The following is a 72,089-nucleotide window of genomic DNA, read 5'->3' on the forward strand; positions in this document are numbered from 1 at the left end:
CTCTCCAAAGAGCTTTTTCCACCCTGGCTGCTCTCACCTACGCAAAGAGCTTTCTCCACCTCTTCTGAGCTCTCACCTAAGAACAAAGAGCTTTCTCCAAGGAGTCTTGACCATCTCCTTGGCTCTCAGAGCTGTTCCATCTTCTCCTGGCGAGCTTTCCAGAACCAGCTGCCAGAGCCAGCTGTGAACCTCCTCCAGCCAGCAGAACTTCAGAACTCCAGACCTTCAGGCCTCCAGCGCAAGCACGTCGCTTCACAGCCTGTTCCTGCTTCGAACTACGTCAGAAGACTTCATCCATCTGCCGTCAAGGCCGTGCCAATTGCTGCATCCGCACCGCAACAACTTGTAAGAAAACTTGCTCCTGATTTATCTGAGTTGGTGTTATTCCAAGTTAAGTAGGTTTACCTCAACGTAACCTCACTAACATTATAATCTCTTGAATATAGCTATCTGCCAACTTAATTTACATATTCTCCTGTCCATAATCTCCTGCTCCTTTTGTTGTATTTGTCTCTTGTCTTTATGTTATTTGTGTGTCTTAGTTTAGTTAATAAAGTATTTATATGTATATAAATCCATTGCCTCAGTTGTGCTTTGTGTACTATTATTCACACATGGGTTCACTGTGCAGTCCACGAACTATCAACCTATGCAAGATTTCCAAATTATTGTTTTGAGTTGATTTAAGTTTAAGTTTGGTTATAAATCTATAATTAAATTAATCAATAAATCAACACTCAATTAATAAATAATTTGGTATCCAATTCTTGCTACAATATGTATGTTAAGTTTCTTTTAACCAATGCTTCTGTTTTACCATTTTTATGTTTAATATTTATTTTATATTTATGTCTCACATTTGGATTCTTTTAATCAATTATTTTATATCTTTTTAATGTTTCTTATCTAAATTCTCCAGTGTTTCAGAGGGAGCCCTCTGTGCCAGGGGGGGGCTGTGGACTCTGGTGGCTGTGGCGCCTTCGTTCACTGGGGTTTGCTCCTTTCTGGTGGGTGGGGGTCCCAGTTGGCCCTCTCCCACTGATTGGGATGCGCCGCTGTGTTGCTGGCGCCTGGTTGCCGGGGTCAGCGGCTGCCTCCTGGTGCAGATGGCTCCCTGAGACAGCGCCTCCTCTTTTACTCTTTTACTTTTACTTTCTAAACCTATATGTAAAGGACTTTGTGCTATACCCTTAATGTATGAAAAGTGCTATATAAGTAATGATTGATTGATTGATTGATTGATTGATTAAATCTCAATAAATGCCTTCATCTGAGGTTTTTGCTTAACATCTTCCAGCCCTCGTCATCAGTTTTCAGTGTCTTAGGACTTGGGCTGACTTTACCTGGTGGTATCCTGGACGCTGAAAAAGAACAGAGAAGTGTGACCATACAGAAGTGAGAAGAATAGTGACGATAAACCAAACTGACTCCCAACTCAGAAGACCGTCATATATTAATGAACTGATGCAGCTCCTACAAATGTACCTCAAGTGAAAATAACTGGTTTTGTAGGCCTTGTACTACTGTGGACATAAATGCGTGCAGTTATGATGTTGATTCTATTTATATATCATTAGCCATATTCAAACAGGATTAGTTTTGCATAGATACATGGGGTAAAGTAACAACTGCCAGAGATTTTAGTCACGCTGAATGTGCTACATCAGTAATCATTACCGCACAATGTTAGTAAAGATTACTGTGACTTTTACCTTCTGTAAAAGGGTCTGGGAAAATGACCCCAGGTAATACCAGTCCCATGCAAATAGACCACAAGTTAATATGTGTGTAGATATTCCGTCATATCCTTTTTACAAGTGGTTTTTCACAGATTTCCAAGCATGGAGGCTCTTGAAGAAGCACTGAGTTAACCAGCAGGCAGTCGGACAAGTGCGTGTGAAACCTTATGTCACCTCAAGTCTTAGGTTTTGTTTCTTGGGTTTTACTGGTGAATCAATGTTGTAGAGGCTGACGGCATTTCCACATTCACTACGGCGCCTCTGAACATCCAAATGGGTCATATCTGATGACCATGAAAAGATGAACTGCATTTTACAGCAATTATTTACATAGGTTGATAGGATTAGTGCCCTAAAACTAATCCAGTCCCAATAGTGCTATAGACAGCAGTTGCTTGAGATGTTCCCCCATTGTTAGATACTACACTAATAACTATAATAATAATAATAATAATAATAATAATAATAATAATAATAATAATAATAATATGCTCTGAATTCAGAGTTGTGGGAACTTTTCCACCAGTCACAGGATCAGTCATTGTGTGTTCACTGTAGAAAATAATGTAAACTATGAGATAACTAATTTCAGTCTTTGAATCCAATGAAAATGTCACCTTCTAACAAATAATTACCTCTGCCAAGGATGGCAGAGGTTATGTTTTCATCGGAGTTTGTTTTGTTTGTCTGTAAGCAAGATAACTCAGAAAGTTATGGACGGATTTTGATTAAATTTTCAGGAAATGTTGATACTGGTACATAGAACAAAATATTAAATTTTGGTGGTGATCTGCTTTGGCGGAGGCTGGTGCTCTCCGAGTGCTTTTCTAGTTCTATATGAAACGGCAGATTACAAGTACATAGACGTAGAGCAGTTTACAGAAACAGGTGCATATTCAGGGTTTTAGGTGATGTTAATTACACTGGTCTACAATTTTTTTTAGAAATGATTTGCTTCAGAGATTAAATGTGCTAAATGTTACGTATTTTAATAAAATTAATTGGAAAATAATTGACAAAAGTGCCGGTTTGCTGATGTTTTCAAGGTATATGACTAAGTGTTATTACACATATATATTGGTTTATGTACATTTATATAAAGGTTTTATAAATCTTTCACTAAATAGAACCTGTAAAGTGAATGTATTCTAATGTGCAGACAGTGTTTTGAAGTAGATCTTGTAGCTCTGAGACAAATATTCCTTTTGAGTCAAACCCATTCTCTCGTTAACTCTTGAATTTCACATTTTGACCCAAGGCTGTATCTTGGAAAGTTCAGCCAACCAGCATTTTTGACTTGATTTTTCTTTATCAGTGACTCTCATGTGGTAAAATTTCATTACTTTTATTCTGGAAGCATTTTCCTTGTAGACCAGTGTTATGAAATCTATCCTAGTTTGTGAACAATACATAGAGGCATTCACATCAGTAATTAAAAATACAATTCCAGACCCAACACTTTCTGTCAGAACAAATACAAATCTTCCCTCAAAAATCATTTTGACCATATGAACCATATGTGTACAGGGTGGGGAAGCAAAATTTACAATGAACATTTAGTTGTTTTTTCTCAGCAGGCACTACGTCAATTGTTTGGAAACCAAACATATATTGATGTCATAATCATACCTAACACTATTATCCATACCTTTTCAGAAACTTTTGCCCATATGAGTAATCAGGAAAGCAAACGTCAAAGAGTGTGTGATTTGCTGAATGCACTCGTCACACCAAAGGAGATTTCAAAAATAGTTGGAGTGTCCATAAAGACTGTTTATAATGGAAAGAAGAGAATGACTATGAGCAAAACTATTACGAGAAAGTCTGGAAGTGGAGGAAGCAACAAAAAACATACCAAAGCTTTTATTAAAGCTCTCAAATCCAAAACCCTCAAGGATCCAACCAAATCCATCCAGATACCTGGTATTGCCATGGCTTAAAGCAAACTACCCAGATGGAAATTATGTATGGACACAGGATGGTGCTCCAGCCCACACAGCTAGAAAAATACAAGATTTCTGCAAATCCAACTTTAGCAATTTTTTGGAATCATGTTTATGGCCGCCTTCTAGCCCAGATCTAAACCCTCTGGATTATGCTATTTGGGGCGTTTTAGAACATGCTACCAATACAACATCACAGCAATGTCGACTTTCTTAAAGATACTGTTAAAGAAGAATGGGAGAAGTTGTCACCCGAATATTTGAGGAACACTTGCGCAAGTTTCAGGAAGCGTGTGAAGGCAGTTATTGAGAAAGGAGGAGGACACATAGAATAAAAACATTTTCTATTATGTAAATTTTCTTGTGGCAAATAAATTCTCATGACTTTCAATAAACTAATTGATCATACACTCAATCCCTGCCTCAAAATATTGTAAATTTTGCTTTCCCACCCAGTACATATGTTAATTTTATGTGAAGTAGGTGATAACCTAAACAGACACCAGCAACCAAAAGCATCTCCACGTATTCTGCAACAGAGAGTGCAACTGATTATTACAATTATCTGATGGTCACATAAACAGGCTGAGTGATTCACCAATAAAACCCATTTCATCTGACAAATAGACACTTGTTTTTTTCCATTCTGTTAATGATACATTTTGATGAAAAGGTTATTGTTCTCTGTTTTCATATAATAACCTTTGTGTTTATTTTGAGTTTACGAACATGTACCTGATCAGTAAATGAAATTCATTCATGCGGAAGTTAACTACAAGGGTTAAAGTTGCTCCTGTCTGGAGATACAGACGTTCGGGATCAGTTTAACAGAAGCAAAGAAACTACAGCAGAGCTGGTGCAATAGATTAGCAGTAGCTGGGTTTCCAGTACCCTCAGAAATGCGCAAAATGTAAATTGTGCAATAGAAAACTGATAATGGAAACACCGAAAGGTCGCAAAAACTGTCAAAGATCACTCTCGTGAGGTGGTTTTTGACACGTTTTGATATAGAAGTATAGCATAAAAGTGTAATGGAAACACATTTAATCGTCAACAGTTAGTTCAAAATTCAGCCGCCAGGTTGTTAACATGCACCAGTCATCGGTCCCACATCACTCCAGTACTCGCATCCCTACATTGGCTTCCAATAAAATTCCGCATCCACTTCAAAATACTCCAAATTACTTTTAAAGCCCTGCACAACCTCGCCCCAAGTTACATTTCTGACCTCCTAGTTTCCTACTCACCCTCACGACCACTCTGTTCATCAAACCTTAACCTCCTATCCATCCCCCACTCCAACTTCTCAACAAAAGGTGACCGTTTTTTTTGCCATTCTGTCCCCAACCCTCTGGAATAGTCTTTCCCATTACATCAGATCATCAGATTCTATAGACACCTTCAAGCGACTCTTAAAAACTAACTTTTATAAACAAGCATTTCATTAAATCTCTTCTGTTTACGCCCCAATGAATACATGTTACTGACTTGACTTCTTCCCTGGAGTCTCTGTGCTTTATCACCCCACAGGTTTTCCCAGGATCATCACAGGTTTTCCTAGGATCATCTCTGGACCTGCTGCTCTGGTCCTGCCTCTCTCCACCTTCATCGTCATCACTCACTTATCCATATAGTCACGATAGTGTTTATTATACCGTTCCATAGATGTTCTAGTTCAGTTATCTGTGCATTACCTGCATCCATGCGTCTCCCCCTACCTAACCCCTCTCCCCCTCTCCCCCAGTCTCTCTCTATCTCTATCGCTCTCTCCTTTCTCCTCTTTTACTTTCTCTCTTTAACCCCAACTGGCCAAGGCAGACGGCCATCCTTCAGGAGTCTGGGTCTGCTCAAGGTTTCTGCTGTTAAAGGGAAGTTTTTCCTCGCCACTGTCACCAGTCACAAGTGTTTGTTTCTGGAGGATTCTGTTGGGTTTCTGTAAATTGGCTTAAAATTTGATTTGATTTGATCTACTGCATCTCTCCTTTATGTGAAGCACTTTGTAACATGTTTTTTTTAAAAAGTGCTATATAAATAAAGCTTTACTTACTTATTTAGCGTATTTTCACCCACATGGTCCCAGTGGTTTTGCTGAGTCCAAACGTCTCCCCTATGACCCTGGACTCAGAACAGGTGGTCTAGTTTGTTCTTGACAATAGACACTGGCTTTAGTGGAGGAACTGGTTCCCAGGGCAGGACAAGTCTGGGGACACCAGAAGCTCAAAAACATCACACAGTTCATCAAACATTGCCCGGGTCAGTGGGAAATTCTGGATCCACAACTCATTTGTGAATTCCTGATGTACAATTCTGTCCCATAAATCCATTCTGTGTGTCTGCTGCCATAAGTACGGACTTTGCCTTTGGACGATTCACCGTTCCCTTCTTCTTTAGTTGTAGACAGTTAGTGCAATAACAGTAGATGAACCGACACTACAGTGGCAACACCGTGGAGGTTTGGATCAAACTCAGTCCAAACATCTGCCTTAAACCAACGTCTAGAGAACTAAACAGTATTTTATGAGAATTACGACATGTTGTGAGACGTGACTTGACAAGAATCACACATCAGAAGCCAAACACTCTTCAACAGAAACACCTAGACTTTGTTGAAATTGTAGAAATATCGCTTTTATTTTGCGGAAAACTGTCATGGAAACCCAGCTAGGGATAAAGTTAAAGTTGCAGGAGCGCAAATCAGGTACAAAAGGATTCAAATACGTACCATTCTGCAGCTTTCTCCTCTTAGATCATCTTCAGTCTGTTGATTTGGACTGACAGTTTCATGTTGTTATGGAAAAGTAAATCCATTTATCCAAGTGTCTGTGCTGAGTTACTGTAGCTTTAGAAGGTCTGTAATGTGGAGGAGTTAACTTTCTTTTTCTTTTCGTCCTTTTAGTCTGTACAAATCAGACTGAAAATTAAAATGCTTCATTCAACCAAGTGATTTTCTGACTTCACTGGTAGCTCATATATTTTCTCTCTGCAGAGCTTTTTTACTGAACAAAATCCGTGCAACTGTGAATAAAAGTCAAATGAAAATTAAAACCGCATAAAACTTTGGAGCTATAGACACGTTCTGGGAGCTACTGTGACAGAACATTGAGGTCAAATGTCATTTCAAGCTGGTTTCAACTGAATCTGGAAAGTTTATAGTCATATTTCAGGAGAAAAAGCTGCAGAAAGATGGTAAATTAAATCTAAATGGAGTGGATGGAAATGATTGAGCATAGACTGTATGGATGAGTGGTCTGAGCACAATGAAAAACAGCTCTCTGACAGAACACAAGTCATTTTTTCTTTCACTGTGATGATTAATGATGCCTCTATACCCTTTGAAAACGCTTGTTCTATTGTATGAATTTTGATGTGAAAATTTAACAAAATAGAAATGCATATGACGTTGGTGTACAACATTTTTTCCTACCTAATTTCTTTTGGAGGGGGGAATAGATTGGGGGTGGGGTGGCAGAAAGCTCACGATGATGTGGAATGGGGTTGGGGGGGTATCAAAAGAGACAGCCGCTAAATGTTGTTAGCATTTTTAGCCTATCAACATTAGCTTGCATTGCCAAACCAGATATGTCTGAAATCCTCTGATGTAGAATATGGCTTTTATCTGTTGTTTCATACCTTCTCATTTTGCATGTTGTTTGTCTGTCCTTTATCTGTGTTTACAGTTTAAGTAATGATTATGTGCATCAAATGAAGTGATGCACTGCTGTAAATGCACCACAAGTTTAAACCATATTTAAGACACTTTAAATCTTAATCTACTGAAGGTAGAACACGGTGGCCCAGAGGTGCCAGCCCGAAAAATTATCCACTATAAGAAAAAAAAAAAAAAAAAAAAGGGAACAGCCCAAAAAATGATTCACTATAAGAAAAAAACAGTGAACAGCCCAAAAAATTATCCACTATAAGAAAAAAAAGAGAACAGCCAAAAAATTATACACAATAAGAAAAAAAGAGAAAAACCCAAAAAATTATACACAATAAGAAAAAAAAGAACAGCCAAAAAATTATACACTATAAGAAAAAAAAAGAGAACAGCCCAAAAAATTATACACTATAAGAAAAAAAAGAGAACAACCAAAAAAATTATACACTAAGAAAAAAAGGACAGCCAAAAAAATGGATACACTATAAGAAAAAAAGAGAAGAAATTATCCACTATAAGAAAAAAAGAAAACAGCCCAAAAAATTATACACTATAAGAAAAAGAAAACAGCCCAAAAAATTATTACAGAAGTTAATTTTTTCTCCATCCATGACACAGTACTTTTTGATATTTTTCATTTAAAAATATTTGAAGCTAAATTTTGCCCTTTGAGTCTGTTTAAGATGGAATTTAGACCTTTACAATTATGTGGAATATTCGTCTTAAACTTGTCTGGTTCAAAAGTTATGAATCAAACAGTAGTGGGCGGTCCATCTGTGACGCCCTTGACCTCATCCTGAAGTCAGTGATGAAAAACTTCTCTTGTTCTTGATGATCAACACACATGATTATTCTGCTGACAATCCTAAAATGAGACAGGACAATCCATTTGTACACTAAACGATGACTTTTATTTTCCCATTTTGGCTTTTTTACTCCATAAATTATTGGAAGAAGGCTAGCAGATGAATTTCACAAGAGTAAAAGGCATTTGTCACAAAGCTGAAAAGAATTATTTTAAGTTTATACAGTAAAATAAAATCTTTTTTCACATTAATGAGCCTGCTAACCTCATCCTGTGACCAACAGGGGATCCTTATGTCCAGACTCGGTGCAACTGAACTACACAGCTGTAAAAAGACACTGAAAACAAAACAGCATGTAACAACACAGTATGTAAAAAAAAAAAAAACACCACATTATATAGTAACTCTACAAAGTAGAATACTTTCACATCATCCTGTAGTAACACCCACATCATGGAATCTTATCAAATACAATAAATGATCTTTTTTTTTTTATCCAACAATTACATTTCCTGTCACAATTAAAGCAAGAAGGGACTCAATGAAATACAGCTTTAATCACATTATATTAATTCTGTCAGTTACTAACAGATAAGCAAATTTAATTGACATTGTTTTTCTTTCTTTTTTTAAAAATATAATTTCATGTATTTTAATTGGTGTCTATTGCTATTGTTTTCTGGGTTTTAATGTAATTATGTGTAGTTCTTTGTGCTTAAGAAAAATATTTGGAAGGTCAATAAATATAAATATTTTATTTAACAATAATAGTTTGATATTGACCACAGGCGTCAGCTGAACACATCACACCTGACTTGTTGATATTTGATTGCACAAACACTATGGATGTTTTCCGGTTTTGTTTTCTATCGACAGTGAATCTTAGTGAATCCTGATTATGTTTTAAAAAACAGTATATCAGCAACAGTGGGATAAGATGCCACAAAATTTCATTCACTCAAAATGTCATTCAATTTCAAATGCATTATTATGTTTATTCTGTTGTTGTACTTGGTGTTTTTATTTCACTGTTTTTAATTGTACAGCTGCTTTTATGTCTTTTTACTCTATTCTTGTATTTTAGTCTATCATTTTGCTTTTTATTCTTCTGTACGACACTGTTTTAATTGTACAGCTGTTTTATGTTTTTAATCTATTCTTGTATTTTATTCTTTTATTTTTGGTTTTTCCCTGTAAGTCGCTTTGGAAAAAAGCGTCTGCCAAATGCATAAATGTAAAATTTGGCAGAAATGCTACCTTTGATGGAAATGTGAAGACATTTTGGTGGCTACAGGTCAAAGGTCAAGGTGACTGTAACCTCCTTCGTGTCCATTCTAAGGAACAACTTGAGGTAATTTAGATGTTTTTTACCCCGTCCCACTGAAAATGACACAAGGGGTATTGTTTTTGGTTTGCTTTGTTTGTTTCTTTGTTTTTTTAACACTCCAGCAGCAAAACTATTTGTTGAATTCATACAATGGAGAGACATTTGTTTCTTTATTCATCAATTAAATAGAACACATTTGCAACCAAAAAAGAGATTTGAGAGCAAAAGACAGTAAGGGGCAATCGGGGAAAAAAAAAAAAAATCACTCCTCTTTGCTTGAGTTCAAAAGTTTTGCTTGCGAATTAAACTGCATTTAATGGGCGGGGCCTATACTGATGGAGAGAAGAGTTTCTATTGGTGGGTTTGACCTGGCTCCGGCGCCGGCACCAGCTTCCACATTAAACCCATTTCTTCCTTGTGCTTTGCTACTGGGAGTGATTTTCAAGCAAAAGTTTTTAACTTGCAAGCCCAGAGGACTGATTTATAAGCATAATGATCTTTGTTTTTGATTGCCACTAACTGTCTTTTGCTCTCAAATCTCTTTTTTGGTTGCAAATCTATTCTATTTGATTGATGAATAAAGAAACAAATGTATCTCCATATTATACCAAACAGGGTTTATAGATTGCCAGTGACCCAGAATAGATGTTATTATATTTTGGGAAAAGTAGGTCAAAGTTCAAATTTTTTGATGGATTTTTGAAATCTTTTTTTCCCTCCTATTTACTGATAATGGGCAAAATTTCAAATGTCTATGCAAAAATCAATTTTGTTTCAATTTACTTCAAACTTGGCACATATATAGAGGTAACTGATATGTTAACATCAGCACACGCATAGACATGATGACATCAGCTGGATCAATGCCAAAATAAACTGCAATATGTGCGAGGGGCGGGGCTTGTTGTGCTTGGAACCACTTGTTTAATGTGCTTTCCCAAAAAAATTCAAGTACCCCCTGAGCTTCTTCCAAGTACCCCTGGGGGTACATATACCCAAATTTGAGAGAGACTGTTCTAGAACACATAGTGTGCCTGTATTTGTATAATAAATGTAATAATTGCTGATATTCAGAATCAGATCATAGTCTATAATACTGATCTGATGTAAGATTTGGGACAGTTAACAGAGCACAGATGAAGCCTTTTTTTTTTTTTTTTTTTTTTTTTTTTTTTTACAAAATACAGGAAAATTTATTACATAGAGCTCAAACTTATCACAAAATGTGGCAGACTATTATGAAATGTGGGTGCTATTATATAATGAAGTGAAAATCTGTTACATTTTGTCGAGTTACCACGTAATGTGTTGTTAAAAAGCAGCATGTTGCAAAATCCAGTTGAAGTACACTTGGTTGTCTAGCTAACGCGTCGTCCTCTGTGCTCAGATCGTTTTGGCCTTTGGCTCCGGTGTTACAAGCGTCAGCGAAGGCCACCTCGTGTTCTTTTATAAGCGCTAATACTCCTATAAACGGGCTGTGAGTGGAGTCTCCAAAAAATCAGAGCAGATGAAAGAGGACAGGTCGTCGTGGGTAACAGACAGTTCCCGGGAGCCATGGCAACAGCAGGCTGGTACAATAGGTTGCACAGGCTCGGAGCGGAGAGGAAGGATGAACGTGAAAGAGGTAGAGATGAAAACAAGCAGAGGGAGACGGTGAGAAATGTAGAAAAACAGCTGGGGGGTTTTTCTGACGCAATCAGTTTGTTTGTTGCTCTTTTACCTTTGTCCATATTTCTATTGATTTCTTCTCCTCGTCTTATAACACCAGGGTCCAGTTGTTCAGAAAGTTTAATGTGGATCAGAATGGAAATCATATATTTTGTCATCCCAGATCACATTTGGGTGGGTTTTGCAGATTGGACTGGATATCAGACTGAAATAACCTAATCTGGTTCGTTAGAGCTCAAAAACAGACTGGCTCCGTTCTGACAACAGGTCTGAATGTGCAATTCAGATTTTTTTGTGAAAACCGATTTTTTGTGTACTCATTCATATTACAAATTAAATGCGACTTCTGTCAGTTCTCAGTATGAACTGAATGCGACACTGAAGTGACCCGCTTGCGCAAAAGAGGTCCTGATGTAATACGTGACCACGCAGGCACGCACTGTGTTTACGGAAGTAAATATGGAGGCGTCTTGTATCGGCGTGTGTGTGGTACTGATAAAGTTTCTCTACAACTGAAGTCAGCACCATTACAGTCAAATAATTTTAAGTAGAAGATTAAAAAAGAGGAGAGTCAGTGCTACGTCTGCACAACGGAGTATTTGGATGCAGAGTCGGAGTCAGGAGTGGTGGGATAGTGATGTTAGCGGCTTCACTCACATAGACTTCATTCATAATTTTCAAATGACAAGAAGAACGTTTAAATATATCGGTGACCGCCTCTCCGTAACACTCTCGTGACAAGACACTCATCTCCGGTGACCTATATCTGTTCGCAAGCATGTTGCAGTTGGGCAGTACTGGCATTTTAATGACGTAAAGGTCGGATAAATGCGACCTGGCCTTTCAGACTGACGTCGCATTGCAAAATATCCGATATGTATCAGATTTAGGACCACATATGAAAGTGGCCTTGTGTCATTCAGACTGTCTTTAACAGGTCAGATACAGGTCAAATAGTGGTAAAAAAATCGGATTTGGGCCACATTTGGCTGCAATCTGAACGTAGCCTAAGATACCATAATGTCGACTGCATGATCTATAAATACCTGGTAGAATTGACAGAATGGACTCATGGTTTAATAAGGAATGGAAATGCTGGAAACCACTATTGATTGGTTCATTTCTGGCTGATTTTTAACCCATAAAGACCCAAACAGACACTGGCGACCAAAACCATCTACTGATCTAAACTGTTTAATACCTGTTGATCCACTAAGGCTATGTTCAGACTGCAGGTAAATGTGGCCCAAATCCGATTTTTTTGCCCATATGTGACCTGTATCTGATCTGTTAAAGACAGTTTGAACAGCACTAATCCAACCCAGGCCACTTTCATATGGTCCTAAATCCGATATGTATCTGATATTTTGCAATGCGACTTCAGTCTGAACAGCCAGGTCGCATTTATCTGACCTTTACGTCATTTAAATGCGACAAACGTCACAATTCTGCATCCCAGGAGTGTTACTTCTGTAAACACAGTGCGTGCCTGCGTGGTCACGTGTTACGTCAGGACCTCTTTTGCACATGAGGGTCATTTCAGGGTCGTATTCAGTTCATACTCAAAACTGATGGAAGTCACATTTAATGTGTAATATGAACGAACACACACACAAAAAAATCAGATTTCACCAAAAAATCCAAATTGTGCATTAAGACCTGCTGTCTGAACGTAGCCTAATTCTATTAATGCATGTCAATAATTGGTGTAAAATACAGTTCTTCATCTTTTCATGGTCATCAGATATGACCCATTTGGATGTTCCGAGGCTCCATAGTTACCGTGGAAACACCGTCATCTTCTACAACATTGATTCACCAGTAAAACCCATGGAGTTGGATCAATGACAGTGGATGGACACACTGGATTTATGTTCAGTTATTGATATATTTTGCTGAAAAAGTCACTTTTTCTTCAGTTTTCTCTTTTTTGATATAATAAGCTTCAACTTTAATCAGAGTTTTAATGAACAGCTACATGATTAGTGAATTAAATATCAGAAAATACCAGATTTTCACTGAAGAAAACACAAAATACAAAGGATAATATTATAATAAACAGTGATGAATTGCTTAAAGCAGCGTATGACTGTCATCACAATTTTTTTTCAAATGTGTAAAACCCCAGCCATATCCTAACTATCACTAATCCATTAGTCTTTTCGTTCTTATGCACCTGAATCACTTCCCTTACGGTGAACAACGTCAAAGATGAGGCTCCATCATAAACACGGTCTGTTTGTTTACATAACAAACTGAAACGTCACTCGCAAAGTTCATTGTGGGAAATGAAAGCAGTTTCTAACAGATTCGGCAAGACAATGAGTCCGATCGCTCCAACAAAAACTCCTCCAGTCCACCAGAGCTGTTTTAGAGAATGAGTCTAATCGGTGGATGGAGGTAAAGGTGACATTTGGGTTCAACACTCACCAAGAGACAGAGAAATAGCTGCTGCGTGGAATTCCCATTCCCACAATGCACTTCACGACTAAATTTCCGAAAAGGCCTGAGTGACTTTTCTGTTCGTTACGTAAACAAGCGGACTGTGTTTATGATGGAGTCATTTACGAAGTTGTTCAAGGTGAGGAAGTGATTCAGGTGCATAAGAACGAAAAGACTAATGGATTAGTGACAATTAGGATATGACTGGGGTTGGACACATTTGACAAAACATTTGCGATGAAAGTCATACGCTGCTTTAAGAAAGGGTAAAAAGAGGAAAAAATAATTTGGGAACTGCCACAAAAGAATGAGTGGGTCTTTATGGGTAAAAGACTGCAATTACGAAATTGTTGATCATTCAGTCAATATGACTCGCCACTTCATCTAAAATTTTTATGATGCTAAAATGCTCAGAATATTTGATGGTAGAGAATGTGGTTCAGGATATAAAAGGGGTCTTCCCAAACTGGTCTGATCTCCTGGTCCTGTCCACAAAGTCTAAGTGTATTTGTGTAAATGAGGCACATTGGACTGATTAGGTAAAGAAATAAAAATCCATCTACCATCAACACTGTCCTGATCCAGATTAAACATTTTGTATGAAGTATAAGGTACATATATTTGTGTTAAAATGTGTGACAAAAATGAAGTACAGGTACCTGAAAACTATCCTTTAATACATTAACGAATGTTTCTTATTACATACTTTCCTCCTCTGTGACTGTGGGATTGTCTAGTGTTCATCTTGTTTTATTCTACACTCTGGCAGCGACAACATTAAAAGGATAAATAAGAACAACATGCGATCATTGTGATCCAGACTAAATGTGAACAACCTGTTGGACCCTGGTCCCTCTGACATTACTGTAGTACTACAACCAGGGTCGGACTTCCTCTTAAACCCACATTGACAGCTGAAAACCAGCAGAGGAAGTGGAGTCCTTTGCCCACGGTCTGCACGGTTAATTGATCTTGCGACTCCTTCGCGGCACTTGAAGCCTCTTTTAGCTCTTCTAGTGGATGAGATCTCTACATCTAACAGTTTCAGCCCCAGAACGGAGGCAGGCAGACAGCGGATCTGTCCGTGGAGCTCCGCAATCAGAGCTCCTCAATGTTAGACCGAGTTAACAGTTGGTTTGAGGGTTCAGGTCTACACAGCGGTGCTCCTACCCAGCAAGGGAAAGGCTGTGGGCAGGCCACAGGTGGGCTCCAGCCCCCGTAGTCCAGGTACCCCCTGCAGTCCCCCTTGAAAGCCTCGTATCCCCACTGGCAGCCCCCCTCTGAGTCCCTGTATCCCCCCTCCTCTTAGCCCCAGTTCGTTGTGATGCGTCCTGGTCTCCCGGCGGGGCATGGTCGCCATGGCAGCAGCAGCCTGCAGGGAACGGGACTCCAGGCCTGGGGGGGTGAGGGTGTTATGGTTGAGGTCCATGTTGGACAGGAGGTGGCCCAGGGAGTCCCAGCGCTGCGACGAAGGCAGGCGGATCAGGGAGGAGTAGCCCCGCTCTGGGAACATGTTGACCTGGGGAGGGGGTTTACTGGTCTCTGAGGTAAACACTGGAGCAGGATCAGGGTGGTCTCGCACAGATAGAGACGGGGGTGGTGGTGCTCGAAGAGGGGCGGGCTTCAGGTAGGTGCCCCCCCGCGGGTCCGCCAGCACCTCGCTGTACGGTGGAGGGGGGTCCTCCATCAGGACGGCCTCCTCATAGCAGGGTGGTTTCCCAAACACGTCTGTATCTGAAACATGGACACGATGAGAGAGAATTAATGAAGATGCATGAGATGACGTTAACCCTTTCCTACATACTGGTCACTACAGTGGACAGTTATTCTACGGCTGTTCTCTTGCATATTTATGGATTTTGTTGTTTTAGTTCCATTTCAGCCAACACAGTGGATGTTTATGCACCATCTCATACACTGCAGTTCATACCATTACTGTAACTTTGCTGTTCTTCATAAACCTGATCTGCACTAACATGTTTTAGAGTTAATCAGTTGCTAATTGTTTTTAGACTGTAATTAAAAGTTTTCTTAATCTAAGTTTTTGGGTTTTTTTTTGCATATTATCTCCATGAAGTGAGTAATAACTAGTATTAGAGTATGATTAAAAAAAAAAAGTGAGAAAACATCAGATTAGCTGCATGAAAAATGTTATTTCATTGTTTTCACACAGTACATCACTTTCTGATGATGGGTTTTAAATACATGTTTCTTTGCTTTAAAAATTAAACGTATGGTGTCCAGCTGAGTGAAATTTTTTTAATCGCCTTGTTTTTTCATACCTAAAGAGAAATAAAAACACTCAGGAAAAAAAAAAAAAATCTCGACTAAAGTTCAAATAATTCATGCATGAAAGGGTTAAATACACCACTATGGATGTGCACTGAAACAAGTCTATTAAACTCCTGCAACTTAAATGTACATGACAAGGGTTCAGGGGTTTTTCAGTGAATGATTAGTGATGGGGTTATTCAACAAGCAGGTGTAGAAAGACACTGAGCCCATTTACACTGACCATAGAAATCTGATAACTGGGAGTAATCAGATAATCGTAACAATCAGATCTAATGCACTTCAGAAATCTGATAATCAAAAATCCAAGGTTTTGGAGGTTTCAGTCCATTATCAGATTTCTTTCGGAGTACATACGTACATAGTGATGATGGACTTAGGTTGTATTCAGACGGACCGGAGCTTATTTCCCTGGAAAGTCCAGACTATTTTTAGGTGTGAATACAAACATGCGAATTCTGATTTGAACCAAACAAGTGAACTGAGACCATCTAGAAGAGGTGGTCTTGGTCTGTTTCTAAACGGACTCTGGGCCGGTTCACTTCTGGTGTGAATATAACCAGCCTCAAGCCCAAACAAACCAAGGAACCATGTGCCTTTTTGTGCTTGGTGAGCCACCATAACCATGTGGCATTGTGGGTAATCAGCAACACTGGAAGCAGCCGAGCTACATGGGTAACCAGAGCTAATAGCAGCAGCGAATGAGCCGTTCATGACATTTGAGATTATTTTTGTAAATTTGTGTCTGTAAAAATAGAACACATATTCCGACCTCCATGTTTGTTTTCATCAACACCCACAGTCTCTGATTCATCTGCTCCCAACTTTTCTGTCTAATGCCAGCGCAGTTTGTCACCTGTGCTTCTGTTTGCACATTTTGGTCCACTAGGAAAAAGCGCAATAAGAATGCGATCCGACCCAAACAAAAAAATAAAGTCTGCATTCTATCCAAACCAAATAAGCAGACTAAAGGACTTTATAAAGGTGAATACACCCTTAAACTTCCAGTTGTGTTTTGCTCCCGTTTGACTTTGTAACTTCTGTTCTCTATGATTTTAATTGTGTTTAAATCTTTTACATCTTCTTTTACAGATGTAAAAAAAAAAAAACAAAACAAATCAGGTTAACCTGTAAACATGCAGGAAGACACCAGAGTATTGGAGAGAAATCCAAGTGTGTTAATCTGATTTGTCATAATCAGATTACTGCTGTTATCTGATAAAACACATCACATTATCCTGTTTACATGATTACTTGAATGATAACTCCAGAAATCAGATAATGATCAGAGTATTGGTGTGCATGTGAACAGGTTCACTGTGACGGGTACAGAGTAGATATCCCACACCTGTCTTTCTTTCTGCTTTAGGACCATGGTCACAGGTCGTTAGTGATCATCAGGTGCACCTGCTCTGTCTGTCCTCACCTGTCTGTAATCAGTCAGGTAGTTTTAAAAGGAGCTGGAGTTTCCAGCTCAGGTGGCTGTGTGCTGTCCACACCTCAACATGCCCCCTTTGGACTTTTAATATTGTAGCCCCTCTTAGTTTTTGATTAGCTACTTTACATGCCTTTTGCCCCCCCCCCCCCCCCCCCCCCCCCCCCCCCCCCCCCCCCCCCCAAATCATCATTTAGCTGTGACTCCCATTCCCACATTATTAAGGCCAGCCTTATCTTTTTTTTTTTTAATCTTTAAAAGGAGTCACCCACTAAGTCAATCTAAAAGGTCCCTTTCTTGTTTTTTTTTTTTTACCTCTTTTCTTGTTTTTTGTGCTGTGTTTGTTAGTTTCCCCAATTTGCGACTCCTGTTCATCAGTTACGAACTTTGATTTTGGGGGAAACGTAACAGTGACATGAAAGGTAAACGCTGTGGACCCTTTTATAAAATTCAGTATCTTGTCAGTCTGTCTGAGTGTATGTGGGGGGTGCGGTCCATACTAGTGTGAAAACTAAACTGAAACTTAACATCCTTTCAACGCCCAACCTCTGTGCCTCTCTTAAACCAATGTGATACCATGAATTGCGTACAGATAACACGCCAATTAAAAGTGGCGTGTTATCTGTACGCATTATGAGCTTTCAGCGTGTATATTTACGCCGTGTAAAATGGCACGGCATTAGCGCAGTTAGTGGTTAGGGTTAGCAAGTAGTGGGATTAGTGGTTAGGGTTAGGGGCTAGTGCGGTTAGGGTTAGCAATTAGCACATTGACACGACATCAAATGGCGTTAAATAACACACAAAAGGATGAAAATGCGTACATATAGCACGCCAAATGCAATAAACTAGCATCACATACAACGCGATTTCATGAGATCAGTCTGCTCATACAGCGGATCTGGTATGAAATTGTCACAACTTCTAGCCTGTATCCACTGGACCCCCTCCACTGTTCTACGGGTCCCCCCACAAATACTGGGCCCCATGAATCTGTCATGTTTACCCCCCCCTTATTGGCACCCCAGTATATAGTCCTAACGATGTGTCCAATTTTACCGACAACACAGCAGCTGACATGGGTACACACATCCCTAAAGGAGACGGGAGATAGTTTATGCAAAATATGTCTGAGTGTTGGTCTGTAGACATGTTCTCTGCAGATCCAGATGGACAGAGTACAAGATGAAGTGTGCAGACAGTAGCACAGCGTGAAAACAACCATAGAACAAAGAGACGGCCAAAACCACCAAATTACAACAAACCTCATCACAGCAACACTTCGTAGATCCCTGCGCTCGCTTCATTTCTGTCATTTCCAACTGCGGTTCGAGCCCATGTGGTCAGACAGACAGAAGGCTTCGAGTTCATCTGAGATCAGTTACTTTGTTATGAAATGAAAACAGAGTGGTGATGGATGCTGTGTGCTCTGAACCAAAGATGAAAAAGACCATCCAGACCGTAAATGAGTCCAGTCACCAGGGTCTGTCATAGTCTGGGGTGTTAAAGTGTAAAGTTCAAAGGTCATTCCCACTTCTGTGATGCTCGACAGTGCAGTGAGAGTTTGAAGCAACACAAGCTTCCTTCCAGTTTTCCAGGAACACTCATGCATAATCAAGGTGTTTGCTCTTTATCCAAACAAAAATTCAAGACTTTTTCACCTTAAATTTGTTTTTTTGTTTTTTTTTTTATACTTAATGCCATTAAAAACGCACGGTCCAAACACGTCGTAATTTCCAGAAAATGATTTGCTCAGGTGCCTATTTTGTACATGTTGCTCCCCAGATGAGTAACACAGTTAACAGCTGTATCGTTTTTTTGCCTTACTGATACATGTAATGTCGGCGTTTGGACTAATTCCTTAATGTTGGACATTAAGTTGAATCTCTTGTACAGAGTCATGCTTGATTGGTCACTGTAGGTGTGGTCAATAGCTGATATAAAGGCAGGAAAGAAAACGCCCAAGTGTTTTTGCTCAAAATGCCATGACTGCCACAACAGAGAGAACGTGATATCATGAAATGCATACAGATAATTTGCCACTTTTAATTGCCGTGTTATCTGTACACACTATAGGGTTTCCGTGTGTATATTTACACTGCGTAAAATAACACACCATTAGCGCGATTAGGGTTAGCAATTAGCGTGATTAGCGGCTAGTGCGCTGACACACCATCAAATGGCAATAAATAATATGCGAAAGGATGAAAAGGCGAATGTATAAACTGGTGCCACATTCAACACGATTTCATGAGATCAGTCTGGAGACAACGTGCCATTGGCATGGTACGAGCAGGTCTGAGCCATGGTGAAGTCACTCGCTGTCTGTGCTGTCATCGCAGTACAATCAGTCGTCTGAGTACCAGGTCGGATCACATCCCTCAGGACCGGATCATGAGACTTAGTTCCATGCGTCGTCACTGCACTGCTTGTTTGGAAGCCAGAGGTGAACACACCCCATATTTGAATGACGATAGAGCCCGACCGGGGCCAATGCCCATACCGATATCGGGGGCTTAAAAAAAGCAGATATCCAATATATCGACCAATATCCAATATTGGCCGAGATATGAAATAAAAACACTGATCTACACAGGATATAATCATCTTATATCAGATAATTGTGGACAGGTGGATAAGCAGTTGCATAAATGTTTGTTTATCTCACAAATATAATTTACACAACTTTCAAATGCAAACTACGCAATCACAAAAATAATTGGAGCAACAAATATGACTGACCACACAATTATGTTTTCACTCACAAATTTTGATGTGTCTGCCTCACAGCACTACAACTTCTTATGTGGACTAAGGACTAAACTGAGCATGTGCAGAGTGAATTAGGTGAGTCCTAAGTTGTTCCTGATTGGAGCAATTGCAAGAGTTACAACTGACCCGTGTTACAACTGTCCCCAGTCTCCCCTACACTATTAACACCCAGGCCTGCTGGCAGAATGAAACTGTGGTAGAGAGGAAGTGCACAGACATGGGTGTGTGTGTGGGGGGGTGAATACTTCATAAGACGGGGGGGGGGGCTGTGATTTTCATTTTCGGAGCAGGGGGTAGCGGTCCATGCTCATGATTTTCGCCAGGGTGGGGGGTCAAAGTGGGGGGGATAAGCAGTCCATCCTTGTCAGAGTGTGCGACCGGGGGGGGGTGTAGCGCCGTGATTGTGTGTGTGTGTGTGTGGGGGTGATAGCATCATTGTCCGAGCAGGAGTGAAAGTGAAACTAACTCGCTTTAAAGTTCCTTTTATTCTCCGGGCAACACACACACACACACACACACACGCACAGGAGCAGCGAGTGACAGAATCTCTACACAGCAAAAAAAAGTTAATGTATCGGCTACATATTGGCCGATGTTGATTAATTGGTGATATGCTTTAATCGGTCGGGCTCTAAATGATGACACTTTAAATTTCTGAGTACCTGTATTCAGTAACTGCATAAACCGGTTAAGCTGATCACAGTTGGTCCACAATTCATTCTGTAATGACCAATGCTTCCCTCTTTAATCCTTTAACGTCAAACGTATCATGTTTGATACAAGAGTTTTGAAGCCTTCTACATGATCAGTGTGATATTTTTTTTTTTTTCTTGAAAAACCTGATGTATACAATTGGATACATGCAATACACAGATAATCCGACCAGGTGGGAGGAGTTGGTTCACCAGAGGCCTTTCCAGTGTCACTACAAGACTGTCATTAATGAGGAAGGAGGTGGAACTTTGACAATTTAGAAAAGAGATTACCAATTTGTTAGACATGTTTGTGTTACATTATGTTTTTGTTTGTTCAAAAATAATAAAATTTGAGCATTGAGACCCAATGTATCAAATATGATACAAAATTGAAACTCATACATGGAAATTGATTTTGAAAACTTTTTTTGGTTGTTCAGAAGGACCAATAAAGGCTCCAGTTTCAAAGAACTGGAATTTTATGTCAGTGATTCAATGGTTCAGGCTTTACAGAGTTAATACGAAGGTAACCCCAAACCAATTAATTTAATATATCTTCAAATATACATATTATTACCTGTGCGTTTTTAAAGGCGCTAAAAATATATTTACTACTTGGAATTTTTTTTTTTTTTTTTTTTTTTTGGAACTTGCGGGTAAGGAACCAAATATAGTAACTCCATTGACCTTGATTTTCTTCATAAAAATTTCACAAGTAATAAAGTCTTGTTTTGTCCTCCAACAACACACTAAGGTTTAAATGTTGAATTTAAGTTTCTATGAGTGTCTTAATAAAGAGTTAATAAACCTCTTTACAGTTTAATATTTGGGGTTGTTCTGCAGGGTTGTGGTACTGTTTCAACACCATGACCGTCCTTGAAATAAGTTGGCTGCAATGAGTGAGTAAACATCTGTGTATAAAAATGTTTAAATTAGTGTGAATTAGCCATAATTTTCATATGAGCAAAATCCCCGGGAGACAGAGCTAAAATTAGGTTAATTAGGGTGGTGCCATATCAAAACTAACCTTTTGTACCAACAAGTATAGACCTTTTTATAAACATTCATAAAGCAGCGCGACATGTTTCTCTTTCAATGAAGCCAATGAACTGAATCCTACAGAATAAAGCACAAAGCCAAGCTCCAGAATGGAAGCCTGTCTGTGTTGCATCCACACAAAGACACGCTTCATTTTCAGGTCACAGGCCAAACAATTGTAATTAACACCAGCCTGCAGTGAAACATGTGACACTGTTCTCAGCGGAGGAAACAAAAACCATCACAGCACATTTGGTCTGAAATATCTCCTCCTTTTCCTCCTTCCATCCTCTCTTTCAGCACAGTTTATCCTCTTTTTATTTCACTCCATCTCTCTTGCTCTGTATGAAAAGAAAAGGAAAATGTAGTGCAGCAGGTTGTGCAGCAATAATAAAACACTTTTTCTCATTTAGACAATTGATTTATTGAAGAATCTGCCTGTGGTTTAATGTGTTAGCATCTTCAACTTTTGGTCTTAGTAGAAAAACAAATTGACTTTTGCTAAATAGGTATTAATAAGCAGTGTTAGGAGTAGGGATGGGAATCGAGAACCGGTTCTTTTTGAGAACCGGTTCCCAGTAGCTTGATTCCTTGGAATGGTTTGCCTGCCTGCTTAACGATTCTGCTTATCGATTCCGTCTTCATTGTGCATGCGCGATGACGTCACACGTATACTGCATTGTTTTGGTCAGAACGTAGCCAACATGGCGCTGAGGTAGAAAAGGTCTAAAAAGATGACACCAGGTCCACTTACTTGGAACACTCTCAAAGCTTCCATGTCTTCAAAAGGGTGGAATACCTTTAATATCCTCAAACATTTGTCCACAGCATGTGAATCATTTACAGAAATGTCACATATTTGATACGATACTTAGCGGCGCTTGTGAATGTAGCGGCAGAATGAACGCTGTTCCGGTTCCGGTGTGGGCAACAAATGTCGTAACTTCTCGAATACAAGTTTCCGAAGGTAAGAAGGGAAAGGAGATGAGGTGCACAACAACGGGAGACGAGCCGAGCCGAGTCGAACCGGTTCCACGTAGTAGAAATGCGGCAATAGAGGAATTAGTAAAGTCTTTAGTTTCACTTTCACTGTACGCTGTACGCTTGACTCGTGACCCCATTTTAACATTGCAAATTTCTGGCGACCCCAGACATTTTTCTGCTAAAACTAATTTGTTTTTGATCATGTAATAGTTTACTATGCTATGTTGCAAATAAATGTTAATTTTAGATGACATTTAGGCTATGTAATGTGTATAATGCACCTTTTTGGTGTCGGCTTCTCAGTTTCTCTTAGAGTTCTCTCTTAGCGGGTGAAGAAATCTTTCCATTCTCTGTTCGGTTCAGTCTTCTGACTGACTGACTGACTGTATCTGGGCAGGTTGAAGCGTAGTAATGCATGTGGTCACATGATTGAGTCAATCAAGATATGGTGATATACATGTGGTGTTTTAATTATAATGAAATATATATTGAATAATTAAATATTTTGTATTCTTTTTTTTTTTTTTTTTCATCAATTCCCAGACATTTCAGGTGACTCCACGGTTGGAAAAACACTGGTTTAGGGAATAACTGCAGATGTCTGAATATGCAGCCTTTGTGCCATATTTTTAGTTTTTCTCTTTTTTTTTTGTGCAAAATTATTTCTTCCAAGGCAAAGGAAAGATGAAGAAACCTCATGATTACTCATCACAATACAATCTGCTCCCCCTTTGACTGTGCTGTACGTTTATTGAAAATTAAAGCAGAGCCAGTGTTCTGTTTTTTTAGCTTCCTCTGCATGTCTGTTCAATAACAGCACTCATTTGAGGTTATGACAGAAGCAGACTGTTGGATTAAACATATCAAAACGCAAATAAACATCAGGACGACGACAGCTGCCTTGTTTTTCCATAAAAGTTAAAATTCTAAATGAAACAGTCATTCTTCTGGTGTGTACAGTTGCCTTTTGTTCATTTTCTGCAAACGATGAACAAACTAAAAGCCTGATAAGATCATTTCTGACACAAACCGCTCAGATTTCTTGCTCGTAGCTAATTGAGACCTCCACACCTGCTGCTCATTCCAAGCCTGAGCACAAACCTGATGCTGTTGGTGAAATATCACAAATATCTGACCATTTAGAAACTTTAGCAGAAACAGCTGAGCAGGTTTTCAGCTGTTTTAGTACGAGGAGGCATGACTCATCCACAACATCCTGACGCTCCAAACTGAGGAGACCATTTCTGCGCGGAAATGTGAGGAGATAAACTGTGGCATTTCAGTGAGTTAACTGCAGATGTGGCAAAGTCCATACACACCGGAAAAACTCTAAATCTTACCAAGTGTATTTTTCTCATTTCTTGTCCAAATATCTCATCACACTTAAAATAAGACGTAATCGCCCAAAGAGTAACTTTACAGTGAGATATAAGAACTGATTTTTAGCCAACAGATCTGGAAAATTTTACTTTAAAAATCTTACCAAGATCATTTTCATTTGTTCCACTGGCAGATTTTAGTTTTTTTGCTTAATCCAAGCAAAAAAGCTGCAACTACACCCTGAAAATGTCAACTTTTCACACATATCTTTATATTTTTCAACTTTTTTTGTCAGGATTTTGTCATTTTAACACCACAAGGGGCATCCTCGTGTGCACATGTTGCATCAAAACAACTACTGCAAAGGCACCATCACTGTATCCTGCACTTATCATTTTTTTTTTTTTAATTTGCACATTGTAAACAAAAGAAAATTACAAGACTAGCATCTGTCTCCCAGGTGTGCCTAAAATGCACTATTTCTTCCATTTGATCTGTATGATTAGGGCTGACCTTGATTTACAAAAATAAAATCAAATTAGAGCAGAAAAATAAATCAATATATAATATTTAATAGTTTGATTTATAGGTGTGCATTTTACGCACACTTGGTGACAGATGCTAGTATTTTTGAATATTTGACCTAGCGCCAAAAATAATAATACAAATTAACCGATGTTGGAGTTACTCATTGACATATGCAAGGCTGCAAAAATCAAATATGTAATCCACTTTTTATGTAGTATATTGAAGAAAATTTCTTTTTGTTTGTTTTTTGCATCCAAAAAAATGGCTTGTTTACATTACAAACACGGCATTTAAAGGGTTAAAAAATGTGACAGTTATTGAGTATTTGGTATTTTTATTTACGGCTCTAGTTGATGAAACAGAAAAAAGTGTAAAAGAATTAAAAACAAACTGAATGAAAAAATTTTTGACATTATTCCTATTGGGTGCTTAGAAAGGGCCTTGCTGGATGGGATACCGAAGGGTTAATCCACGAATTCTATCAATACATGTAAATAACTGGTGTAAAATAGTTATTCCTCTTTTCATGGTCATCAGATATGACCCATTTGGACATTCAGAGGCTCCGTAGTTACCGTGGAAACACCGTCATCTTCTACAACACTGATTCACCAGTAAAACCCTTGGAGTTGGATCAATGACAGTGGATGGACACACTGGGATTATGTTCAGTTAAATCTGATACATATGATATTTTGCAATGCAACTTCGGTCTGAACAGCCAGGTCGCATTTATCTGACCTTTTACGTCATTGAAATGCAACAAATGTCACAATTCTGCATCCCAGGAGTGTTACTTCCATGGTCATGTATTACGTCAGGACCTCTTTTGCACATGCAGGTCATTTCAAGGTCGCATTCAGTTCAAACTCAAAACCGATGGAAGTCGCATTTAATGTGTAATATGAACAAACACACAAAAAAATCTGATTTCACCCAAAAATCTGAATTGTGCATTAAGACCTGCTGTCTCTGTGTAGCCTAATTCTATCAATACATGTAAGTAATTGGTGTAAAATACAGTTCTTCATCTTTTCATCGTCATCAGATATGACCCATTTGGACGTTCAGAGGCTCCGTAGTTACCGTGGAAACACCGTCATCTTCTACAACATTGATTCACCAGTAAAACCCATGGAGTTGGATCAATGACAGTGGATGGACACAATGGGTTTATGTTCAGTTGATGATATTGTTGCTGGAAAAAGTCACTTTCATCAGTTTTCTTTGTTTCTGATAAAACAACTCAAGTTTAACCTGAGCTTTTATAACAAAAAAAAAAAAAATCTACACGAGCAGTGAATTAAATATAGGAAAATACATGATTTACACTGAAAAAAACGCAAAGGCACTGGGTCTTTATATGGGTTAACAGTCACATAATAACAGTCACATAATCAGCCTGAATAGCTCTGGATTGGACCGTGAATGAATGTTTGTCTGTAATATGGACATGTCGTCAGTTCATTGCAGATATAAACATACGTACCCCGCCTTAACTCAATATTATCCAGAATCAGCTGCAGCCTCCCCACTGAAAACATATAAGCGAATGAGCAATTCCTGACAAATGTAATAAGAGTTACATACCAAACCCCCAAAATATGACTGGAACTGCAGATATGTGGTCAAATATAGGGAGTTAAAGAAAAAAATAAACAATTACAAAAATGGCTGATACACAAATCATGTAAACTCATTATTTATGTGGATAAAGTCCCATGTCTGACTATTACATTATCTGAGAATATTGGAATATCCAGACTACAATAGGACTCAGGAAAGGAAAGATTAGTAAATATTTTAAAATGTTTGTAGTTATTTAGAACATTTTAATTTATTAAAGATTATAATGTAAAGTGTGTCTCTTAAGCTGAGGACTGCTTCTGGGGTGTCCTATTACAAAATGTATCTTGTAAATGAATTGTCGATTTTAACTGTTGTAATAAATTGATTGATTGAAATGGAAACTCTATTAAAGTACAGTAGCTAATGTTTTAATAAGTTTTTATAGTTATATAGTTTTTGTACAATAGTTTTAATTCCTTTTTTTTTTTTTTTTTTTTTTTGCACTATATTTTTGCAAGTACACTGTCTTTCTTGCACTTTATTCTGTTGCTGCCTTGACCATTGACTTTTCCTGTTGTGGGATCAATAAAGTCTGATCTACAGTAGATGTATTTGTACTTCACTACTTCCACTTCTGGTCATAAATGTCCTGAATCTCTGAGCTGTACTGAGAACATTTCTGCATGGAAATGTGAATATTTCTTATTCCAACTTTTCATTATCAGCACATTTTTTTTATTTTGAGGATTTTGACAAACCCGTCTGGATATATTGTACTGCAGAGAAAATAAACCACAAATGGCACATTTTGGGGAGAGAACATCAAGCCTGCAGAGAAAACTTATCTCCAGCAGCATTTTTAAAATACCTCTGGCCTGACAGAAAGCCCCGGGGCGTTAATGTAAGCCTTTAAAGTCAATATCTGAATGTATTTCAGTGTAAAGAAACAGATATTTGGTCTGTTGGAGATCCCTGAGGCTACAAATATCAGCAGAGAAGCTGTGGAGTTGGACGAGCTGAACGCAGGCTCTATTTCCAGGCCGATGAGCCAACAGATCTTGATCGATATCTGTCGAAATGTTGCACAACTTCTTCTGCTTCTCTGAAAGGCATCACCTGAAACATTACAGGTTTATGCACAGACTGGAAAAAGAAGTTTCAAAGCCATTCTGCACTTTAGACAAGTATTACAACAGGGGCTGCACGATATAGGACAAAACTGACACTGATTTGCCCTTAGTTGTTAGACAGGCTCAGTCTGCCTGTCTTTAAATCACGTCTAAAAACGCACTTTTTCTCATTGGCTTTTAATCAACATGTCTGTTTTTTTATGCTGTTTTTTATCAGATTTTAATTTGTCTTTGTTTTTATGATGGTTGTATTTTGTTCTTAACCTGCTTTATACCCTGTGTTATCACTAGTTTTACTTACTTATTTACTTATTTAACCCTTTCATGCATGAATTGTGAGAACTTGAGTCCAGATTTATTTTTTGAGTGTTTTTATTCCTCCTTAGCCATGAAAAAAACAATGTGATTGAGTTTTTTTTTTCTATGGAGTTACAAAAATATCCATACATTTAATATTTGAAGTAAAGAAACGTGTTTAAAACCAAATATCAGAAAGTGATATGAAAACAATGAAATAAAAACATTTTTAATGCTGCTAATTTGATGTCTTCTCACATTTTAACATATTCTAATGCTAGTTACTCACTTACTATTTACTTACTATTACTCACTTCATGGAGATAATATGCAAAAAACAAACTTTTTTTGTCTAACAAATAACAACTGATTTACACTCAAACATGTTCGTGCAGATCAGGTTTATCAAGAACAGCACAGTTACAGTAATGGTATGAATGTCAGTGTATGGGATGATGCATAAGTGTCCACTGTGTTGGCTGATATGGAACTAAAACAACAAAACCCATGAATATAAAAGAGAACAGCTGGAGAAGAACTGTCCACTGTAGTGACCTATGCATGAAAGGGTTAATCCCTTGTTTTATGTTTGGTGTACGGCACTTTGGCCAGCTGTAAAGTTCTTAAAGTGCATTATAAATAAAGTTGGTATGGTATGATTTTTTTTTTTTTTTAAACCTGCGACTTATATTATACTTATACACCGTCATCTTCTACAACATTAATTCACCAGTAAAACCCATGGAGTTGGATCAATGACAGTGGATGGAAATGCCTGTTTTTATTGTTCAGTTTTTGATATTTTGCTGAAAAAGTAACTTTTTTTCTTTAGTTTTCTCTGTTTCTGATATAATAACCCTCAACTTTAATCTGAACTTTAATAAACATCTGCGGCCCAATCCAAATTCACCCCTTGGCCCTTACACTTGACATGGAGTTGAAAGGGTTAGGGCAGTGTTTTTTCAACCTTGGGGTCGGGACCGTGCATGCAATTCAAATGGGGTCGCCTGAAATTCCTAGTAATTGATAAAAAAATTTAAAAAATCCAACTTACTAATAAAAAATATATGGTGAGTTGAGAGAGACAATCACAATACATAAAAGACAAACTGCAGCACTGTGGTTCTGTTTATCTGTCAAATGTTCACTGTGGTCAGTTTCAGATGCTGCAGCTCTTTCATAATTCATAGTTTGAGTTCTTGTTTGTTCAGTATTAATTGTCAGCCTTGTAAATCCAAGCTGGACTGACTGTACATATCCTGAGCAAGGAAAATCAAATTCTCCCTTTGTGCAGTAATCTACACCTGGCTTTTCTGCCTCCGTCCATAATAATATACATTATATAGACTAAATGTCCTCTGAAAATAATGTTTATTTGCAACATAGTATAGCAAACTATTACATGAGCAAAAACAAATTAATTTTAGCAAAAAAATGTTATATATCCTCTCTCGCAGTGATCTGGAGAGACCGATCCATGCTTTTATCAGTTCATGTCTGGACTACTGTAATGCACTTTATTATAGTCTCACTCAGTCCTCACTCCATCGCTTACAACTTGTACAAAATGCAGCTGCCCGTTTCTTGACCAACTCCTCCAGATTCGACCACATCAGCCCCATCCTTTTTTCTCTCTACTAGCTCCCAGTCTTCCATCGTATTGATTGTAAAATTTTAATGTTTGTTTTTAAAGCTTTAAATAGGTCAAGGTTACTTTATTTGTACCCGTAGGTAGATTTGTTTTGCAGTCTAGGTGATTGCTTTGGTATTACAACAATACATACGTTGAACATGTAAGACAGGTACTTGATCACGCTTACAGACAGGACAAAAAGTGCTGAGTGTTCCACCATTCATCAGTATAGTAGCGTGGATAAGTAAAAGAATAAAATAAATAAATAAGATCAAATAAATAAAAACACACATAGTCTGACTCCTTCCTCTTTATCTGAGATTTTAACACTTCACCGCCCCAGCAGAGCCCTCCGATCATCCTCTCAGATGGTTTTGAATGTCCCCAGGTCCCGATATAAACAATGGGGTGGTCGTTCATTTCCTGCTGCTGCACCAAAACTATGAAACTCGTTGCCTCCTGACTCGCAAGTCCTCACTGACCTGCCCCTGTTCAAGTCCAGGTTAAAGACTCACCTGTTTAGACTGGCTTTTAACCCTTAGCACTGAGACACTATTAGGTTTGAATCTGGGGTCTCTTTTATCACTGTGAGTTGTGTCCTATTGTTTTACGCATATTTATGGTACTTGGTTAACCTGTTTTTTATATTATTATTATTATTATTATTATTATTATTATATTGTAATATTATTATTATTATTATTATTATTATTATTATTATTATTATTATTATTATTTATAGGCGCCTGTTGATCCATTAATCTTATCAATACATGTAAATAATTGGTGTAAAATGCAGTTCTTCATCTTTTCATGGTCATTAGATATGACCCATTTGGACGTTCAGAGGCTCCATAGTTACCATGGAAACACCGTCATCTTCTACAACATTGATTCACCAGTAAAACCCATGGAGTTGGATCAATGACAGTGGATGGACACACTTGTTTTTATGTTCAGTTAATGATATTGTTGTTGGAAAAAGCCACTTTTTCATCAGTTTTCTTTGTTTCTGATAAAATAACTTGTGTAACCTGAGCTTTTATAAAAACCTACATGATCAGTGAATTAAATACAGGAAAATACATGATTTACACTGAAAAAACGCAAAGGCACTGGGTCTTTATATGGGTTAATAGTAGGGCTGCACAATACTGGAAAAAACGGACATTGCAATTGTTGTTGTTGTTGTTGTGTTTTGTTTTGTTTTTTGTTTGTTTTTTTTTTAACCCTGCGATATATATTGTGATATGAAATAGCTGTGTGGTGCCGATGTAAATAGTCAAATAAATGAGTTGTGTTTCTTCTCGTTGTGGCAACAATTGCAAGGCATTATTGTCACAGAACATGTTTCAGTTTCATCCTTCTTGTAGCTGAAATAATTCCAGATCAAGGTTATAATAGTTTTGGATTTTTCATTATAGTTCAGTTTTATTTATTTTGACTTTTTTTTTCTCTAATTCAGTTAGTTTTAATTCGTTTCTAGAGCAGGTTTGCTAGTTTTTATTAGTTTTCATTTTTTTCTAAATGCTTAGTTTTAGTTTAGTTTTAGTTTTGTTGTATCTTTTCTCTTCTTCTCTGTCGTGTTCAAATAAATCCCAGTCAGGACTCTGCTGCTTTCTCCCAACTTTAGTCTCCATGTTTCCAGGTAGAATGGGGACCAGAAGACGACTGGAAACCACAAGTGACGGACCGTCAAGTGTCGTATGATGCTGCTAGCTACAATTGCTTGAGCAAAATAAATCTCTTTCATATCAATCTGACATTGAAAAAAACAAAAACCAAGGGAATTTTATCCATAATTTTCATACGTTTAGTTAGTTTTGTAAGCATGCAATACAGTTTCAGTTAGTTATTGGTTTTTTTTTTGGTTTTTTTTTTAATTATAGTTTTTATTTATTTCAGTTCACGAAAATGTTTTTTCAATTCTAGTTTTCGTCATTTTGCTAGTTTTCATTAACAATAATAACCTTGTTCCAGATAACTGATGTTGCTTTTCTTTTTGGCATCAAGTCTTTGTTTTTGGTGATTTTTCTCTTGTTCGTTGCAAATTTTTCAGTGTTGTTACCAGTGACTCACTCTAAACTGATTAAGAACGATTGTGATTGGGGTGGTCGCTGTGTGCAGTGTGTGTCAGGTACCCAGGTTGAAATTAGACGAAAACATGTTGAGTTCATTTCCCTCCTACATTGCAGGACCTGCGATGTAACTATTGCGCACACGTACATTGCAATGACGATGCTCAAACGATATATTGTGCTGCTCTAATTTTTTTTTCTTTTTATTTATATTTATTTATTTTATTTACGCATTTGGCAGATGCTTTTTTTCAAAGGGACTTACAGGGGAAAAAACAAAATAAATATATTATAAATAAATATAAATACATCATGCAGCTCTAATTACAACCCCTTTCCCTTAACCATGAACTATTACGGATTTTTTTTTTTTTTTTCATTTGCTTTGACACAATTCTTAAGCCATAATTAAACCTTTTAGAATAATTCATCTAAACAAATTCCTGCTGCGGATCAAAACAGTTTATGTTGCTTCTCTGCTGAATAGTGACACTTTCCGAAACAGTTTGTGATTCATTTACCCCACAAGACTCCATTAAACTGTCAAAATCTACACTGGAAATGACAGAGTGCTGCTTTTACGATTTAGAAAATATTAGGTAACAGGGTTGCAGCCACTTTAACTACAAAACACAAGCATCACATCTAGATTTAAAGGTAAAATGGTATAAATTGTGTAACGAACGTCACCGATCCTACAGAATCCAGATGTTCACGAATGATAAACCATACATTTATATTCTGTGGATTGATACAGCTAAATACTCGGTATGAAGAGCCTTGGTTTGTTGAGTCGTCGCCATGGCGCTGGCTGTATTTATGGATGTAAATGTGTGCGTATCCCTCTATCAGATACCTCCAGGATTCCACTGCCATTGTCCTAACTCCCCTGTCCATCTCCCAGCTGTAAACAATCCTGTCAGCTGCCAGGACGGCTTTAAATAACCATCAGCACACAGAAGTACCGGGGAGCGGCGTTTCCACTGGGACCATCGGGGGGTTTCCACACAGACTGTACAGTGTGGGCAGAGATTACACTGATCCTCCAACAAACACCGACTGACTGTAATCTGTGGCTGTCGCTGATCATTTTAGTCATGTCTACATGTTGAGTTGGAGAACATAAACCAGGGTGAGGGAGCATTTTCTGCACATCTGAAGACTAGAGTGAAATATACACATGCAAAGGGTAAGAGTTACTACATATTGAAGGTCAAAACAATGTGAAGTTGCAATCCAACAATACAAAAATGTATGGAAATAGATGTAGCCAGTTTATTTCAATAATTACCAACAACATATGAGGAGCTGTGAAAATAACAGGATGTTGCGTGTTGTACTAAAAACTCATGTAGCTTTTATTTCTAAGGTGATAAACACAATACAGGTTTAATTTAACATGTTTCTACTAAAAACTATAGGACAGCAGAGACTAATACTGTGTTTCCACTAGGGCTGCACGATATTGGAAAAAAATGACATTGCGATTTTTTTTCTGATTAATTTTTTTTTTTCTGTCTAAAGATGACTTAGCTTTAGATTTTTCATCTAATGATAAGTTATAAAATAAACATCTAAAGGTTTCTCATTGTAAAGTAAAATGACTAAATGCGACTCGTTCGATAAAACATCTAAATGCAACTCATTCGATTAAACGTCTAAATGCGACTCATTCAATAAAACGTCTACATGCGACTCATTCAGTAAAACATCTAAATGCGACTCATTCGGTAAAACCTCTAAATGCGACTCATTTGATAAAACATCTAACTGCGTCTCATTCGATAAAACGTCTAAATGCGACTCACTCGATAAAACGTCTAAATGTGACTCACTCGATAAAACGTCTAAATGCGACTCACTCGATAAAACGTCTAAATGTGACTCACTCGATAAAACATCTAAATGTGACTCAATAAAACGTCTCAATGTGACTCATTTGATAAAACATCTAAATGCGATTTGCTCGATAAAACGTCTAAATGCGACTCATTCAATAAAACGTCTAAATGCGACTCATTTGATAAAACGTCTAAATGCGATTCACTCGATAAAACGTCTAAATGCGACTCACTCGATTAAATGTCTAAATGTGACTCATTTAATAAAACATCTAAATGCGACTCATTCGATAAAATGTCTAAATTCGACTCATTTGATAAAATGTCTAAATGCGACTCATTCGATATAACGTCCAAATGCGACTCATTTGATAAAACATCTAAATGCGACTCATTCGATAAAATGTCTAAATTCGACTCATTTGATAAAATGTCTAAATGCGACTCATTCGATATAACGTCCAAATGCGACTCATTTGATAAAACATCTAAATGCGACTCATTCGGTAAAACATCTAAATGCGACTCATTCGGTAAAATGTCTAAATTCGACTCATTTGATAAAATGTCTAAATGCGACTCATTCGATATAACGTCCAAATGCGACTCATTTGATAAAACATCTAAATGCGACTCATTCGGTAAAACATCTAAATGCGACTCATTCGGTAAAATGTCTAAATGCGACTCATTTGGTAAAACGTCTAAATGCGACACATTTGGTAAAACATCTAAACGCGACTCATTTGGTAAAATGTCGAAATGCGACTCATTCTGTAAAACGTCTAAATGTGACTCACTCAATAAAACCTCTAAATGCGACTGGTCATTAAGTAGAACGTCTGGTCTTCTTCCTGGGCTTCTGTGTGATCCACGATGGATGGTACAAAAACACATTCTTGTTCATGTATTTGTTGACTGAACTCAGATATAAATTCCATATGTTTCCTCTTTGTTTAAATAGGATTGTGAACCACAGGTCATGGTCAGATGTTGGTTATTGCAGCTGTGTTTGTTACCAGTAGCAGCTGGTGAAATAATTTTTTGGTGGATGCAATATCCAAGTCAGTTTTCAGCTTCTCTATAACCACATATCACCGCTAGGATACACCAAAGTACATGCACCACTATTTTAAAATATGAACTTAAATTAAAATAAAAATGCACAGTGTTCTCAGTCGTGTATTTTTTGTATACAGTCGCAGAAAAAATTATTAGACCACCCCTTGTTTTCTTCAGTTTCTTGTTCATTTAAATGCCTGGTCCAACTAAAGGTACATGTGTTTGGACAAATAAATAAACAAACAAACAAACAAACAAACAAAACAACAAACAAACAAAAATAGCTCAATCAGTTGCAAAGTCAGAAAGTCAGGGTGTAAGAAAATATCGGTTCTGCAATATATTGTGATATTTCATTTCACAATAGAGTATCGATATTAAAAAGTACTGTATCGATATTTTTAGGTATTTATTCAAATGCAGATATTGTGGAGGTTCATTTTTTTTTTTTTTTTTTTTTTTGTTTTGTTTATATTTAATTTATTATTAACACTCTTTTATTAAATAATGTTAGTTCCTTTGTTGGGATTGCACAAAAATGTTATGGTGTTAGTTCTGAACTAATAGAATATGAACATTTGAACAGGATCTTAAACTGTAAAATCTTTAAAACATAATTTAAGTTTTAACACAGGAACATTTGTGATATAACATTAGATCCTGTTCTGATCAAATAAACATGTATTTAGTATTTGTGCAGATTTCTGGTGTAATTCAATTCTTCAAGTATATCATGATTTAAAGAAAAAAAAAGAAACAAACAAAAAATTGCCTTTTTAACAGTATCATGATATATCGTGTCGTGATCCTAGTATTGTGAATCGTTTTGTATCGCCAGATTCTTGCCAATACACACCCCTAGTAAAATCATTCTTAAGTAAAGCTGTGAAAAGTCCAACTCAGAGCTGATATAAACCTGTAAATCTAAATGCATCTGTGGCGGCAGAGGGGGAATTGTCACCCATCACTGCTTTGATCTGAACTCATTACATCTGGTCTGGGTGTGAACATCCGTTGTGGGTCAGGACCTGGGCTCTAAAGCCTGTCAGAGCAGCTGTGTGAGGTGACGGGTGACTGATGCATGAAATGTGTCTGGAGCTGAGACGCTCCCATCTTCGACTGTTTCTCCTCAGGATTTTGGATCACTAAAAGAATATTTTCAAACTGTAAGTATCCACCTCTCTCTGATGAATTGCTTTGTGGTTTCAAGCCCAGCAGGAGCGCCGCGGTGCATCTGAAATATTTATCCAAGACTGTCTGGTACCGCCGACCAATTAATCATCATGGTTAAAACTGTGGAAAATGAAACTCAATTTGGACATGAACTGGATTTATCTGAGTGTATTTATGGTGGAATTCTTCACATACAGGCTTTGGTCTGGAGCTTCCAAACACTGGAGGGTCAGGATATATTATTGTATATTATTATGTAGAAAATCAAGGTCAGTGAAGTTACCATATTTGGTTTCTTACCCATAAGTTGTAAACATTCCATTTTAAATACACTTTCAAACATTCAATTTTAAATGTATTATGTTTATTTTGTCATTTTACTTGGTATTTTTAATTAGTGATGTCGGATAATATTGGCATAAAAATGTAATATCGGTGAATACAGTTATCGTTTTTTTTTGCCTATTATTAAAACTGATAAAATTATGCCTTGATTTCGCCGGCATTTACCGACACGTAAATGAAGCATTGTTTGTAGCTGAAAGAAATGCACAGTTTTCAAAATTGTACAGTAGAGTTGCCACACTGTACTAGACTCATGGAGGGAGAGAAAATGAATAAATATGGCATTTTTTCCACAACTTAAGTTGAAGTATGTATTCTTTGCACAGACAGTGTTTACATTTTGAAAGCCTTGTTGCATTTGAGAATGCATCCAATGGGGCATCACAATAAAATTAGGCATGATGTGTTAATTCCATGACAGGAGCTATATGATGTTACCTAAAATTAGTTTAATATCCAACATATATTCGCAGTGGTATCGGTAGATATTGAAATCAGAAATTAAGCGTTGGACAATATCGGCATATCGGTTTTTGGCAAAAAAACCAATATCGGACATCCTTAATTTTTATTTCACTGTTTTTAATTGTACAGCTGTTTTTATGTCTTTTAATCTATTCTTGTATTTTATTCTTTTGTTTTTTCCCCTGTAAGTCGCTTTGGAAAAAAAGCGTCTGCCAAATGCATAAATAAAATAAGTAAATATAAATTTAAAAGTTTTTTTAAAAATTAGAGGTGCACAATATATCGTTTGAGCATTGTTATCGCAATATACATGTGCGCAATAGTCACATCGCAGGTCCTGCAATGCATCTCCACTGAAATCTCCTTCCATTATGTCAGTAGTTGCTTTTCCGTCTGCACAAAACTTCACCGATATTTACTAAATGTCGAAAAAACGGAAGTGCATAATGTTTGTTTTTCCATTAAATCACAAATGCGATGATTTGTTTATTTATCGTGAGATGACATGAAAAGTCATTCCATAAACATGGTGACAAACGTAAATATGGTGTTGATTTATGGATATATTCATTATTATTATATATATTACCCCTCTATCTCGTACTAAATGGTGTGTCCACACATACCGCAACATGCTTCTTCTTCTTCTTCACTTGTTGTAACATACGCCAACATCCGGTTTTTTAATTCACCTGACTCTAGTTGTGAAAAAAAAGGTCTTTTTATTGCAGTTTTGCGTGATATACCATTTGCACTACGTCCCAAAAACCACCTCTTGCCAGCGCAAAAACTTTTTATCGAAAAATGAGACTTTTGGTGAAATTGTCGTTTTTCCATTTGGTAAATTTTTATGCGCAAGTTATATTGATAGATATATTGAGATATATTAAAATATATTAAATTTGAGGGTCAGTGGAAAAGCGACTAGTGATGCAAAGTCAGAAATGCTTATTTCTTCTAAACTGTCCCTCTTCAGATCTATTTTATTTTACTGAATTTCTCTGTTGAATTCCTGTAGCTCTACTCCATAAATGTCATTGTCTGTTCTGTATCCAATGGTTCAACAAATCAATCATTAAGGAATATGACATGCTTTTTTCATGAGGTATATAAACAATATTTAGCTTTTATTCTTATATAGAACCTATTGAAAGAGAAATTCAGATTCTCAGGAAAATCGCCGCTTATCAATTAATCAATCGACAAGGTCAACTAACAAATGATTAATGGATTAATCAATAATTTGCATCCCTACCCTGTATTAAACAGTTTAGATCAGTGAACAGTTTTGGTTACCAGTGGCTGTTTGGGTCTTTATTAGGAGTGTGTATTGGCAAGAATCTGGTGATACGATACTAATCACAATATGATATATCATGATACTGTTAAAAAGGCAATTTTTTGTTTTTCTTTTTTAAAAAATGATTATTTCCTGGAAGAAGTGAATTACACCAGAAATATGCACAAATACTAAACGCATTTTTATTTGATCACAACAGGATCTAATTCTGTATCACAAAATGTTCCTGTGTTCAAACTGAAATTCTGTTTTACAGATATTACAGTTTAAGATCCTGTTCAAATGTCCTTTTACGATGCTTCAAATAACCATAATTTAATAAAACAGTGTTAAATAATAATAAAGAAAGAAAGAAAACCCAAAAACAAAAAAGAACCTCCACCATATCTGCATTTGAACAGATACCTAAAAATATCGATACAGTACTTTTTAATATCAATACAGTATTGTGAAATGAAATATCGCAATATATTGCAGAACCGATATTTTCTAACACCCCTAGTCTTTATGGGTTAAATCTGTCCAAATTTGCATTCTGACTGTTCTCTGACCTGACTCGTGGATTGAAAGCCACTGAAAAGCCTCCACTACAGTTACACAACCTTCTCATCACTACTTGTCACTTCTGAAAAGACATAAAAAGGACATGGGGAGTGCACAAGGCAGGTTATTATGAGGTGCTGTGTCTCTGATTCCACTTGTCCTGGTCTCTTTACCCTCTTTACGCTCCTGGTTTCTCTTTCCTTTGTGTTCGGCCCGTCTCCACCTGCTTCTCCATTCTCTCGGCCGCTGCCTGGAGACTGAACCTCTCCATCAGTGGCGTTCTGACTGCTTTGTGACCGACACTCCAGCTACCTTTTGTTTCATCCTCCACTGTCTCGGCTCATTAACCGTCTCCGACAGCAGCTGATGCTCTTCTCTCCTACTCCTTCCCACTCGTTCTATCTTTTCCACTCCTCCTCCTCCTCATCTCCAGGGCTGTTCAGACTTCTTAAGGTTTAATTTTTTTATTGTGTATCGCTCCTCCTCAATCAAACTCTTTTCATTTCAGTTTGCTCGTCTCTGCAGATAATTTAACACACTTATTCTCTCTCGCTGTAAGTTTTAATTCCAGTCCAATATCATGTAGTCCAGCACTTGAAGATGAGTTTTCTTCCAAAACTTCCTGCACTTTTTCTAAAACTACATCACCTGCTGTGACTGACAGGCCGTAGCTTTGACTTCATGCAAATTCTCTATCCTGTTGCTACCGATTTTTCACTACAGTCACATTTTTTTTCCCATTGCTGATTTCTTTATAGTTCTGACAGCTTCTGAAGGCATTTCTCTGGCTTCCTCATTTCAAGCCTGAATTCAACGAAAACCCCCACTGTGTAATGTTTGCTTCCTCCAGAGCCAAGAGGATTAAAAAAAATACTCCACAGATACATGAACACATTTGGATGAACTGCTCCTCTAAGACAACACTTAAAATGGTCACTGTGTCTAGGGCTGCAGCTATTGATTATTTTTGAAGTCGAGTACTCCACCGAATATTTCAGCGATTAATCAGATTTCATCATCGAGAGCGGTCATCATTCGACTCATTATAGACTACAACAAATGCATAGCCTACGTTCTAACCAGTACTGCTGTGTTTCTCGGTTAGCAATCATGTTAAAGGGCTCATATTTCTGTAAACCCACTTTTATTAGTCTTTGGTTCATTTATTTGTGTATTTGGAGCCTAATAGCACTGGTCTACAATTTTTTAGAAACGATTTGCTTCAGACATTAAATGTGCTAAATGTTACGTATTTTAATAAGATTAAATGGAAAATAAATGACAATCATATACCTTGAAAACATCAGCAAACCGGCACTTTTAAGTATTATTACACATATATAATGGTTTATGTACATTTATATAATAGTTTTATAAATCTTCCACTAAATAGAACCTGTAAAGTGAATGTATTCTAATGTGCAGACAGTGTTTTGAAGTAGATCTTGTAGCTCTGAGACAAATATTCCTTTTGAGTCAAACCCATTCTCTCGTTAATTCTTGAATTTCACATTTTGACCCAAGGCTGTATCTTGGAAAGTTCAGCCAACCAGCATTTTTGACTTGATTTTTCTTGGTTTTCTTTTTCGTGGTAAAATTTCATTACTTTTATTCTGGAAGCATTTTCCTTGTAGACCAGTGTAGTTCATACAGTTTGGGATCGCACAAAAATAATGTTCTGATATTAGTTCTGAACTAATAGAATATGAACATTTGAGGAGGATCTTAAACTGTAATGTCTGTAAAACAGAATTTCAGTTTGAACACAGGAACATTTTGTGATATAGCATTAGATCCTGTTGGGATCAAATAAAAATCTGTTGAGTATTTGTGCAGGTTTCTGGTGTAATTCACTTCTTCCAGTAAATAATCATTTTTAAAAAAGAAACAAACGAAAAACTGCCTTTTTAACAGTATCATGATGTATTGTGATATATCGTATCGTGATCCTAGTATTGTGATTTGTATTGTGTCGCCAGATTTTTTCCAATACACAGCCCTACCGATAAGGCGGGGGGTAAACATGACAAATTCATGGGGTCCAGTCTTTGTGGGGGGGGCCACAGAGCAGCGCAGGGGCCCCAGTGGATATAGAAGTTGTTAAAATTTCGTGTAAGATCAGCTGTGGAAGAGAGGTGTAGAAGTCAGGAGCCAAATGGGGAAAGGATGTTCAGTTTCGGTTTTGTTTTCATGCTAGCATAAGTGATGTTATTCATGGACCACACCCCCACGTACATAAAACAAAATATCACTCCTGTAAATTGGCTAATGTTCAGCTTCTGTTAAGTGGAGGACGGGCATTTACCTTGTGCTGACTTTGGCTGTGTTCTTGCACAAGATTCTTTTTGGACATCTTTTGCCTTTTGCAGACGGTCTCCTCACTCGCTTCCAACTTTTTAAATCTGAATTGCATGCGTCGCTGTTTACAGTCCGTGTAGAACATGATCCCCAAGCGGAACACAAGTGACTACTTAAACAAAATTAATAATTAAACGAATACTCGAAGCAAAAAAAATATTCGAGGATTTTTTGTACTCAAATTACTCGAGTACTTGTTGCAGCTCTGTGTAAAAGTAATAGAATATAGACTCATTAAGCCTTTTGCATCTGCAGTTCAATTCTAAGTTTGGATGTACATTTTTTTTTATTTTACCAGGTTGGTCCCATCGACTCTCCAGTAAAACCCATGTAGATGGAACATAAAAACAAGTGTCTCCAACCACTATTTGTCCAGTTTGACAGTTAATGATATGCATTTGGTGGCTCAGACATCTGTTTCGGATGCTTCCTGAACGTCTCCCTGGGGAGGTGTTCCAGGCATGTCCCACCGGGAGGAGACCTCAGGGAAGACCTAGGACATGCTGGAGAGACTATTGCCGCGTTTCCACTACGTGGTACCGGCTTGACTCGACTCGATTTTTTGCATTTCCATTACGAAAAAGGACCTAGAATCTGGTACCCGGTACTATTTTTTTTTTGGTATCACCTCTGCCGAGTTTCCAAGACTGGGGACCAGACACTAAAACGTGACGTGTAAACACTACAGACCACTGATTGGTCAGAGGGTTGTCTCTCTGACCTGCCATTTTACAAAAAACAGATGCGGAAGTTGGCAGTAAATGTAGCGGTAGGTTAATCCACATGATGACAGCCCGCAAAACTACACCATTCAGTCAGGAGATTCAGTCTTTGGTGGCTGACGTAAAATTCAGCATGAGCTTGACAAGACAATACATAACGAGTGCGTTTATCAGCGACTCTCTGAGCAGACAACACAGAAGTAACGTGCCGCATCGCTATGACGTCCAGGTACTGTAAAATCTGTAGTATCCTACAATGGAAACGGTCTCCAGGAATAGAATCTGGTATCTGAGTCGAGTCGAATCGGTTCCACGTAATGGAAACGCAGCATATGTCTCTAGGCTGGCCTGGGAACGCCTTTAGATCCCCCCAGAGAAGCTAGAGGAGGAGTCTGGGGAGGAGAGGGAAGTCTGGGCATCCCTGCTTAGACTGTTGCCTCCATGACCCGGCCCCAGATGAGAGGAACTCAAATCTCACCTCTTTAGATCATCATACAAAAACTGACTGCCTATTCCACCCTCATCCACCTTCTCTCCTGTGGTTTTTTTTTTCTGTATCTGTCTCTACCCTTTTGCCTGAGTATTTGTTCTTCGTTTGCCCTTTTGTATTAACTCCGTATCTGTTTTTACCTCGTTTGTTGTGTATTCATCCCTTGGCTGCTTATTGTAAAGCGTCTTTGAGTACTTAGAAAAGCGTGATATAAAACCGATTTTATATTATTATTATTATTATTATTATTATTATTATTATTATTATTATTTATTATTAAGAAATTGGATGGATGGAATCTGTTAAGTTGGTTAGACAAGGGTTTTCAAATTAAGATCTGAGAAACTTTTAACTTGAATTTTTGTGTTATCACAAGTCAAGTCTTCAGTTGTTGTTCTAACACAGAATAATGTTTGCACAGCAATTCTGTTTCAGTGTGTGAACAAATCTCAAAACCCCGTCCTTGCATTTCCATGTCTACAACCCACATGTATTGCATTATAAAATGATGACATCATAGCCCCTCCTCTCCCTTAACCCACATGTACATTCATATTCACCACCATCATCCTCTTCCTGTGTTTGTTTACATCGCACATGCTACATGTCTTCTTCTCTGTTGTCATTTGCAGGCCTGGTTTATCTATGACAGTGTTTCCAATGGTTTTATGTGGACAAGCACAGTTCTTGAGACGACGGCGCGTCTATGGGAAGTTTTCTTAATATAAAGAAAGAAATGTTCATCTCCATGTGGACGAGGCTTTGGTTAATGTAAAGAGGTCCTGGGTTCTTTAAAGTCCATGATACCAGCATAAGGGAAACGGACAAAGCAAACACTGACTCTAGAAAAGACCGGCCACCACGGGGGCGGTGAGGCAAGGGCACAAGAACATGAAATTAAATAATTTTACATCCTGGGTTTGAAGAAGTATCTCTGATTCTGAGCATGTCATTGAAAACAAATACGCACCACCACAATCGATGGACCAGATAACATTGGATGCAGTATAAACACTTGGTTAATCTGTCATGGAGTTTTACAGCAAATGACAAGTTAAACAATACATTTATGCAGAGAATTTGTAATATTTTGAGTTTTTTGACTTTGTTTTTCTATTCTACACATTTGGCCTTTTTAATTCAGCTTTTAATTAAACTCTGCACACAGTCAGATCAGTTTATTCTGTAAATAGCTGAAATTACAGATGAGTTTGTGCTTTACTGTACTGTCTATGAGGACGTAACGGAGAAGTTCTTCAAAAATATATTGTCTGTTATTTCTAGTTACATGGTTTCAAGGAATACACCTTTTTTGTTGCAGATTTTGGCGGAACTAAAATACAGCATGACGTCTTTAAGTGTTTTGAGTTATAAAATGGTCCGGAACTTTGTATTTATTTATAATAGAGTTTTGGACACTGCAATTATGGGATTTATTGTAAATAAATGATAAATCTTTAAGTGTTTTGAGTTATAAAATGGTCTGGAACTTTGTATGTATTTATAATAGTGTTCTGGACACTGCAATTATGGGATTTCTTGTACGTAAATAAGGGTTTGGTAACTTGTGTGCATAACAATAGAGTCACTTAATCTTGTTGGCATTGTTTACGTCAATCTATAATTTCTAGGAGACTGGTGCAGCTGACAGATTTCAGCACATCTCGAATGCCTCTCAGAATCATTTTTCTTTTTCTTGGAAAGCTGTCGATGATGTGAAGGTGTCGGTGTTAGCGCGGTCGCAGCCTTTCTTAGCGACAGACCGATCTGTTCATTACATTGTCATCCAGCTGTGCTTATGCTGACTCTACACTCTCGACTCTTTCTTCCGTTTGAGTGTTGCTGTTATTCACAGCGTCACTGCTCGGCCTCCACAGTCACCACCCACGCCTCGACGGCAGCTGTCACCATGACGCCTGGTGGGGATGGAGGCCCGGCAGGAAAGGACGTGGAAGCTGTGAACCAAAGAGTCTAAAAAAACAAACAAAAAAACCAAAAACGCCTCAGTGTGTGTAATGTAATCCTCCTCTTGTCCTCAGAAATGCTCATGAATGTTTTGAATCTATTGTTTTAATTTTTTGTATTCCGTGAAGCCGGTGTGTACCTTTTGAATTGGCAATAGTACGAGTTTAGTGTGTGTTGTGAATGAAGTTTGCATTTGGCCTTTAAATAACAAACGCGTGTTGACATTTGTCAGTAATTTCACGCTCAGCAGTGGAGAAGACATAAATGTGAGTGACAGTCCGTAGTACATTCATTTTGTAACACTAATGATGTAGTTGTTGATGTTTTGATGGCGCTGACTCCTGACGTGCACAGTTTTTCCTGTTATTTATACAGACTGAGGAAGCACATTAAGGTCTATTTTCTTGCATCATAGTAGGCAACCGAGTCACACTTAACCACGTAACAATGGAAATGAACGTTAACACAACCAGCAAGCTCGGAAATGAGGAAGAAATCAACTGAACTCGATGAGATAGGCTTAATATTAATGATAACATTAACCCATAAAGACGGGTAAAATTAAACAAAATGCAGGTGGGTAGCGGGCAAGGAAGTGAAAAAATAAGAGGATTCACGGTGTAGGACTCTGGTACTGGCTCTGTGCTGGACTCTGGTACTGGCTCTGTACTGGACTCTGGTACTGACTCTGTGCTGGACTCTGGTACTGACTCTGTGCTGGACTCTGGTACTGGCTCTGTGCTGGACTCTGGTACTGGCCCTGTACAGGACTCTGGCACTGACCCTATACTGAACTCTGGTACTGACCCTGGTCACAGCCTGTGCTCCTTCTCTTTTCCACTGATTTTCCCTCTGAAGTGACGTATTTTATGTACTGTCACATCCGTTTAGTTTGAAAAAGTAACAAGCCTGTTCTGAGAATGTAATGCCGCATTTCCACTACATGGTACTGGCTCGACTCGACTCGACCTTTTTGCATTTCCATTACGAACAAGGACCTGGAATCTGGTATCCGGTACTAGTTTTTTGGTATCACCTCCGCCGAGGTTCCAAAACTGGGGACCAGATACTAAAGCGTGACATGTAAACACTGCAGACCACTGATTGGTCAGACAACTGTCTCTGTGACCCGCCGTTTTACAAAACACAGATGTGGAAGTTTATAGTAAATATAGCGGTAGGTTAATCCACATAACAGCCTGCAAAACTACACCATGGTCAGTCGAGGAGATTCAGTCTTTGGTGTCCGACGTAAAAATTCAGCATGAGCTTGACGAGACAACATGAAATGAGCGAGTTTATCAGCAACTCTCTGAGCAGATGACACAGAAGTAACGCGCGGCATCGCTAGGATGTCCAGGTACTATAAAGTCGGTAGTATCCTGTAATGGAAACGGTCTCCAGGAATCGTACTTGGTACCCGAGCCGAGCCAAGTTGAGCCGAGCCAGTCCCACGCAGTGGAAACCCGGCATAAGGAGTATAAAGTACAGATATTTATACAAAAATGTAGGGAGTAAAAGTAAAAGGTTGCCAGACAAATAAATACTCAAATAAAGTACAAATACCTAAACCATCTACTTAAGTACAGTGACTAAGTACTAATACTTTGTTAGTTCACCTCTGGTGACAGTACTAATTAAAAACAGCTGATGTTGTATACATGTTTATGTTATAATTGTCATCCCCAGACCTCACTTTCTGGTTCTTGTTTTGTAAAATTAAAATGTTTATGAATAAAAAGCGTCCAAAAAAAAGTGTCCTATTAAACATTTTATGTGTCAGAAAATGGCTGTGATTGGTTGGTTTGGTCAGGTGAGGCCTTACACCTCTGACAAAGCAAAGCAAGATTCATGAATCCTTTAAATGTTTTGCCATTTGTTGCACAATGAGTACCACCGCCCAGTCCTGCACAAATCCAAGAACCATTAGACTTTACCTGGCATGGTGACCCAGTTTGCTTGCGGCATGGGATGAGGAATCTGCAGAGGAACAGGAGGCGACAGAGTCTGTGGAGGACAGAACTGTGGAGGTTCTCTGGGCACCGAAGGAGGGGGAGGAAGAGGAGGAGGGGGGGGATTAGAGGGGTATCCTGTAGCGTGACAGCCGAGCGGCTCCATCTCCACCGTCCGAAGACACTGTTCCCTCAGCCGATCCTCGCGGCGGCGCTTGAGCCTGCGCTGCAAGAAGCTGCAGAAACAGCACAGCATGACGATGAGGGCCCAGACCAACCAGAAGCCGGCGAAACAGGCCAGGAAGGTGTAGGTGCCCTGTGACATCACCATGGCGGTGATGGGACAGGCGACAGATGGAGGCGAGGTCCAGATGTCCTCTCGATGCTGTGAATTTCGTCTGTCCGGTGTCAAAAAGCCAAAATTGGCCACATTTATCACTTCAGAAGGACGTAGTTATCCAGTTTATAATCCAAAGGTGAAAACTGAAGAAGCAGCTAAATCATTAGACTTAAATACTGATTCATTTAAGTCGGCGTAGGTGTCGAAATCCTTTTAAAAAATCATTCATTTAAATCCAGACATTCTTAAAAATAAGCTAATTTACATCAGTTTAGGTGTTGACAGCTTTATAAATGGATTAATTAGGCTCATTTCGCTTCAACGTTCTTAAAAATCGATTCATTTAAGTTTATTTTGGTGTCAACATCCTTAGAAATTGATTCCTTTAAGCCAGTTTAAGTGTTGGAGAAAAAAAAAAAAAAAACTAAAAATCAAATAATATCAGTGCAGACATCCTTCAAAACCCTAAAAAAACTTGACTCTGAAATAATTACTGTGCTTGGTGAGAGCTTTGATGGCTGGCGACATTTTCCTTCATTATTTCCTCCACTTTCTTTAAAATATTTCATAGGTATCCAAGCCCCATCATTGCTTGAAGGTGAAAGTCAAGATAATTTATAATATACAGTTGGTGTTAAGGCCTTAAAGTGGTCGAGTCTGTAGCTCGGCCACCATCATCACATGTCGGAGTATTCAAAAACATCCCGCAGTCACATTCTTGGTTGTTATCACAGATAAGCGGCAGCTCCCGTCCTGACATGCCTAATCACCTATATTAACATCCTAATTTAAATAAAACTCATTAAAATGTTTCCTACAAGAGGCTGCAGGAAAGACCTGATTGCCAGGAGTTAATGTTGAGGTTAATTGGCCGGAAAACGGCGGCAACAGCTCGTTAATTTCACAAAAAAAAAAAAAAAATGGTACAGTCCAAACGGCTGGGAGCTAAATCTGAGGATGTTGTGCTTTTTAAGGTGCGACAGCAAACACTGGATATAAAACAGTCCAAAATATGTGTCTGAGTGTGTGTGTACGTGAAAACATTAGCACCCTATGTGCAGTAGCAGTGAATAAAAAAATGAATAAATAAAATAAAATCAAAAGAAATCTTGTTATTGAAGACCAATTCAGACGGTTTTATAGAGTGAAAGGCAAATGATGCTAAATGGGTCCAATTACTGAGATTAAAAATCTGCTTTTCTGACTCCAGCTGTCCAAGTGTTTTAGAATCAGTGCCTCAGAAAGTTGAAACGCTCGCCATTTAGATGGAAATGTGTCTGACTTCAAAGATAAAAACATCCACAAACTGACAGATAAATACTGCTCTTATTCCAGAAGACGACCTCTGAACCCTGCCTGGAGTTTCAGCAGGAAATGACATTCATTTCAATCCTAAAAGGCTCCACTCGATAATCCAACGTCTCTGTTTTCCTAAAAGACCGATGGGGGTAAGTGGTCTGGGCGTGTTTTCATCTTTCTTTCTTTCAGAACCGAAACAACCCCGTCCTTCTGTAGAGCATCAATGTAAATGGACCGTGTCTTTTTCAGAAACAACCTTGAAGGCAAAAAGTGAAAAAAAGATGGAAACATGAAGAAATAAAGGCCAGTGGGTCAGACGAGGTGTGTTGTTGTCCATTCAGAGGCGTCAAAAACCCTGGAGGTGATGTATAAATGTGGACACGAAGCCGACAGCTGGTTCCATTCGTCTGTTTTTGTGGTCGATGCCGTTAAATTCTTCCTCCTCAGGACTCCTCGGCCTCACGCTGCTCTACAAAGACACCCGGAGAGGAGACGAGACATCATCAGCGATTATCGGAGGACAAATCCTGACAGTGTTTTTACATGAGGCGTCCTGTCACAGCCAGAACACAAAGCAGTGAAAACAGCTAAAGAGGCAGCGTGGTGATGAAGCTCAGCTGTTCACAACGGATTATGAAGCCGACCTCAGGGGGCGAGGATCGTTTTCACAAGAGAAAATAAACACACAGAACGAGACAAAGGTAGTGGAAAAACAAGAGGATGAAATGGACTTTATGGTAGAAGTTGCATTTCATGATGTATCCCATCAAAGTAAAGAATTAGAACAGGGGGGTCAAACTCATGTTAGTTCAGGGGCCAAATACAATCTAATATGATCTAAAGTGGGCCAGACCAGTAAAATAATATAAATAATAGGATGAGAACTGATAAAGAATGTCAACTCCAAAGTTTTCTCTATGTTTTTGGGTGAAAAAAAGCAAAATTCCTTAGTAGGGGTGTGAGAAAATATCAGTTCTGCAATATATCGTGATATTTCATTTCACAATACTGTATCGATATTAAAAAGCACTGTATTGATATTTTTAGATATTTTTTCAAATGCAGATGTTGTGGAGGTGCATTTTTGTTTGTTTTTCTTTTTTGTCTAGATTTTATTTATTATTATTTAACACTCTTTAATTATATGTTATTTCCTTAGTTGAGGTTGCACAAAAATAACGTTCTGATGTTAGTTCTGAACTAATAGAATATGAACATGTGAACAGGATCTTAAACTGTAATGTCTGTAAAACATAATTTAAGTTTTAACAGAAAAATTTTGTGATATAGCATTAGATCCTGTTCTGATCAAATAAAAATGTGTTTAGTATTTGTGCAAATTTCTGGTGTGATTGAATTCTTCAAGGAAATGATCACTTAAAAAAGAAACAAACAAAAAATGGCCTTTTTAGGAGTATCATAATATATCGCGATATATCGTATCGTGATCCTAGTATTGTGATTTGTATTGTGATTCGTATCACTAGATTCTTGCCAATACACAGCCCTATTCCTTAATGAAAATGTTTACATCTGACCCAGCGGTCCATGATTCCGTGATTGTGTGCATGTGTGTGGGGTCCGAGCAGAAGTGAAAGTGAAACTGACAGGCTTTACTGCGCCTCTAACTCTCTGGGCAGCACACACACACACACACACACACACACACACACACACACACAGGAGAAGCAAGCGACAGAATCTCTGCAGCAAAAAAGTTAATAAATCTGTTACATATTGGCCGATGTTGATTAATTGGTCATAAACTATAATCGGCCCGATTAATCTGCCACCCGATTAATCGGTCGGGCTCTAATACTGTCCACCAGCCCCCCTCCTACACTTTCTCTAAGATGTTGCCCTCGTAACATGAGCCACAAACATTTGCCATATTTGACTATTTTTTGCAACCCTGTGATTAATCTGATAAAAATTTTAATCGTTTGACAGCACTAGAAATGTTTCAACATTTTTTATTATGTGGAAAATCAAGGTCAGTGAAGTTATCATATTGCCCAGAAGTGGCAAAAGAAAAAAAAAACATGTATCCAACAAGTATATATGAAAAATACAAGAATAACACATGTAATGTAAAAGGAACATGTATCATCACACATGATCCCTTTGAACATCATTCCTTACATTAGTTCCATTACTTCATGGTACCGAACAAAGCAGGTCCACTCACTGTTCGTGCACAGGTGGACCTTACAGACCCTGCAGACCACATAATGTCTATTTTAGACCTGAGGTTGTTCAAAGGGATAATGTACACGTTGACAGGAGTCTGGATCAGCACTTCTGTTCTTCTAAGCCTCTACAAGTGATGTTCTAATGTTCTAAAATACATGTTCCTTTCACCATACATGTTTTTCTTTCATATTTTTTATAATTACTTTTTGGATTTTTACCTTCACCAAGTGTAACGGCGGAGCTTATGTTTTCGTTGGGGTTTGTCTGTTTATCTGTAGGCACGATAACTCAAAAAGTTATGGACGAATTTTCATTAAATTTTCAGGAAATGTTGATACTGGCACAAGGAACAAATGATTAAATTTTGGTGGTGATCGGGATGGTGGTGGTGGTGGTTGGGATTTTTTGTTTGTTTATCTGTCTGTTAGCAAGATAACTCGAAAAGTTATGGACGGATTTTGATGAAATTTTCAGGAAATGTTTATTCTGGCACAAGGAACAAATGATTAAATTTTGGTGGTGATGGGGGGGGGGACTGATCTGCCTTGGTGGAGGTCTGCGCTCTCCAAGTGCTTTTCCAGTTTTTTGTTTTTTTTTTACACTTACGGGTAAGGAACCAAATATGGTAACTTCACAAAAGTCTTGTTATGTCCTAAAATAACACACTAAGGTTGACATTTTGAATTTCAGAGTATTTCTAAGACCCTATAAAGGGTTAAAGTGATTATTTATGGTCAAAACATTAAAGATATTACTTATAAAATAAAGGCTATTCTGTTTTATTTTTTTCTATTCTGTTGTAAAACCAGGTACGTGTCATCCACCTACGTGTTCTCTAAAATAAACCAAACTCTGATTTTGGAAGGTGTTTTCATGTTTTAAAATAAACACATGTGCTGTAACACGGTGGCATTAACAGAAGGGTGGGTGCACCTCTTTTATCTCCCACCTCCCTCCATATCTTTTTATCTATCACATCTGGGAATCACACCCCTGCATCTGTTGTAATTTAGAATTGCTGCAGATGTGATTCATCAGCAGAGGGTCGCACGGTGCTGATTTGTCAATCTGTGAGCGTTGATACAGATCAAAGCTTCTGTTTACTCCCAACACTTCCTGCATGACGGTTCCATCATCAAAGTGGGGGGGTGGGGGGTGGATGGAAATATACGGCCTGCACACCCACTCATAACACACATATTGTACAATCTGTAAAAACACATATGAATGCAAAACCGCTTTGTGTATCCACTCACACAGCTTATTTTGTACATCTGATCGTCACTAAAAATGTTCATTATTTTTTATTTTATATTGTTTGCTTTTGTAGTTTCCCCTCTGTTATTATCTATACAGGGTGTCCCATAAGTCTCCATACATAGGAAAAATAAACGTTTCATGACATAAACCATTTTTATTTATATAATATGCTCTATATGACTGCCATTTTGTCGGGAACAAATTGATCCAAAACACTTCCTGTTTTTTGAACTTGACAATAAGTTTTGCCACAGTGTCGTGTGTGATACTCGTCCCATGTTTTCTGTTAAATGCGCTTGCAACCATATGACTGCTTGCTGAACCGGCCATCAGGATGATTTCAATTCGTTGCTCTTTATTCAAATGCATTCTTTGGGTTATCTGAAATATAAAGAAATACATGTTAGAAGCATATATGTATGGAATGTATTATGTCTCCTATGTATGGAGACTTATGGGACACCCTGTAAATATATATATATATATATATATATATATATATATATATATATATATATATATATATATATATGTAATAATATATATATATTATTATTTATTTATTTATTTATTTTTTATGACTGTTATTTCTATTTTATATTGTATCTTGTTTTTTTGGTTTTTTTTGCACTATCCTTATGCATGTACACTTTTTTTTTTTTCTTTTTATTCTGTTGTTGCCCTGACCATTGAGTTTCCCCGTTATGGGGTCAATAAAGTCTAGTCTAATCTAATCTAATCTAATGTAAAATTAACCCAATACTCCTTATTTCTGCAGTTCCAAGGTGGCCATCATCTGACAAATGTACCAACCAAAAAGACAGTGTTTGGCTATTTGTACTTTATTAAATGGGTGCTTCCATGAAACTGAATACATTTTGGTACGTGTCACTTTTCCAGCTTTTTAGACCCAAAAATAAAAGGTAAATGTCAACATATTTCCCCCCAGGATGTACCTAATGATGACCTCAGATAAACACAAAAAAATATATACTCTTGCTCTGAGCCATCCCATAATTAATGAATTTTTAATCAAATATTGGGACCAAAAATAGGACCCAAATATGGGACAGGAGAAGCTACATAGGTGTCAGTGTGTTTTATTTTGAAAACATGTCTGTAAATGGTCTTATATAGACTATAAATAAAGACACTGTGTTAAATGTGTCGATCCTAGTGGTTTTTCTGATCCACACGAGGGTTTTTCATGAATCTCAGTCTCATTCCAGGTTTTGTATGTAACCCATCGTGTCCACTTGCGTTACATACAGAACCAGCCCAGTTAAACACATAAATCGCAAATGATTTTGCAACAGCGGCCATTTTTGTGAAACACTCTGCCTTGAATAATTAGCTCAATTCCACAAATGTACCTGTGAGAAAGTAAAACGATATTTAAAAAAATAGTAGCATGTCATTTTTGTGTCCTTTTGACCGTGTTACATACAGATTTATGTGTTAAATATAATGTAAAATAATAATCTCAATTTAATGCTTTTCTATTTTAAATACTCAAAGCACTTACATTGGATCCATTATTCATTCACTCTCACATTCATACACTGGTGGTGGTGAGCTATATACAAACAGATATTTGAAGGGTCGCCAGTTCGATTCCACAGACTGGCAGAAAAAGTTTTTTGGCTGATGTGCCCTTGAGCAAGGCACTTACCCCCCCCATTTTGCTCCCCGGGCGCCTGCTGTTGCAAGCGCACTGCTCCTAGTTTGCAGTGTGTGTTGTGTTCCTGCATGTTCTAGAAATGAGATTGAATTTCAGCGTGTGGTAAAAATGAACTATATACTGACAATAAAGGATCTTAATTCTTAATTTAATTTAAATTGAATTCAGTTTACAATCAAAGAGAACAAAAAACTAATATGAAAAATAAGATAAATGATTACATGTACCAAGCTGGGTATTTAATTTTTTTTTTCTTTACAATATTCTGTCATTTTAATTTATTCTGTCATTAAGTTATACTACTTCTCACTCCTTTTCGAATATGTATTATATGTCTTATGTTTAAGTGTTTTGTTTATTTATTTTCTTCTGTTTTGCCATTCATATTCGAAATAAATACATCAAACAAATCAATCAATCAATTTTGAAATGATGCAAAATGATGTTCCATACTGCTCTATTTAGGAACCGGCCATCAGTCTGTAATTAAATATACGTCAATACTTTCCTCCACAGTCAGCAGTGTGTGTTTGTAACATGTGACTGATATCCTTCTACATGTAAGGAAACAGTGTTTTGTTCAAGGACACTCTCCAGGACGCCGTGGACTCTCAGCAGGCCTTTAATCTGCTCCGAGCTCTCAGATTGCAGCTCCAGCAGATCTGTCATCACTTTTTACTCACAGCAAAAACTCACATGATCGCCACATCACAAAAAAAAAAAAAAAAAAGATATCAACTCAGAAATCCGTTGTTTCTGCTCTGGTGTCCTTGCATTCATTGAAACCAAGGTCACTCAATTCTAAAACGAATCTGGAAAAAAAAAAAAAAAAAAAGAATAGGTCCTAAAAAATCAGACCTATATCGGAGTTTGACACAGACTAGAACACTGATGCATTCACTGCACCTTGTAAACTCTGAAATCTACACTGTTTTCAATGTGGTCGCAGAGAGATTATTATATGTAGCATTCAAGGACATCTCATAAATCTAACCTCAAATGGCCACAAACATTTCCAACATTAAAGTTTATTTGCTTATTTAACCTGTTTCTAAAATGATCTGTATGCGTATATTGCAAAACAACAATTTTCTCAATGAATTTGTGTTTAACTCTTCGGGGTCTGAGCCTATTTTGGCTGTTTTTGAGTACTTTTGATTTTGCCTTTATATACTAAATGAAGAAATGTTTATTTTACCCATGTTTGGTATCTTCATCTATCTCATCTGTCTATTATTTTTTCACTTTAACCCACAGATGTCAAACATGCGGCCCAGGGGCCAAATCCGGCCCACCAAAAGGTCCTATCCGGCCCTTGGGATGAATTTGTTATGTGCAAAAATTACACTCAGATATTAATTATTTTAGTTCAGGTTCCACATTCAGACTAATTCAATCTCATGTGGGCAGGACCAGTAAAATACTATCATTATAACATATAAATAATGACAACTCCAAATTTTTCTCTTTGTAAATGTAAATATTTTCATGTATTAACAGTAAAACAAAGTATAATTTTGCAAAAAAATGTTCGAAATCTCCGAAATGTCTTAAGAGAAGTAAGTACAACGTTAACAAGATCCTGCCTGTTACTAAATGTTTTGTGTATTTGTAGATCCACTATGATCTGCAAGTTAAAATATACATGTGTAAATGATAAACTGAGGAATAATATTGTTAAAATTACACTTATTTTTTCAGTTTGTTCATGTGATTCACATCTTTTGAAAAGGATAGTCTAAAGATGTAAACCTGTTCATAATGCAAATTTACTTTTTTCGCTCTAAAACATAGAGAAAGTTTGGAGTTGACATTATTTATATATTATTATGTTATTATTTTACTGGTTCGGCCCACTGCAGATCAAATTTGGCTGAATGTGGAACTGAACTAAAATGAGTTTGACACCCCTGCTTTAACCTGCTATATCAACATAAAAGGCCAAAAGCCATGAATGCATAAAATAGTCCCAGATTATTGCACAGGCCCTTAGGTTTTTAGTGCATTATTCAGTCTGATGATGGATTGAGGATAAAAACTACATAAGTCTGGTGTTTAGATGTGTGTTTTTGGTGTTTAGATCATGGCCACAGGTCATTAGTGATTATCGGGTGCACCTGCCATGTTTCTCCTCACCTGGCTGTAATTAGTCAGTGGAAGCTTTTAAAAGGTGATTGTGCTTCCCAGCTCAGTTGGCTGTGTGCCCTTCACGCGTCAACATCCCCATTTAGCTTTCAGTTGGACCCCCCACCTCAGTTCCCGACCAGTTTCTAATATTGTTCTAAGGCCCTCTCCAGAGAAGTCAGCTCAGGTGGTTCAGGCATCGAGTCAGGATGATATCTCAATTCCACGCTGCTGCACTTTTTTCCTGCCTTTGCCTCCATTTTACCAGTGATTCGAACAGAATTATGGGAGATTTGTCATACCCCTCCGTTTGTAGTGTGGTCCTGAAAACTCTTAGCCCAGTGGTTTCCAACTTTTTTTTGGCTCGCGACCCCATTTTAACATCACAAATTTCTGGCGACCCCAGATATTCAAAACTGAGACTTTTTTTTTTTTTTTTTGGGCTAAAATTAATTTGTTTTTGATCACGTAATAGTTTGCCATACAATGTTGCAAATAAAGGTTAATTTTAGATGACATTTAGTCTATATAATGTATATTATTATGGATGTTATGGATTGGGATTGTCTCTGTCAACCCACCATATATTTTTTTATTAGTAAGTCTGTTTTTATTTAATTTTTTGTCAATCACAACAAATTTTAGGCGACCCCACGTGGGGTCCCGACCCCAAGGTTGAAAAACACTGCTTTTAAAGGTGGCTGAACTTCCCAGCTCAGTTGGCTGTGTGCCGTTCACACGGCAACATCCCTACTTAGCGTTCAGTTGGACCCCCCCGCCCCCCCCAATTCCTGGCCAGTTTCAAATATTGTTTTAAGGCCCTCTCCAGAGAAGTCACCTAAGGTGGTTCGGGCATCGAGTCAGGATGATACCTCGACTCCACACTGCTGCACTTTTTTCCTGCCTTTACCTCCATTTTGCCAATGATTTGAACAGAATTATGGGAGATTTCTCATACTATTTCTCACACTATATAATGTATATTATTATGGACGGAGGCAGTAAATCCAGGTGTAGATTACTGCACAAAGGGAGAATTTAATTTTCCTTGGTCAGGATATGTACAGTCAGTCCAGCTTGGATTTACAAAGCTGACAATTAATAGCGAACAAACAAGAACTCAAACTATGAATTATGAAAGAGCTGCAGCATCTGAAACCGACCACAATGAACATTTCACAGATAAACAGAACCACAGTGCTTCAGTTTCAGCTTCAGTTTGTCATGTCTTTTATGGATTGGGATTGTCTCTGTCAACTCACCATATATTTTTTATTAAGTTGGGTTTTTTTTGTTGTTTTGTTTTGTTTGTTTTTTTTTAAATCAATTGCTATAAATTTCCTGCATTTCAATTTCAGGTGACCACACGTGGGGTCCCAACCCCAAGGTTGAAAAACACTGAACTAAACTAAAACAAAGGAATACATTCAACTAAGTAAAAAAATAAAATAAAGCAAGTACTATGTACAAAAGGGTTGAGTGGAGTCAAAAATCTAAAATTTAATTATTTGCACAAAAAAATACTGTCACAGGTGAGACATTCAGAATGTGCAACTACTGTTTATATTGTATGAACACACAAAATATATGCAAATGACTTTTTTTTTGTTTTTTTTTTTTGTCTGGTTGTTCTTGCTGTCATACTCTAATAAGCAATCTGAGTTAACTCAAAAACTCATGGAAAAATAAATAAAAATAATAATGGGTAATTTTTAATGCCCATAACAAAGATGGCTGCCACAAACTGGAGTCCACCCAGTATCCAGACAGAATAAAGACCAGCTCAGATCAAGTCCAGCCCTGTTTCTCTTTGATACTTTGCATATTTAGCCACAGGAGCAGCGTTGGGATGGAAACGCTGGCCTTTCCACCACTTCAGTCCGACTATCTGAACACCTACAGAGCTGTTGTCTGCTGAACAGGCTCTCCCCAAAACTTGGCTAAAGATCATTTGTATTTTAGAACACTGATCCACTCACCCCTTTAGCTTCAAATACAACATGTTGATCATATCGCACCCTCTGATGTACAATATTTTCAGTTTTGGGCTGTTAATTAGTCAAAAAGATCAGATGACGATAACACAAAGGAGAGGCAAGAGGTGTTGTATTAGTTTAACACTGTAGCAACAAAACTACTGGTTGAATTCATACCTAATTTGGTTTATAGATTGCCAGTGACCCAAAATAGATTTGATTACATTTTGGGAAAAGTAGGTCAAAGTTAAAATTTTTTTAGGAATTTCTCAATTTTTTTTTTTTTTTCTCCCATTTACTTACAATGGACAAAATTTCAAATGTCTATAAAAACATCAATTATGTTCCAATTTACTTCAAACTTGGCACCTATATAGAGGCAATTGATATGATGACATCAGCTGGATCAGTGCCAAAATAAGCTAAAATATTAGGGGTGGAATCTTTTACTACCTCATGATTCGATTCCGATTTTTGGGGCTACGATTCAATTTAAAATTGATTTTCGATTCAAAACTATTTGACTCATAATGATTTCTGCTTCACTCTATAAGTGTGTAAAGGATCCTCATGACCAAACTCCAGTTTGCTTTGCGAGACAAAATGATAAAAGCAGTCATTAAAATGTCTCTTTCACATTTATTCAGTTTTAAACATTTATCCATAATTGGCAGGAGTTTGAGGCACAGCAGTGTGCGTTGGTTTGCTGCTGGTGGCTGACTCTGCATCGTGTCCTTAAACTCTGGGTGATGTAGCGGACAGACTGAGCTCAGGAAATCGCATTGTATGTGATGCCAGTTTATTGCATTTGGGCGTGCTATACGTATGCATTTTCAACCTTTCGCATGTTATTTGATAGCGTGTCAATGCGCTAGCCACTAATCACTAACCCTAACCGTTAATCCCGCTAGCTGCTAATTGCTAACCCTAAACCTAAACTCTAATCGCGCTAATGGTGTACAGACTGCCAGCGGATTTGTTTTATTTTTTAATATCAATTTAGGACATTTTAAATCCATTCTGAATTGTAGTAAATGAGAATCAGGATTTTTATATAAATCTTTTCTTTTTTTTTCTTTCTGCACACCCCTATAAAATATGTGTGAGGGGCAGGATTTGTTGTGCCTGGAACCACTTGTTAATTATTAATTATCCTAAATAAAATAAAAAATGATGTACTAACCTGATCCACAACCACGAAATGAAACAAATACAGGTGGCAGGGTGGAAGTGGCACTGTTTAGATTTGTTTGTTCAACACATGTAATTGTGCATTCTAGTTATGTGTGAAAATAATAAAAAGAACGGTGGTAATAAAATAAGAAAAAAAAAAAAAAAATTCTCGTAAAGAGTCCAGTTTGTTTGTGTTAAATTTCCAGAGAAGTAATGGAGGGGTAAAGTCATCGTTTAGTCCACATATAGACACTGTATCGGTCATTTCAGTCTCTTTATTTATGAGTCATAAATCCAAAATAAGATCACCATCCCACTGAAATCTGACTATGATCCAGAAAAACAACAGCTATCGATTTATGTTTAAATGTTACTGTATGACTCAGTTTCTTTTTAAAACTATTCAAGTCAAAGGTCCGCTGGTTCTTCATGGCCCAGTTACAGGTCCATCCCACTGATCAATACATTCATGAGTGGAACAATGTGGTAAATGTTCAGGCGGCGTCATCGAAAAGGTTCCGCCCTCAATTTCACGGTTCATTAATGTTTATATTTGACACAGTTATCAACAGAAGGAAATGAAAAGCCGAATGGAGGCGGTAATAATGAGCAGCTCCAGTGATTCAGGAAGTCTATAAGGTTGAATGACGTGTTATGTAGCAGATTATTAATAAATACATTTATAAGGATGAAGGGGAAGCAGGTGGAGCCTTCTGTTAACCAACTGCAAGCAGAGGAAAGTTATTACAAAGTACCAGAGGTGGAGGAAATACTGAAGCTTAGCACTGAAGTAAAAGTACAAATATCCTGCAAAATGTATACTCAAGTAGAAGTACTACATCAATAATCTTACTTCAGTAAAAGTGCTTACTTTTAAATTTACTTTAAAGTTTGGGTTGTTGTTTTTTTTGTTTTTTTTTCTTTTTTAAGTAAAAGTACTCACTCAGTGGTTTGAGTCAATGTCTGTGCTGTGGCATTTTGATAAAGAATGTACATACACTGACTTCTGCCTCTGCCTATGTCTGTCACTGCTGTAATAATTACCACCAACTATACAGTATGTGTATTTTAAAGGCTGGTGTACTTACTGTGCGTACTCTGACTTATAATTCGGTGATTCACAAATTGTGTTCGTAAAATGTAATGAGTAATGGCATAAACTGTAGAACATACAGAGAATTGCAGCAAAATGTAATGGAGTAAAATCAAAAATATGCATTATTATTTTTAAATTTCTATGTATTTGTACTTAAGTACGGTAACAAAGCACAAATACCACCACGGACTACCCCCTTTCTCCTAAATGAGTAAAAAATGCACATCGGCATGTTTTTGCATTTAACATTTGTGACGTAGCACAAATAAGAAGTGGTTCCAGGCACAACAAACCCTGCCCTTCGCATGTTTTGTAGCTTATTTGGGCATCGATCCAGCTGATGTCGTCATGTCTATGCATGTGCTGATGTCAGCACAGACACATTTCAGCCATTATAAGTAAATGGGGAAAAAAAGATTTTAAAAATTCATAAAAAATTTTAACTTTGACCTACTTTTCTCAAAATGTAATCAGATCTATTGTGGGTCACTGGAAATCTATAAACCCAGTTTGGTATGAATTCAACCAATAGTTTTGCTGCTTAAGTGTCAACAAACCAAAAACAATACCCCAGCCCTTGCCTCCCCTTCAATAATGCATATTAACCAGTGTTACTGTTAATCCTTGACATATGCCTGGCTGCAAAAATACAAAAATAAATAATCCAATTTTTATTAGAGATGCACCGATTCCGATACCAGTATCAGGTATCAGCTCCGATACTCAGTGTGTGTACTCATATTCATCCGAGTAAAAGTAATCCGATACAAATGCACCGATACCACTTACAGCCGTGTGACATTCACAGTTCAGTGCAGCAGGTACGAGGAGGAGGAATAGTGTGTGGGGAGTGTGAAGAGTGTGGAGATTTAACGAAATAAATGACTGATAAAAGTAACACTGACTGACAGTAACGTTACAGACACAGACAGATACGGACGCGGTGTTCTGTCCGTCCTCTGCGTACATTCCATCCATTTACCAGGTGCTGGCGGATGCGTACACAGAATGAGAATACCAGCGGGAGTACGGAGAGGTGCGGACTGCCGCCAACAGAAGTGAAAACAAAACTTATCAGTCATTTCTCTTTTCTCTTCCTGCTGAAGCTAAGCTGTTAAACCTTACCAGTGACAACGCTGCAATATTAGTATCGCATTAGTGTTGCCTCTGTCGTCTCCATGTTTGTTATTACTGACTTTCTTCTTCTTTTTCTCAAAAAACTTTTCTCTTCTTCGTGGTATTTGTCCAGTATGGTTAATTAAGAGTGGCGCCCCCTGGTGGATTAATTGACAAACACTCATTCCAACACATTAAGTGTCAGTAGCAGCACTTTTTTCCAGTCAGACTAATGACGACAATAAAGCACATTTACAAAAGGAACTAAGAACTGGAATGGGATTATTAAGTACTCGTATCAGTACTCAGTATCGGCAAGTACTCAAATGTACGTACTCGTACTCATACTCGGTCTGGAAAAAAGTGGTATCGGTGCATCCCTACCTGTAAGTACATTTTTTAAGAATGTTCTCTCAAAAGTACAATATTGGTCTTTAGGAGGCCAGAATTACACCTTTAGACTATGAAAAAGAGTCCAAAGTTATGTAAAGTACAAATGTGTACTATAAGGTACCCTGCAGCATTAAAAACTGTTTGTAGACCATGAGAATAGGCTATAGGCTAGGAGAACTGAACAGTAGGCCTAATTATAGTTCAAACATTAGGCTTAGCACATTATTTATTATATATCATACTGTAATTACTCTGTATTATATTTAATAATAATTTGTGTTTTAATTTAATAGCCCAATTAGCTCAATGGTAATAGCCCAATAATTTATTTAGCTTATTAGAACCTCTGATTATTGCCATAATCTGTTTTATCAAGTTTTCATTCACACCTCCATGTCTTGACGTCACAGCTTGCCTATGCCTTTTTTTTTTTTTTTTTCTCAATTAGGCCACCGGTTCAAACTTTAACCCTTTCATGTGTACTGGTCACTACAGTGGACAGTTATTCTGCAGCTGTTCTGTGTATATTCATGGGTTTGTTGTTTTGGTTCCATATCAGCCAACACAGAGGATGCTTACGCATCATCTCATACACTGACATTCATACCATTACTGTAACTTTGCTGCTCTTGATAAACCTGATCTGCACTGACATGTTTGAGTGTAAATCAATTGCTAATTGTTGCAAGACTGTAATTAACAGTTTTCTGAAACAAAAAAGTTTTTTTGGTTTTTTTTTTGCATATCCTCCAGAGACCCAGTAATGCACTGTGCCCTCTATAGTGGATAAAAGTTTGACAGTTGAACTTAAATGCTGTCCATTGCAAAGGACATTCCATTAAAAAATCAATCAATAAATAAAAATTATTTTTAAAATGTATCTGAAAAAACTGTTGGATTATGCAGTTTCCATTCAAGACATTTTTTTTTAGTGTAAAAAAAACTAAAATTGTCAATTTCCTGGATCTCAGAGGATATTATTTCCATGAAGTGAGTAATAATGAATATTAGAGTATGATAAAATGTGAAAAAACATCAGATAAGCTGCATTAAAACTGGTTTTATTTCATAGTTTTCACACAGTTTATCATTTTCTGATGATGAGTTTTACATACATGTTTCTTTGCTTCAAAAATTAAACGCATGGTGTCCAGTTGAGTGGACATTTTTGTGACTCCACAAAAAAAAGGTTCATAAAAAAAAAAATTCTATTGCATTGTTTTTTTTTCATGCCTAAAGAGGAATAAAAACACTCAAGAAAAAAATATTGACTAAGGTTCTCATAACACTGGTCAACAACAAATTTATTGTTTAAGTTTATTGAGCTGATTTAGGATAATTTTGGTGTGCTGAATCCAAAAATCAAATTAATTTTGCTCAGTCAGGTCAACTTTCTGAACTATGCTACATATTGGCTTTTTAACATTTTTGCTTACATTTATGGGCATTTTCACATCATATGATGCTAAATTCTTTCATATTTCTTGCAATAAACGAGTTCTGAAGATTTTACTTTTGCCAATGTATGATTAATGTTTTTTGTTTTATATTACAGGTGAATGAAATGGGTTCGACTAGAAGATCTTGCAAAAATAAGCCTGACGTATTCTGCTACATCTGCGGTGAATACACCATTGTACCTAACAGGAATCAAGTGATCAAATAATTTATTTTTTTTTTCTCTTAAGACCTATTTTGGGTGAGAACTATATAAAAAATCAAATGATAAAGTCACAAAAATGTCATCAATTTTGTGAGATCAAATTTTTCAAAATCAAATTGGCAAAAAAAAAAAAAAGCCTGACCTGATTGAGAAAAACAGATGTCATTTTTGGATTTAGCGGTGCAAAATGGTCGTAATTCAGTTGAAAAAACCTAGACAACTTGCACAAAACATATTTTTTATAACCCAGTGTAATTCATGCATGAAAGGGTTAAGTACAAGCTGGTACCTCTATTTTTGAGAGTGTATGAACATTGTGTTGATCAGTTGTTGGTGTTGGAATACAAAGTTGCCAAATCAGTAGTTTTTCCACGTGTGTTTCCTGAATGTTGCATGTGCATGAACATCATCTGGGTGTGTTCCTGCAGAAAACTCCAACTCTGCAGCACCAAAACAAACAAAAAAAAAAACTCTCCGCTTCATATCTCCGGTGCCCTTTAACGCAACACGGTGCGTTCCAGCCGCTCCGTCCTCCGGGTTGAAACGCATCATGTCAGATCTTCCAAAAACATCCTCATCGATTCCTTCATTACGCAACGGCTCGGACGCACTAAATGACTCTCCTTTAATTTCCTCGATGTGCGTAAGAGAGAAAGAGAGAGAGAGTGGGGTGGATAATCACTGGAGAGACTCGTGATTCTCCAAAAAACGGCAACAACAATCCCGGAATTTTAATATTATTATTCCTTGGCGACATCCTTCGTACGTGGATGTCATGGGTTTACAATAAAAGCGCACGATGATGGGATACATTCATGAGCGTAAAGTCACACAATGTGCCATAAACTTCATGTATATGATGGAAACACTATGTGGAAACTCACCTTTTTTTAGGAGGGGGGGGGGGTGTTGTTTCAGGCAGGATGACGCACCCAGGTCGTTGCGCGCCTTCTTAAGTTTATGTCCAAGAATAAAAAAAAAAAAAAACCAAAAGCGCAAAAATGAAAAAATGAAGCGCACTTTCTTTCCTGCGTCTTCTGCGTCCGGATCCGTGTTGTGTACAGTCCAGATGATCAGATGGAGCTCCTTTCTCTCTCTCCTCTCTCTCTCCTTTTCTTCTTCTCTGTCTCCTCCCCGGCTCCGAGAAGCGCGTCGTGTTTTGGATGTCAGGCGTGGAAAAAAGGAAAAGAAAAAAAAAAAAAAGCGGAATCCGTTCACCTTGACAGCCTGACTCCTCCTTCCCTCCGCCTCTCTCCGTTCCTTCCTCCGTTCGGTTCTTCCTTCCTCTCAGCAGAAGCACCGTTTCGTGACACTCCGCTCGTCTGTCCTGTCTGTCTGTCTGTCTGTCGGTTCGGTGACGAGAATACAAATCAACCTGTCGGCAGGGGTTTTCCAAGGACGCACGACTTGGCACAGAGGCAGGAATGGGCGTATGGGCTGTGAAATACAGTAGATGTGCATGTGGAGGTGATGGGTTTGGATTCTAAAGGAGGACTGTCATTGTGTCTGTTTGGATGGGTTTGATTTTTGCATTAATATTAATAAAAAAACGTAAATAACAAGCATTATTCGATCATTAGTGTTGTCTCTGCGGCAGACCATATGTGGACATTACTGCAACCAAGAAAGACTTTCATTAGATTTTTATTATTATTATTATTATTATTATTATTATTATTGTCTCTTATCAGTATTTTTATTTTGATCAGTATTTACTAAATGCTGCTGACCATCTGGATCTGAGTACAATGCTTTGTTTCTGTGTACGTTATATGCTGAAATGACAAATACATTTGAATCTTGAATCTTGATTTTGAGATAAGATATAGGACTTTACCCCCCCACCCCCACCAAGGGCAAGGGCTATTGTTTTTAGTTTGGTTTGTTCCTTTGTTTATTGACATGTTACCAGCAAAACTATAGGTTGAATTCATAACAGATTTGGTTTATAGATTGCCAATGACCCAGAATAGATGTGGTTACATTTTGGAAAAAGTAGGTCCATCTATAAACCAAATTTGGTCTGAATTCAATCAATAATTTTGCTGCTACTAGTGATGTGACATTCATGAATGAATCGAATCTTTTGAACGGCTCTTTGAAATGAACGATGGGAACCGAGTCTTTGTTAAGAGCCGTTCATTTTTTATTTCATTTTTTTTTAAGGAGGGTGTGTCCTGTCAATTTAGCGTCACTGGGGAGGCATTGGGCAGGAGGAGAATGTTCAAGCAGAAAACAAGAGTGCTTGTGCACTGTGCATGTCTCATGGCAAGAAGTTAGCAAAAAAAAACAACAGTTTGAAGCGTGAGGTGAGCATACTGGAGGAGGCGGAGCTGGAAGACTGGTCGAAACCAGAGAAAAGTTTGAAAGTCAGTGAGTGACCACCTGTGAGTAATGAGCCAAAGAAAAATGTTATTTCATAAGAAAATGTTTTATTTTCTTCTTCATTTTTAGGCTACAGACTAGTCCACATAATGTGCCATGATGTTTTTTTGCCAAATTCCAGCATTTGTCTAATGTCACCTCTCATGTCATGGATTTAGGCCACACATTTTAACTAATGATTCTTTTTTACGGTACGATAATATTTACTGCCGTGCCAATTAAACACCTTTAAAATGTAATGTCAATCATCACATGTAGCCTATTTAGTCATTAAAACATTGGTGTTTCAGAATAATGCAAAAAACATAAAAGAGCCAGTCTTTTGAACGGCTCTTTTCAGTGAACGACTCCTGATTGAACGGCTCCCTTCAGAGAGCCAAAAGTCCCATCACTCGCTGCTGCAGATATGTGAAAAGATTTAAGAAATTCATTTTAAAAAATTTAAACTTTGACCAATGTTTCCCAAAATGAAATGACATCTATTGGTCACTGGCAAAGTTTTAAAAAAATGTATGCATTTTTTTAAAAAAAAAATTCTCCCTTTTACTTATAATGGGCAAAATTTCAAATGTCTATAAAAACATAAATTTTGTTTCAATTTACTTCAAAGTTGGCACATATATAGAGGCAACTGACATGCTGACATCAGCACACGCATAGACATGATGACATCAGCTGGATCGATGCCAAAATAAACTACAATACGTGCAAGGGGCGGGGCTTGTTGTGCCTGACACGACTTGTTTTGCATTAATATTAAGAGGGTAAATAACCAGCATCATTCGATCATTAATAATGTTTCACTTGTAGTAATGTTCGCACAAATTTAATGCAGCCAAGAAAGACTTTCATTACAGATTTTTTTTTTTCATTATTGTCTCATCATTTTTTTTTTTTTTCAGTATTTTATAGTATTTACTATATGCTGCTAACCATCTGGACCTGAGTACAATGTTTCGTTTCTATGTATTTTATGTGCTGAAATGAGAAATACATTTGAATCTTGGTCTTGATAATAGATAAGATAAAATAAGATAAGAGACTTTATTACCCTGCCCCCCAAAGGGGAGGTAAGGGCACATACTAAGGTAAGAAAAAGTGACTTTTCCAGTCAAATCTATCACTAACTGATCATAAACCCAGTGTGTCCATCTACTGTCGAATCAATGTTGTAGAAGATGAAGATGAGTGTTTCCATGGCAACTACGGAGCCTCTGAACATCCAAATGGGTCATATCTGATGACCATGAAAAGACAAAGAACTGTATTTTACACCAATTATTTACATGCATTAGTGAATCAACAGGGATTAAACAGTTTATGCCAGTAGATGATTTTGGTAGGTGGTGGATGTTTGGGTCTTTATGGGTTAATATTACATTTTGTCATCTGTAATGAGTGTTGTTACTGTCTCAGAAGGCTAAATCAGATTTGTTATTTCGCCATGACACAGGTTAAACCGTGGGAAACCAAGGCCTGCTGGGTTTCATTTTAGTAGTCCAATCAGGTGCTAAGATTTAGCGGGTAAATGAAATTAAAAGCAGCGGGACTGTTAGGGACACAGACGAGTGGGGATGTATTGGATCTTAAAGTAACAGATGGAGGGTTTTTCTTAATAACACAAACAATTTAAACCCCATAATCTCCCCAGTGTGTTTGGGTCGAGGGGTTTCAGTGTTTGATGCTGCGTTGCTTTTCATGCTTGAAGGTGCAGCGTCCCACTGTTTTTTTTCCAGCCCTGCCATTTAGCTAATCACAGTATAATTCACCTGGAGTCGGAGGTGTTCTATAATCCCTGAATAGTCGGGTTGTGAGTCCCTGAAGACCAACAGCTGTAGCTTTTAGACCACAGCACATTACAGGCTTTAAAGGAGCAATTTGTAATATTTTTAACCCATAAACACCTTGAACTATTTTTGTGGTAACTTGTGACTGATTTTTTTTCTCTACATTTCTTTCTTAAATGATTTATTAGAATATTTTCCTTCGTATTTTGCATTTTTCAATATATATAGAATGTATTTTCCTATATTTAATTCACTGATCATGTAGATATTCATAAATACTTATAGTAAATTCAAAGGTTATTGTATCACAAACAGAAAAAAACTACAGAAAAAGTGACTTTTTCAGCAACGATATCATTAACTGAGCATTTAAAGTGTTTCCAGTGCTACTTTTGCTGCAGTTCCCAAAATATTTTTTTCTCTATATTTAACCATTTTTAAGTGATTTATCACCATTTATGATAATACTATCCTCAGTATTTTGCATTTTTTAATATAAATAATGTATTTTCCTATATTTAATTCACTGATCATGTAGATATTCATGAAAACTTAGAGTAAATTCAAAGGTTATTATATCCTCCTGAGACCCAGCAGAATAAAAGTTCTGGCTTTTTTTTTTTTTTTTTTTACATTAAAAAATTGTCTTGATTAGAAATGCCGTGATGCAACAGTTTTTTTCAGATTTTAATGGAATATTCTTTGCAGTGGAAAGCATTTTTTTTTTTTTTTTTTTTTTTTTTTTTTAGTAAAGCTGTGAAACTCTTATCCCCTACAGAGGACAAAAATGCACTGCTTGATCTCCGGAGGATATCACAAACAGAAAAAAACTAAAGAAAAAGTGAGTTTTTCAGCAACAATATCATTAACTGAGCATTAAAACATGTTTCCAGTGTTACTTTTGTGTCAGTTCCCAAAAGAATTTTTTTCTCTATATTTAACCATTTTTAAGTGATTTATCACCATTTATAATAACATTATCCTCTGTATTTTGCATTTTTCAATATAAATAATGTGTTTTCCTGTATTTAATTCACTGATCATGCAGATATTCATAAATACTTAGAGTAAATTCAAAGGTTATGATGTCACAAACAGAAAAAAAAAAAGAATAAAAAGTTACTTTTTCAGCAAAGATATCATTAACTGAACATAAACCCAGTGTGTCCACCTGCTGTCATTGATCCAACTCCATGGGTTTTACTGGTGAATCAGTGTTGTAGAAGATGACAGTGTTTCCACGGTAACTACAGAGTCTCTGAACATCCAAATGGCTCATATCTGATTATGATTTAAAGCTGAGAAACTGCATTTTACCTCAATTATTTACATGTATTGATAGGATTAGTGGATAAACAGGTGTTAAACAGTTCAGATCAGTAGATGCTTTTGGTTGTTTGGGTCTTTATGGGTTAAAAGTATTGACCAACATCAGCAGTTTGACAGTGCAATGTGGTCAAAAGCTGCCCCCATCTGTTGAAAAGATAAATATGTCCTTTAAACAAAAGGTAAAAACTCTAAAGTACCTACATACATCTGGTGATGATCCGCAGATTATGAGCCTTCAGATGTAATCTCCATGTTGGACCTTTTCATCCATTCGTCTTTCCATGTGATGTAAATGTGTCAGACGTGTGTTACTGACAGTGGGTGTGGTCAGGACCTGATCCGACTCTACCTGCAGTTTATTTGACTGTCAAACCACATCTCTTCTTCATTAGACCGGATTCAAATCCCAAACAAGCAGCCTGTAAATCCAGAGTGAACGACGTGCATGTCACCTGCTCTGTATTTTATTGTGTTTGACTGGTCCATATGCACACCCATCTGCTGTAACATCACGACCGTGACAGGTGAAGGGGTAATAATGATGATTATGTTGTTACTATGGCAGCTGTCAGCGGGGTGTATTAGGCTGCGAGTGCACATTTAGTCCTTGAAGTTGATGCAAAATGAGCAAAGGAGGGATCTGAATGACTGTGACGAGGGCCAAGTCGTGATGTCCCAACTCATTTATTCATTCGTTTTATTTATTTCGTGAGAGTGAGTCAGCATTTTACAGCACAAATGACCCGCATACAACAGTATCTGAGAATACAAATACATTCAACAGAATACATGCACGTTCAGTATTTCAAATTCATTCATTTACACTCAAAAAGGAGTGGGAGGAAGAAAATGTTTATCCCACCTCCATTTCTCATCAATAGCTGGGTTTCTATTACTGCTCTGTGTTCCGAAAGTCAGAACTAAACATGGAGAATCAGCGTTCAGTTTCTATGCTCCATATATCTGGAACAAACTACCAGAAAATATCTGGTCTGCTGAGAGTCTGAGTTCTTTTAAGTCAAGGTTAAAGACTCACCTGTTCACTGCTGCCTTTGACTAAAGGCTTCTTACCTCTGCCAGGAGGTATTGTGATCACTTTGTTTTGTGTGTTTGTTTTTGTTTGCGTGTTTGTTTGTTAGCAACTTTACGGGAAAACTATTGCAACCATCTTTACCAAATTGTACCCACAGATAGGCCTAGGCCCTGGGATGAACTCATTAACTTTTGGGCCAAGTAGGCCAAAGTTCAAGGTCACAGCAAGGTCACAAAATCTTAAATTTTCCTATCTCTCATCATTGAGCAATTTTCGAAAATTCATACAAAAATTCAAAACAACTCTGATTAGCCTCCAATTTGATCCACCCGTAGCTTATAAGAATATCTTGTATCTGGCACAAAGTTGTCCACATCAACTGTGGAATGTGGACTCTGTGGACATTTCAATTTAACATTGAAAATCCCATTTATGACACATTTTTCATTATAACTCAACAAATATTGATTGGAATTGAATATAATTTGACATACACATGACTGGTACCAAGCTTCAACTTTTTCTGCTGTATGGAACAACCTGGAAACTGTTTAATTTAAAAAGAAATAGTCGATCCACACATGCACACTGTTCAGGGTGCTTGGCGGAGGTTTGCGTTCTCTGAACAATTGTTTTATTTATTTCGGGCGAGTGAGTAAGCATACAACAGTATCTGAGAAAGGAAATACATTCAACAGGATACATGCACATTCAATATTTCAAATTCATTAATTTACACTCAAAAAGGAGTGGGAGGAAGAAAATGTTTATCCCACATCCATTTCTCATTAATAGCTGGGTTTCTATTACTGCTCTGTGTTTCAAAAGTCAGAACTAAACATGGAGAATCAGCGTTCAGTTTCTATGCTCCGTATATCTGGAACAAACTACCAGAAAATATCTGGTCTGCTGAGAGTCTGAGTTCTTTTAAGTCAAGGTTAAACACTCGCCTGTTCACTGCTGCCTTTGACTAAAAGGCTTTCTACTTTTTAAATGTTATATTCTCCTTCGAAACTCTGCACTGCAACTCTTACTTTAATATGTGTGTGTTTTTATATTTTAGGGTTTTATGTGTTGTTGTCTTACGTTTTTAATCACGTTTTACATGTTTCTTTTGGAAAGTTGTAAATGTGTTTTTTTCCCCTTGTCACTGTATTTCAATGTCCTGTGTGAAGCACCCTGAATTACCTTGTTGCTGAAATGTACTATACAAATAAACTTGCCTTGCCTTGCCTTGCCTTGCCTTACCCTCAGAAATGTGCAAAATGTAAATTGCGCAATAGAAAACTGGTAATGTTAACAACAAAGTGTCGCAAAAACTCTCAAAGATCTCAAAAAAGTTTTTACAGTCTCATGAGGTGGTTTATGAGACATTTCGATATAGAAGTACAGTGCAAAAGTGTTATGGAAACATTTTCAACGTCTCACTTATTGTCAAGTCTCTTCTAATTTTGGCAGTGTTCTTGACTTCAAAGAACTTCTCTTTACTGGATGTTCCAAGGTTATTATCTTTAACAAAAACTAACAAAATGACAAAAACTAGAATTGTAAAAACATTTTCATTAACTGAAATAAATAAAAACTGTAATTAAAAGAAAAAAATTATAACTAACTGAAACTGTATTGTGTGCTTACAAAACTAACTAAAACGTATAAGAATTATGGATGAAATTCCCTTTGTTTTTGTCTTTGTCAATGTCAGATTGATACGAAAGCAATTTATTTTGCTCTAGCAATTTTAGCTAGCGGCACCATACAACACTTCACAGTCCATCAGTTCTTGTCACTTGTCGTTTCCAGTCGTCTTCTGGTCCCCACTCTACCTGGAAACATGGAGACTAAAGTTGGGAGAAAGCAGCAGAGTCCTGTCTGGGATTTATTTGAATACGACAGAGAAGAAGAAAAAAGATATGACAAAACTAAAATTAATACTAAAACTAAACTAAAATTAAGCATTTAAAAAAAAAAAAAAACTAATAAAAAATATCAAACCTGCTCTAAAAACGAATTAAAACTAACTGAATTAGAGGGGGGAAAAAATCTAAACTAAACAAAACTATAATGAAAAATCCAAAACTATTATAATCTTGGGATGTTCATCCTGGACTTCACTCAAAGAACCAGTCCATAAACTTCCTTTTGCTTTTTTACTGAAGTACCAGGTAATTGTAAGCAGGTGGTTTGGACATCTTTAACATCTTTAGTATCTTTAAACCCTGGACTCAGAACAGGTGGTTCTAGTTTGTTCAGGCCAACAGACACTGGCTTTAGTGGAGGAAGTGCTTCCCCAGGGCAGGACAAGTCTGGGGACACCAGAGGCTCTAGAACATCACACAGTTCATCAAACTTTGCCCTGGTCAGTGGGAAAGTCTGGATCCACAACCGATTGGTGAAATCCTGATGAACAATTCTGTCCCATAAATCCATTGTGCATGTCCGCTGCCATAAATACAGACTTTTCCTTTGGACGATTCTCCGTTCCATTCTTCTTTAGCTGAAGACAGTCACTGTAATAGCAGTAGATGAACCGACACTACAGTGGAAACACCGTGGAGGTTTGGATCAAACTCAGTGCAAACATCTGCCTTAAACCAGCGTCTTGCGAGAAATATACAGTATTTTATGAGAATTGCGACATATTGCGAGACGGGACTTTACTAGAATCACGCATGAGAAGTCAAACACTCTTCAATGGAAAGACCTTAAAGTAGCTTTGTCAAAATTGTAGAAATATTGCGTTTTACTCTGTGAAAAACTGTAATGGAAACCCAGCTAATATCTTCAGTTTCAAATACTTACTCCTGTCGTTGAACTTCAAACCAGGACAATGAAGAAATAGGCCTATTCCAGATGATAATAGACTCATTCAGTATTAGCATTATATAACCAAATATGTGTGAAAATATAGGAACAATGTATATTCCTGGTGGTAAGAGTTAACCATTATCTTATATTATAAAAATAATTACATACCAGCAATGGTAAGAAACAATACCAGAAAGGTTATGAACAATACATACCAACCTGGTGAGGAACAAGACCACATCAACATTGTAATGCGGAATATTGATGTAACATAAGTATTCAGACTAGGGCTGAAAGATATATCGTTATCGTATCGATATCGAGATATGAACATTCAAGATATTAATATCGAAAAAGCAACGATATAAACGATATAGATTTCCCCCGTGCTCGCCCTGCGTGTACAGCTCTGGAAGTCACAACAAATTTTATTTATTTGTACTTTATGTTAATGTTGATGACTGGCAGTGAGTTCTTATAAATAAAACTGCACTTTCCACATTCTTTTGTATTATGTTTGTATTTTTCTAAAAAAAAAAAAAAAGCTTGGTTTTCACCGAACCCGTAGTCATATCGTATTGTATCTATAGAGATATCTGGCATGAATATTGAGATATGAAATTTTGTCCATATTGTTCAGCCCTAATTCAGACCCTCTGTCTTTATACTGTGACCAGACCATATGTTGATATAGCAGTTTAAATCTGTAGATATTTTATTTTTTCAATTGCTGCATCAGACCATCTCCAAAAGTCACCCTTGTCAAATTCATCTATCCAGAGTTAACATCCCATTAGACAAAAATGGACCTAACAAACACCAATCCTAACAGAGGTCTGTCATATTTTTAGCAGCTGCAGTAGAGGAGG

General features: G+C 37.4%; 1 protein-coding gene across 1 annotated transcript; it reads right to left on the reverse strand.

The window, feature by feature from the left end:
- Positions 1 to 14,013: 14,013 nt before the first annotated feature.
- prr7 (proline rich 7 (synaptic)) lies at positions 14,014 to 47,671 on the reverse strand. Its single transcript, XM_030154447.1, has 2 exons — positions 45,553 to 47,671; positions 14,014 to 15,317 (listed from the first exon to the last, which is right to left on the reverse strand). Exons 1-2 carry the CDS (start codon positions 45,896 to 45,898, stop codon positions 14,734 to 14,736), a joined length of 930 nt encoding a protein of 309 aa, XP_030010307.1. The 5' UTR covers positions 45,899 to 47,671; the 3' UTR covers positions 14,014 to 14,733.
- Between the last annotated feature and the right edge of the window lie 24,418 nt (positions 47,672 to 72,089).

The sequence above is a fragment of the Sphaeramia orbicularis genome, chromosome 14 (assembly GCF_902148855.1).
Source record: "Sphaeramia orbicularis chromosome 14, fSphaOr1.1, whole genome shotgun sequence".
NCBI classification, from domain to species: Eukaryota; Metazoa; Chordata; class Actinopteri; order Kurtiformes; family Apogonidae; genus Sphaeramia; species Sphaeramia orbicularis.

Bases quoted from the DNA above. Each gene is read 5' to 3' on its own strand.
- prr7 (XM_030154447.1), bottom strand. From the start codon at position 45,898: ATGGTGATGTCACAGGGCACCTACACCTTCCTGGCCTGTTTCGCCGGC. The intron at 15,318-45,552 runs GTAAAGTCTAAT...TCCATGTTTCAG, and splicing joins AAACTGGGTCACCATGCCAG to ATACAGACGTGTTTGGGAAA.